Source organism: Brassica napus, chromosome C3 (assembly GCF_020379485.1).
Source record: "Brassica napus cultivar Da-Ae chromosome C3, Da-Ae, whole genome shotgun sequence".
Taxonomy (NCBI): Eukaryota; Viridiplantae; Streptophyta; class Magnoliopsida; order Brassicales; family Brassicaceae; genus Brassica; species Brassica napus.
The window spans coordinates 27,235,234-27,294,126 of NC_063446.1; the positions used below are offsets into that span (position 1 = coordinate 27,235,234).

Genomic DNA, 58,893 nt, shown 5'->3' on the forward strand with positions numbered 1-58,893 from the left:
AAAAATCTAAATTTTTATTATATGATTATTGTGGTTGTTTAATTTATTTAATAGTTTAAAATTAAAAAAAATATACACTATTTTTATCAAATCTTTATTATTCAAAATCATTAATTGTCATATATATACTTTAGCCACATTAGGCAATTCCGTAAATTTTATTTAAGGAAATAATAAAGTACATTAATGATGAATTTATTGTTAGTTTAATAAAAAACTTATTATATAATTAGATGGACCAACATATTTCTCTAATGATTCTAAGAATCATTCTAGTGATGACATGTGGCTACAAAAAGAAGTTGTAATGCTTCTCAAATAATATATAGGGGATACGTCACAAATTCATCTCTCGTAAAGCCTCTCCGATCAGCCATTGGAATATGTGATTGCGATCTCTGATCACCGGAAAAAGTTTACATTCTCCCTTTCACGATCGCATAAAGCTTTATTTTATCTTTCGTCGTCTCTTCTTCCGGAAAAGTGCCAATTTCTACCCAAAAATTTCAGTGCCAAACATATTTTCTAAATATATATATATATATATATTTTACTTTAAAACTCTATATTTGTTAATATATATCGAAAACAAATTTATAATTTATATCAAAAATCTCAACCAAATCGAAATGCATAATAGTTTTTGAAAAATCCAGAAATAACTAAAATTTCTCAATTTTTAATCCCATATCTAGTTTTAAAATACTTTTGGAGATTTTGGTAGTTTTATACTAGGTTTTTTTTTTTTTGGTAACTCTGGTATCTGGGCAGCCACGTTCCCAACTATCTCCCGTAGGGGATCCAGCGCCCCAACGGAAGGGATGTTAAATCCGTTATGGCCAAGGCTCGAACCCGGGTGGCGGGCAGTACAGTTGTACCTCCTTTACCACCAAGCCACGAGCGCTTGGTTAAAAGGGTTTTATACTAGGTTTTTGGTTGATTCATATACTTTCATTAATTTGAGTAGCTTTTTACTGAAAATTTCAAACAATTTATTAATATTTTAAAACTATTTTTCAGATTATTCGATAATTTTGATTTTTTGAATAATTTGGATATTGGATAAATTTTAATCTAGAAACAAACCAACCTCGATCTGAAATTTAAAAATAACCTAAATTTATGGGTATGATATTGATAATCTGAAATCCGAAAAAGGGTGCCTAGACGATAGACCCATCATCAAAAAGAAAGAAAAACAATTGGCTTCTGAAATTGTTATCCTTCCCTCGAGATTGTGAACGATAATACGAAAGAGAAGTTAAGAAACACACAAGTTGCTTGTGGATCAGACACAGACCCATCTGATCTTTGGCCGTATCTCCTCATCCATTCTTCACCTCCAGCTCCTCATCCATATATTATCTTCCCCACTTGTCAACTATTCTTACACTGTACCAAATTAAAACATGACAAGTATTTAACATTTAACTAAATATAAAACGTTTGGATATATAATATAAGCTCTCGTTAGAGTCACCCTTCATCTCTCGAGAGCTTCATTCCCATCCCATCAGAAGGTAAGTGAGCTTATGTGTTCAAGCCACAGAGAGACTTGTGTCTGAAACTCAAAGCCTTTTTACTCTTTTGACAGATTAGCATCAGAAGATGGAGATCACAAACGTTACCGAGTATGAAGCGATAGCAAAGGAGAAGTTGCCTAAGATGGTATACGACTACTATGCGTCTGGTGCAGAGGACCAATGGACTCTTAAAGAAAACAGAAACGCTTTTGCAAGGATCCTGTGAGTTTTTCTTTTCTTCTTAAGATAATATACTATTTTTTGTTATATGGTTTCACAAGAGATGTGTTTTGATATAATATACTTTGGGATGTTTTAACAGCTTCCGGCCTAGGATTCTGATTGATGTGAGCAAGATTGATATGACAACAACCGTCTTGGGTTTCAAGATCTCTATGCCAATCATGGTTGCTCCTACTGCCATGCAAAAGATGGCTCACCCGGAAGGTACAAAGACTCGTAGAAACCGAGTTATGTAGAGAATGAAAACTTGCTTCAGTATTAAGAACTGTTCTAATGGAAACAAATACAGGGGAATATGCTACGGCTAGAGCTGCGTCTGCTGCTGGAACTATCATGGTATATTATAATATTGTCGCAATATTTTCATCTAAAGCATGACTATTGAACTTTTTGGTGTTATTAGTTTCATTAGCCATCATCCATGTCTCTGGTTTGAAGTATTTTCTTCCATGATGTTTTAGACCCTCTCTTCATGGGCTACTTCCAGCGTCGAAGAAGTTGCTTCCACTGGTCCAGGGATCCGATTCTTCCAGCTCTATGTAAGTTTATCTAAACAGCTTGTTGTACAATCACCGCATATAGGGATTTAAATGCTGAAAATACTGGTCATGTTTGATGGCTCACGCGTTATGATTGTTCTGTGTAGGTATACAAGAACAGGAAAGTAGTTGAGCAGCTCGTGAGAAGAGCTGAGAAAGCTGGGTTCAAAGCCATTGCTCTCACTGTAGACACCCCAAGGCTAGGTCGCAGAGAGTCTGATATCAAGAACAGGTAAAGCCGTGTCCATTCCAGTGTCATAAGAGTTTGATTGGATTCAAAAATGTAAACAGATAGCTAGAAAATGTAGAGTAACTATGTGTGTTCTACTCTAGATTCACTTTGCCTCCAAACTTGACATTGAAGAACTTTGAAGGTCTTGACCTTGGAAAAATGGACGAGGTAAGAATTCATCAGATCATATCCTGTAATATAGTCTGAATACAGGCAATGATCTACTAATATTTTCTTGAACTTGTTATGGTTATTACCTGCAGGCCAATGACTCTGGCTTGGCTTCATATGTTGCTGGTCAAATTGATCGTACCTTGAGCTGGAAGGTACAAGGATACAACAAATCATAAGATAGTATAGCAACACCTGAGTAGTTGGAATCATAAACTTGATCCAGACTTAACTAACTTTCATGTACGCCAACAGGATGTGCAGTGGCTCCAGACAATCACCAGCATGCCAATTCTTGTCAAGGGTGTTCTTACAGGAGAAGATGGTGAGTTACAATCTGACAAATAAATGTTTTTCTATCATTTAGTTTCATAAAGAATATTTCACCAAATCCACTTTTATTGTCCCTTGTGCAGCAAGGATAGCAATTCAAGCTGGAGCAGCAGGGATCATTGTGTCAAACCATGGAGCTCGCCAGCTTGACTATGTCCCAGCCACAATCTCAGCACTTGAAGAGGTAGAGATCATTCTCAACTTAAAACATCAATTTGTGTTGTCAAGAAGTATCAATGTTATTCTTATGCGTTCAGGTTGTTAAAGCGACACAAGGACGAGTTCCTGTCTTCTTAGATGGTGGTGTTAGACGTGGCACTGATGTCTTCAAGGCACTTGCACTTGGAGCCTCAGGGATATTTGTAAGCATCATCATACTTCCATTTATCAGTTAAGCTCTTTGAAACCATTGAAAGTACTAACAACACATTATCTTTATGCCCTCTAAAATCTCAGATTGGAAGACCAGTGGTATTCTCACTTGCTGCTGAAGGAGAAGCTGGAGTCAGAAAAGTGCTTCAAATGTTACGTGATGAGTTTGAGCTAACCATGGCGTTAAGTGGGTGCAGGTCTCTCAGTGAGATCACACGTAACCACATTGTCACAGAGTGGGAAACTCCACGCCATTTGCCCAGGTTATAGAGAGGCAAAACAAATAAACAGAGAACAGCAACAACACAGACCTAAACCTAATGAGATTCTTATTGGTGACTTGTCTTCTACGTTACCATTTATCTCAAGAACTTGTTTTCTTGCTGTATTGAAATCACATAAACAATGACTGGATGGCTAGTTCTATACCTTCAGTCCATTCTTCATCCTTGTAGCGATGCTACTTGGAGATTCTATGTAATGCTATTTGGCTACTTTTTTTTTTTGTGTGCAAATTTGGCTACTTCTTCTTTGTAGTATTTTCTATGTAATGCTATTTGGATTTTTAGAACATTTCTATTGGTATGGTAATATTTCAATGAAATTCCCAAAAAATATATTATTATCTCTTGTTTAGATATTTTAAAAGGAAAAGAAAACAATTATTGGCTTACAAATTATTAGGAACACACAAGCTGCTTGTGAATTAGACAACACACAATCTATTTGATCTCCTTGTCCATTCTTCACCTTTAGAATCTCATCCATATAAGTTTGTATTGCCAACAATTTTTATACGATTACAAAAGTAATAATTCAAAAGCTAATTAATCCACATCACAAAAGAATATTTAACTCTCTTTTTTTTTTAGAACTATTTAACTTTTAGCTAATATATAAACGTTGAGATAAATATAAAATTATATAAGCTTTCTTCGCCGGTCACAACCTTCATCGAAAAATGAAGATCACAAACGTTACCGAGTATGAAGCGATTGCAAAGGAGAAGTTGCCTAAGATGGTATACGACTACTATGCCTCTGGAGCAGAGGATCAATGGACTCTTCAAGAGAACAGAAACGCTTTTGCAAGAATCCTGTGAGTTTTACCTTTTTTTTTTCTTTAAGACAAGACAACAGCTTCTGTTACTGGTTTTGCAAGAGATGTGGGTTTCATATTAATTACCTTGTGCTGTTTTAACAGCTTCCGGCCTCGGATTCTGATTGATGTGATCAAGATTGATATGACAACTACAGTCTTGGGTTTCAAAATCTCGATGCCCATCATGGTTGCTCCTACTGCCATGCAAAAGATGGTACGTAGAGACTGAGAGCTAGTTCAAAGATTAAGACTTAGTTCTAACGACTGATGGAAACTAATACAGGGGAATATGCTACGGCTAGGGCTGCCTCTGCTGCGGGAACCATCATGGTATGTTAACCACATCGTTACAAAACATTCTTATATTTTAAACCGTGTTTGGAGTTTATTTAGGCCGGCTCTTAGATTTTGGAAGCCGTAGACATTTCTTATATGGTAGACGATTTCTTATAAAGGTTTCAATAAAAAAAAAATTTAACAAATTTGAGGACCTATTTCTGTGTATTTTCTTTGAAATTTTTGGGTACTATAGGGCAATGCTTGACTGACCTATGCCCCCAGTACCGGCCCTATCCTATTATCCATGCATACACATGTCTCTGGTTTGAGATTGTTCCATGATGTTTTCAGACACTATCGTCGTGTGCTACGTCCAGTGTTGAAGAAGTGGCGTACACAGGTGTGGGCCTTGTGTCATTAAACCTTGAAGCCCAAGAGAGTAGTAGTTGGGCCTACGTCTTGAGTTGAGTGTAATGGGCCAAGGCGAATCTTGAAGCCTTCTCCTTCTATAAGCTGGAACGGATCATTGTTAAGTTGTTGTAACAACTTAACGGTCTTCATTGGTTGAGATCAAGAAGAGGATCGAGGTGATCATCTTCTCCGGCGAGCTTGCGCGTTACAGCGACGTTCTAGTGCGAGCTCCGTGACCGTTCCCGATCGTCTACTTGTCTTGTATCACATCGATACCTGCACACGAAGGAGAGAGTAGATAAGACGATCGATTGTACTTAGCTATTGTGATTGTGTAATCCACACCGGATGAGTTTTTCCGGTGAAGAGCTAGTACAAAGTTGAGAGCTCCGACTCTCCCCAGACGTAGCGACTAGAGGTCGTGAACTGGGAAAACAAATCGCAAGTGTCTTTACGGTTAAACGTCTAATCAAGATTGAACGAACAATCTAGTTAATCAACAATCAAATCGCAACAAGTGGTATCAAAGCAAAGGTTTGATTATTCCGCGGTTCTCAGGCGTCAAGATCAGTCAAGAAGAATCGTCTCCAGCAAGTAAGAAAGATCAGATCAAGGTTCGAAACTTATATGTTCTCTTCTGTGTGTGTTGTTGAAGGTCGGCTCAAGGTTGGTTGATGCGAATCGTTTGAGAAGGTGTTGTAGTTTTTTTTTTTTTATTGCTTCTGGCTTCGGTTTCTGATCAAAACTGCAAGTCAGGAAGCTATGGAGCCTACAAAAGGGAAGTTTGAAGTAGAGAAGTTCGATGGGAAAGGTGATTTTGGAATCTGGAAGCACAAAATGCTTTCTGCACTTGAAATCTTGGGTCTAGACTCCGTTCTTGAGGAAGAACCACCTGCATTAGAAGACGATAATGTAGACAAATCAGAGCCTGGAAAAGAAGTCAAGCCAGATCTAACTAAAGCAGCAAAAGACAAGCGAGTAAGGAGTCTCATTCAGATGAGTCTAAGTGATCAGATAATCAGGAAAGTGATGAAGGAAACTACAGCGTTGGGTATCTGGAGAGCATTGGAGAGAGACTATCAAACTAAGTCTCTTCCAAATCGTATATACCTCAAGCAAAGGTTTGCTAGCTACAAGATGAATGACCAGAAGAGTATCGAGGAAAATCTTGATGTATTTCTGAAGTTGGTGAATGATCTAAAAAGCCTAAGCATTAAGATCTCTGATGAGGACCAAGCTATTCAGATCCTCACAGGACTTCCTCCCAAGTTTGAACCTTTGGTTCATACATTGAAGTATGAGAGTGGGAAGGATACTCTTACGGTGAATGATGTTGTCACTTCGGCATATGCAAAGGAAACCGAGCTCAGAGAGAGGGGTGCTCTGGGAAAAGGTAAGGTTGATGCAGAAGGTTTGTATGTTATTGAAAGAGGCAGAGGAGACAAGAGGAGCAACTACACTAGGAACAGGTACAAGAGTAGAGACATGAATTTCTCGAAAGGAAAGGATAGCAAAGGTAAAGGTGCTTGTTTCATCTGCGGTAAAGAAGGACACTTGAAACGCGAGTGTCCCGATAGAGGCAAAGCTAGAGGTACAGGCTCAGTGAATGTTGCAACTACGAGGAAAGAGCCTTTAATACTAACGGCTAGTATCCAAGACACGAGGAACGAGTGGGTGATGGATTCTGGTGCAACCTTCCACATCACACCAAACAGAGAAGTGCTATTTGATCTCAAGGAGTGCAGTGGTGGGAAAGTGTTGATGGGAAACAACACTTTCAGTGAAATAAATGGAGTGGGAAAGGTCCGTATCAAAAGACCAGACGGGTCTATTGTTATCTTGACAGATGTAAAATTCATGCCAACTATGGGAAGAAACTTAATATCCTATGGATGTTTAGAGAAAGCAGGGTGTAGCTATGAAGGAGGAGATTTTTCAGTCAAGTTCTTCAAAGATGGAGCTGAGATCTTGTCGGGAAAGTATACAAATGGATTGTACTATTTAGAGGGAACAGTTCTCCAGGGTGAGAGCTGTACAGCGAGTTCTCAGGTTGATTCTACACAGAAGTGGCATTCGAGGTTTGGGCACATCAGTCAAAAGGGATTGGAGCTATTGGTTAAAGCAGGCTACTTGAATCAGAATGAAGTAAAGAAGCTGGACTTCTGTGAAAGCTGTGTGTTTGGAAAAGCACATAAGCAGAGTTTTAAGAAAGGGAAGCATACTTCGAAGGAGGTTTTGGAGTATGTTCACTCAGATTTGTGGGGCTCTCCATCAGTGATTCCAAGTTTGGCAAAAAAGCAATACTTTATCACCTTTATAGATGATTACTCGAGGAAAGTATGGATCTATTTTCTGAAGACGAAGGATGAAGCTTTCGATACATTTAAAGAATGGAAGGTGGAGGTCGAGACTCAAACAGGAAGGAAGCTTAAGTGCTTAAGGACAGATAATGGGCTCGAGTATTGCAATAAGACATTTGATAGCTATTGTGCGTCTACTGGAGTTAAAAGGCACAGGACTTGTGTCTATACGCCTCAACAAAATGGTGTTTCAGAGAGAATGAATCGAACCATTATGGAGCGTGTGAGGTGTATGCTCTCAGAGAGTGGAATGGAAGAGAGGCTTTGGGCAGAAGCGGCGTCTACTGCAGTTTATTTGATTAATAGGTCTCCAAGCTCAGCTATCGACTATAAACTGCCAGAAGAGTTGTGGTCAGGTGCAAAACCAGGTATAAAGCATCTAAGGAGGTTTGGCTTAGCAGCTTATGTTCATACGACTAAAGCTAAGACAAGTCCACGAGCACTTAAAAGGCTACTTTGTGGGCTACCCCCAAGGCACCAAGGGATTCAGGGTTTGGTTACCTGATGTAGAAAGGTGCACGATCAGCAGAAATGTAATATTTCATGAAGAAGAAGTCTTCAAGGATTCTCAGAGAACTGCTCTATCTAGAGAAGTGAATGAAGCTGATCAGAAAGGAAAAGGGAAAGCTGTGATAAAGGAAGATAGGAAATGTGTGTCTTTCAGTCTAAGGTTGATCAGGGGTCCAACTCCGTCTCCATGTGAACATGATTCAGAAGCATCTACTTCGGGTTCAGCGTCAACAGAGGGTTCAGTTTCTGGTGGAGCTATGTCAAAATCAGAGGGAGAGGCTACAGTTCAGAATCAGGAAACAACAGTTGATATGACAGAAGAGGATGAACCGGATTTGGACAGTTATATTCTAGCAAGGGACATGAAGAGAAGAGAGGTCAAAATGCCATCGAAATACGATGATTTTGATGTTGTGGCTTATGCATTGTCTGCTGCACAAGACATTGAAACGGATGAACCCAAGTCCTATCAGGAAACTATGAGATCTAAGGATAGAGATCTATGGAACGCAGCCAGTGAAGACGAGATGGTTTCTTTGGACAAAAATGAGACTTGGGATCTAGTTCAAAGACCAGAGAAGAAGCGAGTAATTGGGTGCAAGTGGGTTTACAAGAAGAAACCTGGAATACCTCGAGTTGAGCCTCCGAGATATAAAGGTAGACTTGTGGCAAAGGGATACTCACAGGTGGAAGGCATTGACTACAATGAAGTGTTTACTCCTGTAGTCAAGCATATCTCGATCAGAATTATTTTTTTCTCTAGTGGTGAATGAAGACTTATATCTAGAGCAGCTAGATGTAAAAACGGCTTTTCTAAATGGTACTCTAGAGGAAGAGATTTTTATGGAACAGCCGGAGGGTTATGAAGTAAAAAGAAAGGAATATATGGTTTGTCTATTGAAGAAATCTCTGTATGGACTTAAACAGTCGCCAAGGCAGTGGAACAAGAGATTTGATGGATTCATGAAGGATCAAGGGTTTAGACAAAGCCCATATGATTAGTGTGTTTACGTTAGTGGGGAAGACGTGAAGAACATGATCTATCTTCTGATCTACGTGGATGATATGTTGCTAGTTTCAAAGAGCATGGAGGTTGTTCAGAGACTGAAGGATAGTCTCAGTAAGGAATTTGAGATGAAGGATCTAGGAGCAGCTACAAGAATCCTAGGAATGGATATTTTGAGAAATAAGAAGGAAGGAACGTTAAAGCTGTCGCAGGGAAAGTACCTTGAGAAGGTACTCTCAACCTTCAACATGGCAAATTGTAAGCCTGTCACTATGCCTCTGGGAGCACAGTTCAAGCTCAGAAGTTTGGATGAGAAAGAAGAAATAACGGAACCTCCACACATGGTTGACATACCTTATGCCAGCGCAGTGGGCAGCCTAATGTATGCCATGGTGGGTTCTCGTCCAGATATAGCTCACGCAGTAGGAGTGGTGAGCAGGTTTATGGGAAAACCAGGACGGAAGCACTGGGAGGCAGTGAAGTGGATCCTAAGGTACATTCGTGGTACTACAGAGTTTGGTTTGTGGTTTAAGAAGGGAGAAGAGTTCAGAGTAGAAGGCTATAGTGACGCCGATTACGCTACAGATCTAGACCGAAGAAGATCAGTTACTGGTTACTTATTCCAGGTTGGAGGTAACACAGTGAGTTGGAGATCAGGGCTTCAACCTATAGTGGCTCTATCTACTACTGAATTTGAGTATATGGCTTTAAACGAAGCAGCTAAGGAAGCGTTGTGGCTTAAAGGTTTTTGTGAAGATCTAAGCTATGATCAAGGAGCAATTCAGATTAATTCTGATTCACAGTTTGCGATCTTTCTAGCTAAAAACGGAGGCTACCACGAAAGGACTAAGCACATTCATACCAAGTTCAATTTCATTCGAGATGTGATAGCTAATGGTTCAGTGTCAGTAATCAAGGTTCATACTACAGTCAACCTAGCGGATATTCTAACAAAGGCAGTACCTGGAAGAACACTAGAGAAGGCTCTGGTGTCTGTCAAGATATCGGATTGACGAAGCGCGTCTGTTTTTTCTTCTAAGATGCTTCGATAATTGGTGTCTCGCGGTAAGAGGAAGAAAGAAAAGAAGTGGATTAGTGAGGTGCTAATCTTACTTGAGAATTTGGAAATTATCAAAGTTGTTTCGGGTTCTGTGATTTTACCTGAAAGGTTGCAGTTTTGAGCAGAGGGTTTTGAGGAAGTAGTCCGGCTATGGTTTTGAGTTCTTGTCTTGGTAGAGAAGTGAAGCACAAAAGTTCTGCGGAGATTGAGAGGTGAAAGTGGAGTATTTCGCTGATTCAGGATCGAGAGAGAGGTTTCTTCGAGGTGGAGTGTTTTGTTTTTTGGTTCGATTCATCAGTGGAGGTGATCGGAGGGATCAGAGAAGTCAGAGACATGGAGGAGAAAAAGCTGAAGACTTCTGAGCAGAGCTTCGTTTAGGGTTCGAGTTCTTTGTCGGCAAAGAGACAAAGGTCAAGGTTATGACAAGGTGGAGTTTGTGGGCCTTGTGTCATTAAACCTTGAAGCCCAAGAGAGTAGTAGTTGGGCCTACGTCTTGAGTTGAGCGTGATGGGCCAAGGCGAATCTTGAAGGTTTTTTCTTCTATAAGCTGGAACGGATCATTGTTAAGTTGTTGTAACAACTTAACGGTCTTCGTTGGTTGAGATCAAGAAGAGGATCGAGGTGATCATCTTCTCCGGCGAGCTTGCGCGTTACAGCAACGTTCTGGTGCGAGCTTCGTGACCGTTCCCGATCGTCTACTTGTCTTGTATCACATCGATACCTGCACACGAAGGAGAGAGTAGATAAGACGATCGTACTTAGCTATTGTGATTGTGTAATCCACACCGGAGGAGTTTTTCCGGTGAAGAACTAGTATAAAGTTGAGAGCTCCGACTCTCCCCAGACGTAGCGACTAGAAGTCGTGAACTGGGAAAACAAATCGCAAGTGTCTTTACGGTTAAACGTCTAATCAAGATCTAACGAACAATCTAGTTAATCAACAATCAAATCGCAACAACATGCCCATGGATTCGATTTTTCCAGCTTTATGTTAGTAATCTCACTCGCTTGTTATATATCCTGATGAACCTGGTCTACACTTTATAGTTACCACTTTATGATTGTTCTGAGTAGGTATACAAGAACAAGAATGTGGTTGAGCAGCTGGTGAGACGAGCTGAGAGGGCTGGATTTAAAGCCATTGCTCTCACTGTGGACACCCCAAGGCTAGGTCGCAGAGAGTCTGATATCAAGAACAGGTAAAGCCCACGGCACCAGAAAAGATTACAAATCAAACATGCAAATATATAGCTAGAAAGTTCAAACCCCTATGCGTACTTATACTACAGATTCACTTTGCCCCAAACTTGACATTGAAGAACTTTGAAGGTCTTGATCTTGGAAAGATGGACGAGGTAAGCATCCATCAGATACTATAACGATTGTCATAAGACAAGTCTTAAAGTAGAGTTGTGATGTTTATGTTTATGTTTCTTGAGCTTGTTCTGTTTCCACCTGCAGGCCAATGACTCTGGCTTGGCTTCATATGTTGCTGGTCAGATTGACCGCACCTTAAGCTGGAAGGTAGGAGAGTACAATAGTCTAGAAAATAAATATCAAACCGAGTAGTTCGAACAGAAACTTAATTTAGGACAACTCTAACTTTCATTTATATAAACAGGATGTCCAGTGGCTCCAGACAATCACCAAAATGCCAATTCTTGTCAAGGGTGTTCTTACAGGAGAGGATGGTAAGTCACAATCTGACAAAAAAATGTTTTGGTTTCATAAGAATACTTGACTAGATCCACTATTATTGTCCCTCCTGCAGCAAGGATAGCAGTTCAAGCAGGTGCAGCAGGGATCATTGTGTCAAACCATGGAGCTCGTCAGCTTGACTATGTCCCAGCAACAATCTCAGCCCTTGAAGAGGTCTAATGCCAAACGGTGTTCTCATATAAGTTTTGTTGGTCAGCAACTTCAGCATTGTTCTCATCCTTTTCAGGTTGTCAAAGCGACACAAGGACGAATCCCTGTCTTCTTGGATGGTGGTGTTCGACGTGGCACTTGTGAGAGACAAGGTTTCACTTCTTAGATTTAGGTTAGGTCAAGAGAGATGAATGAGAATCGTGGGCTGAATCCCGTAAATAAACTTGAAGAATGAATATGATTTTATTGATGAGTTGAAAGATGATGAATACAAAGGAATGTATCTTGAGATGATTACTAAAGAATACGTAATGCTTTTAATCTAGTACAAAAGTTGATATATGGAAAAGAGATGGCTTGTCTTTTATCTTCTCCGTCTTTATATAGTCTAGGTTTCGTTGGCAACCCTTCAACTGTTCTCCGAGATATTCGGCTTCAATTACGGAACTCGCTTTAGGCTCCTCTTGACCGAGTCTCTTAAGGTGTTAGCTCACTTTCTGTCGTGACCTCTGCTATGATGTCTCCCAGGTCCAGTCGTCAGCTCGGCTTTCAGCTCCCTTTGTTATGATGGGCTTATCGCAACCCACATGCTAGCTCACGCTTATCGGTACCTCACCTGAGGGTCATATTCGGGTCCAACAGTTGCCCCCAGCTTCCGAATAAAATCCTTTGTCTCGGAAGCTAGAATCTAGCTATCGATCTTATCTTTTCGTTAAGATAATGATTAGTTCTTATCCTATTTAGATTCAGCTTACTCGATCTAACGGTCTTTATTACGTTTGGCAGAATCTACGGTTCAGATGGAGAGGGTTTGAAATGACTTTTCCGAATCTCGAGAGGTGATGGGATATAAAGCGGTGAACATTAACTGCTAGCCTCCCACTTTCTCCACGCCTCCGTTCGGTTTTCAAGGTAACTTCTCTCCTCTCTCTTTATTTTACTGCGATTTTTTTTATCTTCCTCGTTACTTTTCTCTGCAAATTCTCTCCCAAACCTTGCAATCGATTTTCTCCTTAACCTTCCCATACTATGGATCATCCGAAAGAAGGTTCCGGGGAATCCGGGATGCCTCCCTCTGCTTCTGGAGCTAAACTACTGAAAGTTAAGCAAGAAGTCGGAGCCAAGATGAGGAAGGGGAAAAAGACAGCCAGGGAGGCAATCGCGACCAGAGTTTCTAAACGGAAGAAGAAAGACGATTCTAGCGGGAGCAGTCCTCACTCGCCTTCGTTGCTGAAAAATCAAGACGTGGTTAACCTCATGGTTCAAGCTCTCGGCCAAAAGGAGCTTGGCCGTGCCTGTAATTCCGACGAAACCCCCGAGACCGCTCCGGAGGGTTGGTTCTGTTGCCATGAGAAGTACATCTCCAAGTCTCACTTGAGATTTCCTCTTCCGACCCTACTGCTTGATCTACTAGATCATTATCAGTTAGCCCTTTCCCAACTCTGTCCCTCGGTTATCCGGGTGATAAACGGCTTTATCACTAGGTCCAAAGAGGAGGGGGTTAGCGTCGGTCTTACCGAACTTATGAGCCTCTTTTCCCTGAAGGAAAGCGCCTCTAAGGAGGGTGGTACCGGGACCTACTACCTCCCTAGTCGTCCCAATCATGTTATCTTCAGATTCTCTAGTAGTGATGATGACTGGAGGAAGAAGTATTTTTACGTTAAAGTTGATCCTTCGACGGTTCCTGTGGGTCGGAACCTTAGGGTCACTTGGACTAATCCATCTGGTTAGGAATTCTAGGGATATGCTTTTTCCGTTTTATTCATTTATGGCCGAGTAACCTTTTTGCTCTGATTTACTTGCAGAAATCGAAGATCCTCCGAAGCTCTCTACCAAGCTCACCAGAGCTCTATACCGCAAGTTGCAGCAGAGTCCCTGTACCTGGGTAGCCTACACCACTTCTCGAATAAGTGCAGCCAGATTCCCAGATACCTACAACGCCTCTTTCCAAGATCCCATTCCTGCTGAGAACCTTGAGAGTAAGTTCTTGTTCGAACCTTTTTAATGATTTTATCGCTTTGAAGTTTTTAAACTTAAGGATTTCCATTGTTCCAGTTTCGGCAGGCGATTCAGTTGTATCGATCTCAACTGGTGCTAGTGCTTCGGGAACTGAAAAGTCTCAGCCAGGTGACATGACTCTGCGACCATCATTCCGTTCTAGGGGTAACCCCTCTAAAGCTGCCAGTGCTTCTCGTGGAAGCGACAGGAACCAAGGAGGATCGTTCCTTATCTCAATGAAGGAAGTTTTGGACGACGGAGGATCCAAACCTGTTGTCGAGACTACTCCAACTGAGGTTGTAGCTCAGGATGCTGCTCCTCTCCCTGAGGTCCAGGTGCCGGAGGCTGACTACCAGGCTCCGAAGGGTACCTCTGAGGTCGAGCCGTCGAGACACAAGAGGCCCAGGACCGATCAGGGCGGAGCTCCCACCCGTTCTTCTTCCTCGTCCTCTAGAGGAGGGACTGTTGGGTGGAGCTTTACCCATTCGAAGCCTGGGTCGATCCTGGACGACTCTTGGGGCCTAGCTGCGATAATGAGGCACCTGAAGAGCGTGGGATGTCCCCTTCCAGCGCTCAAGGACCTGACTAACCGAGATGAGTATCTCGATATTGCTCACTGTATGGGTCAGGTACGTGATCTCTATCTGTTCTTTGTTTACATTCTTTGGAGACGATGATATATATATTTTTTGGATTTATTGCAGTTGGCTGGGGCTGTTAACAGGGCCCAGCTCAGGTTTGAGAATGCTCTGTGTGCTGCCCCCAATGCTGGTGAACTTGCTGAGGTTACCGAGATGGTTAAGGCAGCCAAAGCCGATCTTGACCAAGCCCGGGTTCGAATTTCTGAACTCGAAGCCGAAGTGACGAGGCTAGGCTCGAAGGCCGATGCTCAGCAAGGAGAGATCGAGAGTCAAAAGCTCGATATCCAGGTGAAGAGCAGGAGGATCAATGATTTGGAGGCTGCTCGAAAGATAGCTGAGCATCAAGTACGTGAGCTCATTGCCTCATCCCAGGATAGCCAGAAGAACAAGGAAGCTGAAGTCAAGCTGGCTGTCAGGGAAGGGAAGAAAGAAGTCGCCGAAGCTTACGGCAAGATCCTGGTCTGTGTTAAGGAGAAGTTTGCTAGGAAGAAAGATGAGGTCAACGCCTTGGTGTACGCTCAGGAGCTCCAAGCTAATGCCGACCTCTTGAAGGATATGCTGAACAACAAGATCCAAAGCGTTGAAGAGGAGTACAACCAATTGGTGGCCTTATTACCAGAAGCGACAACTGCGTATGAGAAGGCTCAAGTCTCTGACTTCTCGGTCAGCAAGCTTCCTCTTCCCCAGATCTCGGAGAGTTCAGGTACTTTCGAGATTAACATGTTTAATCCATCCTTTTCTGGGGAGTATGGCTCTAATTTGGGTTTGATGGCTCCTGACTTAGCTCCAGTCGAGGCAGCAATAGGAGGTGATGGCAATGTGGTCGATGAGGGAGTTCCTGCCGGTGCTGGTGATCCGATTCAGGAAGAGAAGGAAGATTGAGAGCTACGGCTCTTTTAGCTTTATGTTTTGTGTTTTTAAGACTTCGGCCTAAGGGCTTTGTTTCGTTATGCATTATGACTTAGTGCCTGAGGAGGCCTTTAAACCTTAACACTTGCTGGATTTCAATAGCCTGGGGAGGCTTTTAAACCCTTTCTTATGTTTAAATCGTGGCTATTATTTCTGTTTTAAGTTTTTGAACTTAACCTCGTTTCATTTAATCATAGTGATTGCGAATCTCAGATGAGTTGTGTGCTGTCATCGTTGAGTCGGATTAGGACCTTTAGTCTTAATTTATGATAAGCATTTAGCTTAATGGATATTCGGTCGTGATAACCTTAAAGAGAAGTTCTTGATTTTAGCTCGGGGACCTGAGTCCGATTCGAAAGGTTCTGGGACCTGGTTGTTCAGGTTCGTAGGAACCTGGATTTAGATTCATAGGGACCTGAGTTAATTCGAAGGACTTCGAGGCCTTTGAAGTTTAACGGATGGAATTGAGGAATTTCGGGATTTTCCTGATTCTTTAGGATTTTAAGACCTTTCGATTTTGATAAGGGTTTCAAGACCTTTTGGTTTTGATTAGGATTTTAGGACCTGGTTGATTGTTAAGGATTTTAGGACCTTGCTGATTGTTAAGGATTTTAAGACCTTAGTTTATGTTAAGGATTTTAAGACCTTTGGGTGTATTAAGGATTTTAAGACCTTAGGTTCAGGTTTTCAGGGACCTGAATGTATTCGAGATTGTTGAGCTTAGGTCCCGATTTAGGGGGACCTAAATTTTCTTGGAGGGTTTTAAGACCTTTGATGTTTATGAAACTGAATCAATCGTTTTATTAATATCAGATATCAGAGAATACATGATTCAGATTATTTACACAGTAACTATTTTTAGGCTAAGTGTTCTTGGTAACACCTGCCCCTTTGGCTTAGGTGAGGAGGTTGGTGAGAAGAGGTTGGGGCTGCACTCATGACGGAGTTGCCTACGTACCCAGTCAAGGGATCAAGCCAAACGTAGTTCAGGGGTTTTAGGTACCTAATGATAGTATCTTTTGAGGTTCGTGGCATTCCACGATCGGATTTCAGGTACCCCGGTTCGTACCTTCTGGAGTTTGTAAACTCCGGGTCGTACTATGTGGATAATTCGGTAGGGTCCTTCCCAGTTGGTTCCTAACTTTCCAGCTCCCGGTTCCTTTGTTCCTTCGAACACTTTCCTAAGCACTAGGTCCCCTACGGCGAACTGTCGGGGCCTTACTTTGGAATTGTAGTGTCGTGCCATTGCTTGCTGATAATTTTGAATGCGAAGCAAGGCTTGGTCTCGTCTTTCCTCGATCAAGTCGAGGCTATCCATCAGGAGCTGGTTATTAGCTGCGGGATTTGAGGTGCAGAGCTCCCGTCTGAGGCTACCTGCGGTGGTTTCTGCTGGGACGACAGCTTCCATCCCATAAGCTAAGGAGAAGGGAGTTTCCTCTGTAGCTTTTCGTGGGGTGGTTCGGCAGGCCCATAGTACTTCGGGTAGTTTTTCCGACCAAAGCTCCTTTTGGGCTCCTAGGCGTTTCTTGAGGTTTGCTAAAACTGATTTGTTGGCAGCCTCCGCCTGTCCGTTCCCTTGAGGTCGCCGAGGTGATGAGAAGGTGAGGCGGATGTTCCATTTATCGCAGAAACTTTTGAAGTCGTGGGATATGAACTGTCCTCCATTGTCGGTTACGATTTCGTATGGGACGCCATGCCTGCATACGATGTTTTTCCAAACAAATCCTTCGACCTCGAATCTGTTTATTTGTTGGAAAGCTTCAGCTTCAATCCATTTCGTGAAGTAGTCGGTTAGGACCAGGAGGTTTAGTAACTTCTTTCCTTTCCCTGAAGGTACTAATGGACCTATAATGTCCATAGACCACCTCATGAACGGGTAGGGAGCTGATATGTTAGACAGCTTTTCCGCTGGTTGGTGTATGATCGGTGCATGCCTTTGGCATTTGTCGCACGATGAGGAGTAGACCTCACAATCTGCGATAATGGTTTCCACAGGAACCGTCGTGCATTTCCTTCATGAGTTTCATAGCTACTAGGCCGTGAACGCATTTTAGGTAAGGTCCGGAGACACTTCGTTTGTGGAGGGCTGACTCGATTATACAGTATCTTGCTGCTAAAGCTTTGAGTTTTCGAGCATCCCACTTGTTGGGTGGAATTTTTCCCTCTAGGATGTAATCCATGATCGGTATTCTCCAGTCTTCTCTCCCTACAACTTTGTTGTGAAGAGAGGAGGGAGATTCCTGTTCGGGACCTGGTGCCGTGGTGCCCCCGGAGATATTCGTTGGAGTAGGTTCTGGGTTCTGAGGAATATCTCCAATTTCCTCGTTATCCCCTGTGGTTTGTGTAGCGTTCCTAGATGCGTTTTTAAGAGCGGTGCGGCTTCTTGTTTGGACTTTATAGACAAGTGGCTCCGAGGTCTGGATGGTGCCCCCGGAGGTACTCGTAGAGTTAGGCTCTAGGGAGTCTGAACTTCGGTGAGTACCTTCACTTTTGTCGTTGTTTTCCGGGTTCTGGGTTGCTTTCCTGGAGGTGTGCTTTCTAAAGCTGCGTGTTCTAGTTTTCGGGAACCAGAATGTCGTGAAAACTTGGGTAGCTACCGTCGGGAGGCTGTTATCCTCTATTTTTTCCTTTGGTTTGCTATCCATCTCAGCCTTGGTAGCTATGTCGATACTTGGCTTCTCGATTCCTTCCACGGGTATAATTCGTTTTACGAGAGGGTCGGATGTGGAAGCTAATGCGGCGAGCGCGTCTGCTGAGGAGTTCTCCCCTCGTGGGATCCTCGTTAGCTCGAACTTGTCAAACTGCTTTGTGAGGTTTAGGACGACCTCGAGGTATGCCCCCATTCTTTCGTCCCTTGTTTCGTATTCCCCGTGAAACTGGCTAGCTACCAGCTGCGAGTCGCTGTAGGCGTTTAGCTCCCGAATTCCGAGGCTCAGGGCGAGCTTTAATCCAGCGATTAGTGCTTCGTACTCGGCCTCGTTGTTGGAAGCGTTAAATCCAAGTCTATAGGATTGTTCGATGGTTTCTCCGGCTGAGGAGGTTAGTCTTAAACCGACACCGGAGCCTTGCCTTGACGAGGCTCCGTCCACGTATAGGCTCCATTTCGGAACCTCTGTTTCCTGGTCTAGATGTTCGGATGCTAGCTCAATAACGAAATCGGCGAGGACCTGAGCTTTTGCTGCTGCTCGGGGTCTGTACTCGATGTCGTACTCGCTGAGCTCTATAGCCCATTTGCTAATCGTCCGGATTGGCTAGGGCTATGCAGAATCGTCCGTAATGGTTGTGAGGTCATTACGATGATCGAGTGCGATTGGAAATAAGGTCGCAGCTTCCTGGCAGCTGTCACGACTGCTAGGGCTAGTTTTTCCATGGTGGGATATCTCGTCTCGGCGTCTATTAAGCTTTTGCTAGTATAATAGACAGGTCTCTGTTCGTTTTGTTCCTCTCGTACTAGCACTCCGCTGACTGCAGCTGCCGACACGGCGAGGTACAGGTACAGTGGTTCTCCTACTACAGGTTTGGATAGTATCGGAGGTTCCGAGAGGTAAGCCTTCAGCTGTTTGAAGGCTTCTTCGCACTTTTCATCCCATAAGAACTTCTTATTATTTTTCAGAAGTTTATAGAATGGAAGGCATTTATCGGTGGACCTGGAGATGAATCGATTTAGTGCTGCGATCCGTCCGGTCAATCTTTGTACCTCTCTGGTCGTTTTAGGTGATGGCATTTCCAGGAATGTCGCTATTTGTTTCGGGTTGGCTTCGATGCCTCTTTCGGTTACGAGGTAACCTAGGAATTCGCCGGAAGGTACTCCGAAGGTACACTTAGCTGGGTTTAGCTTCATGTCGTATTTGTTGAGGATTTCGAAACATTCTCTTAGATGGGAGATGTGGTCCTCCCCCTTTGAGGATTTGACTAACATGTCGTCGATGTAGACTTCCATGGTTTTTCCGAGTTGTCCAGCGAACATTTTATTTACTAACCTTTGATAGGTAGCTCCCGCGTTTTTCAAACCAAACGGCATGACCTTGTAACAATAGGTTCCTCGTTCAGTTATGAATGCGGTTTTCTCTTGATCCTCAGGATCCATCATAATCTGGTTATATCCTGAAAAGGCATCCATAAAGGACAAGAGCTGGTGTCCAGCCGTTGCTTCGACCAAACGATCGATATGAGGTAACGGGAAGCTGTCCTTAGGACAGGCTTTGTTTAAATCGGTGAAGTCTACACAGATTCTCCATTTCCCATTCTTCTTTTTTACTACCACTGGGTTAGCTAGCCAATCGGGGTATTGTACCTCTCGGATGGACCCGGCCTTTGTTAGTCGATCGACCTCGTCGTTGACAGCTTGGGCTTTTTCTAGACCTAGCTTACGACGTTTCTGTTTGATCGGTTTAAAAGTAGGGTCTACATTGAGCTTATGAGTGGTGACATTTGCATCTATGCCTTTCATGTCGCTGGTGGTCCATGCAAAGGTTTTGATATTCTGTTTTAGGAATTCGACGAGCTCCTTTTTGGTTTCGAGAGGTAGCTCGGATCCGATGCTCACCTGTTTCTCAGGATTTGAGTCGTCGATGCTAACTTTTTCGGTGAGGTTCTTAGGGGGACCTCGGATATTTCGTTGCATTTCGCGACTCTCCTGGATCTGTAATTGCTATTGGGGGGATTCTTTTATGATCTCGAATCCTCCCAGGTAACAGATCCTTGAAATCTTTTGGCTACCGTGTATGGTAGCTATTCCGTTGGTTGTTGGAAATTTCACGCATTGGTGATAAGTTGAAGCTACTGCTTTCATCTTATGAATCCAAGGCCTTCCGAGGATTGCGTGGAAAGGGGATGGTTTGTCGACAACTATGAAGTTGGTCATTTTCATGACTCCGCCAGCTATAATTGGGAGCTTAATTGTTCCCAATGAGGTGGCTGTTTCACCTGAGAAACCTACGAGGTTGGATTTCTGGTCGACAATTTCGTAGTCGTCTATTTCCATTCCCTTTAGTGCGTTGTAGAAAATAAGATCGACGGAGCTTCCGGTGTCGATCATGAGCTTAGGTACCTCGTACCCTGCTATATTTAATGTTATGACAAGGGCATCGTCATGAGGTCTATCGAGGTCTAATGTCTCACTCTCCCAGAAAGAGATCTTAGTGTTAGACTCAGGCTTGGTCGGTTTGGACTGAGTGTTTGACACAGCTTTCCGTACGTGACTTTTAATAGAGTTAACGGAGTCTTGACACACATCGGACCCTCCAAGGATGTAATCGATCCTTGAGCCAGGGCTCGATTGGGGAGGTGGTTTACTCAAGAGGGCCTCGATTTGTAGGCTTTTTCCTTGTGGAAACTTTCCAAGGATCATATCGACTCTCTTTTTGGGAGCTGGGGGTGGTGAGTCTGTTTCTTTTTCAGGTGACCTCTCGCGTTTTGGAGAGCTATCTCTGGGACCTCTCTTCTGATAAGGTTGTGGCTTTTTGAGGTCCACATCTTTTATTTCTCCGGCTGCGAATTTAGCAGCCAGTTGTCGTTGGAGGTCCCAACATTCTTCGGTTGAATGTCCCTTTCGATCGTGGTAAGAGCAATGTTTGCTCTCGTCATAACCTTTGGACCAGGGGGCTTTAGCTGTCGCGGCGACAGGTTTTTCTTCCTTGTCTTCCTCGACTACGTAAGAATGTTCTCCCTGGGTCTGATTATTTCGGGAGCTACCTCTTTTGTGAGGTCCCTTTCCATCGGAGGCTTCGCCTTTCGGGTGACTCTGGGGTTTTCTGTGGAGCTTATCTAATGCTGCCATTTCCTCCTCCAAGGTAATGTATCTAGAGGCCTTATGGAGGGCGTCATCGATAGTTGGAGGGGGATTTAGCGTTAGCTCCGAGAAGAAACCTGATTTATACCAGAGACCTCTCCTAAGAGCCTCAATGGCTACCTGATCGTTGGGATTCGAGAGTTTAGTTCTTACTGCTCTGAACTTTTCGATGTAGACTCGCAGTGAGTCTCCCAGTCCTTGTCTGATCTTCCAGAGGTCAGCCTCAGACGCTTGTTTCAGGATGTGAGTTGAATATTGCTTCATAAAGGCGTTAGCCAATTGATCGAAACTGTCTATAGAGTTCGGCTCGAGGCTGGAGAACCATTCGAGAGCTGTTCCGATCAGGTTTTCGGCAAATGTTCTGCAATATCCTGCATCACACTCTTCCTTTGTGAAGTGAGCTTTAACGATAGCTAATCGGAAGGCTCTTAAATAGGCCTTTGGGTCTGCGTTCCCATCGTATTCAGGAATCTTAATTTTTCGAGTATCTCTTATGTAAGAGTTGGCAATTCTATCGGTGAACGGAGTTCCACGAGTCTCCTCAATTAAGCTCTCGATTTCGGGAGCTGAGCTCGTTACCTTGTGAACTTGAGCTCCCAATTTCTGGAGAGCTGCGTGGGTTCGCTCCATGTACCTGCGAATTGCGTCAGGTCCCTCGAAGGGAAGGACATTTGGGTCATTATCAGATACTCGGCGAGCAGGTTCCTGGTGAGACCGAGCTCGGTCGTCTTCCCAGCTAGCTGGCGAAATAGGTCGCTCATTGGTCCTTAGGCTCCGAGCGAGGTTAGTGCGGAGAGCTGCAGGATCAGCATCCGTCCTTTGGTATTCGTCTGTGCTTGGGGTTGAAACCCTAGCTTGAAACACTGAAGCTGATGTTCTGGCCCCGGACGGTATGTTGGTTCCTGCTCCAGACCCGGAAGGAGGTGGCGGTGGAGGCAAACGGGTGCTCCCACCGGTGTTTCGATCAGGCATGGAGCTAGTTGTAGCTACATTGCTCCCCATGGTGCTGGTGATAGGAGGGGTAAACGCAGGAGCTGTCCTAGCGCGAGGCGTTTGGAAAGCAGGTTCCTGCCCTTCTGCACCTGGGCTATCAGGGGAGAAGTTCAGGCGCTCTCTAGGGAAGGAAGGGTCAGCTAACCGTTCATGGAAAGTGACTCCTCTTCCCTGGTGGACGGACGGTTGGGTCGTTGCGGATTGAGATCTGGTTATCTCTTCGAACTGTTGCTGCCGTTCGGCTAACTGTTGCACCGTTCGCTCGGTCTCTTGAGCTTTGTCCACTAACTGGAGCATCATCCGACGGATCTCAGAAAGCTGATCTTCCGTTTGGTTCGGAGCGGATTGATGCGATGGGTTATTGAGGGCTGAGGACCCAGAGTTGGTCCCTCCGGAGGCTCTCGGGTTATTTGCCCCCGGAGCAGTGCGATTCGGTGAGCTATTGCTCTGGTTCGATTGATCGGGGTTAGATGGATTCGTTCCGTCTAATGGATTCATCCTTTAAGCTTTAGAGAAAGGGATTCGATTATTTGTCCCCACAGACGGCGCCAATTGTGAGAGACAAGGTTTCACTTCTTAGATTTAGGTTAGGTCAAGAGAGATGAATGAGAATCGTGGGCTGAATCCCGTAAATAAACTTGAAGAATGAATATGATTTTATTGATGAGTTGAAAGATGATGAATACAAAGGAATGTATCTTGAGATGATTACTAAAGAATACGTAATGCTTTTAATCTAGTACAAAAGTTGATATATGGAAAAGAGATGGCTTGTCTTTTATCTTCTCCGTCTTTATATAGTCTAGGTTTCGTTGGCAACCCTTCAACTGTTCTCCGAGATATTCGGCTTCAATTACGGAACTCGCTTTAGGCTCCTCTTGACCGAGTCTCTTAAGGTGTTAGCTCACTTTCTGTCGTGACCTCTGCTATGATGTCTCCCAGGTCCAGTCGTCAGCTCGGCTTTCAGCTCCCTTTGTTATGATGGGCTTATCGCAACCCACATGCTAGCTCACGCTTATCGGTACCTCACCTGAGGGTCATATTCGGGTCCAACAGCACTGATGTCTTCAAGGCACTTGCACTTGGAGCCTCAGGGATATTTGTAAGCATCATACTTTTTCCATTCACCAGATATAGCTGCTTGAAATCATTGATAGTACTAATAACATGCCCCCTCAATTTCAGATTGGAAGACCAGTGGTATTCTCACTGGCTGCTGAAGGAGAGGCTGGAGTCAGAAAGGTGCTTCAAATGCTACGCGATGAGTTTGAGCTGACAATATGGCACTAAGTGGCTGCAGGACTCTCAGTGAAATCACCTGTAACCACATTACCACCGAATGGGACACCCCACACGTCCTTTGGCCAGGTTATAGAGAGACCAAAACAGCCAGAGAAACCAATAACACAGAACATGTAATGAATAAAGTTTCTCATATTCTGAAGTGGTCACTTGGCTTTCTACTTTGCTACCTATTCAAAGACTTGTTTCTCCCTATGTCCAATCACAAACCATTCCAAGAGATTCTGTAATATTATTTTGCTTCTTTTACCTATAGTCTATTCTTCTTGCTTAAACAACAGAGACAAGTATCTGTCATCACCTCCTATACGTAGATTGAACGCAACTGAAACAAACATGCTAAGGGAGAATTAACATCGAGCATTTGTAAGTGAATTCGAGATCAAAACCAAACCCGAACCAAAAGTATCCGATCTGTAAGTACCTGAATAGATCTAATAGGACAGTCTTTCATGTTATGCATATTATCTAAACTTGAACGGGTACTCGACCTTAATTTCATGTTAATTTTGAGGTGATATCTAAAAATCCTTGAAGTATTATTAACAAAACCTAAATTGAGTTTGGATTCAAAATAGATCTTATGTAGAGTTATAAGATCTATATCCGAACAAGTAATATATTGTATTAACGGAACCCGTATAGGAAGGATAATTACATTGAGCAATTTAACAAAGTGACATGTACAATAGAAGAAAGCTAAGCAGTTCATTACCATGTACAAGCAGCAGATACGTCATACATAAACATGCATAAGTCACACCAAACCAAGTGACTAGTCCATCATCCAAGTTGTGCTTACCTATCATCAATGAATTTAACAAGATGAATAACAATGGAGAGTTGCAATGGTCAGAAGTTGTAGATCCCAATATGGCGGCGGATTGATTTTGGCGCCCTTTCTCTTCTTCACTAATTGTTCTCTTGACCTTATCAGGTCATAAGAAGCATCGTTTTCATGTCATTAAAGAGATGAGGAGAAAGCGTTCTTCTTCTTAAGCACTTATATAGTGCCCTATGAGACTGAGTTCGTGGGTTACGTTGACGGTCACGTGGTCGTGTCCTTCTCGGCCCTCGAACCTCTAATACGTCCAGAGGTTTTACGCGTGGCTGATTGCTACATTTTATCTCTTTCGGGAATATCACGATGATGATTGATTTAAACGAGTTAAATCCCAAAAGAAATATATGAAAATATAGGTCTGCTTTATCCATTTTGTGGCTTTCAGTCGCGTGCTTTGTGTTCATATCATCTTAAGCGGTCCATGGTCGTTTTGCCTCAGAAAAGATATTTTGTCACGATATTGCAAATTATGGAAACTAAATAATAATATCTAATTGTATAATATAACATGCGAACTATATTAAAACGTTGTGGATAGAGTTTTGAAACATATCATATCTTAGAGCCCCATTAACCCAAATACCCTAAATGGGTCTCTTAATTTTTATCTGATACTTTTTAATCGTAAAAATAGATTAAGATACCGGATTAAGAGATCCGTTAATTTTCGTGGTCCAATGCAAATCTCTTAATTAAAGTTTTTTAAAAATATTTTTTTTAATTAAATATTTTTTTTTAATTTTCTTATTAAACTTAAAATTAAAACATAGTAAAGGATTACAATTGAAACATAGATTTTTTCAAAAAAAAAAACATAAAACATAAAAACAAAGTTTATTAAAATAAACGAGAATTTGAAAGAAACATCCGATCTCAGTTGTTGTCTTCATCGCGTCCAAATTTACGCCACACATGTTCAACCAAATCAGCTTTCAGTTGTTCATGCATTTGTCTATCACGAATTCTAGTTCGAACACCCATCATATTGGCGATATTTGAAGGGATATCTGTAAAATACGTGAGATCGACATGTGAATTTCCGTTTTCATCTACTTATTGGAACTCCGAAACATCAAACTGAGTGTATCCATCTCGTTCTCGTTCGTTTTCTACGATCATATTATGGAGTATGATACATGCTCTCATAATCTTCCCAATTTTGGCTTTATCCCAAAAAAGTGCAGGATTTTTAACAATGGCAAAGCGAGCTTGCAAGACTCCGAAAGCACGCTCGACATCTTTTCTGACAGCTCTTTGACGTTGAGCAAATAAAACTGCTTTCGGCTCTTGTGGCATTGTAATAGATTGGATAAAAGTTGCTCATTTCGGGTAAATACCATCGGTTAGATAGTAAGTCATATGATACTCTCTTCCATTGACGGAGTAAGTGACTTGCGGAGCTTGACCGTTTATTACGTCATCGAAAACAGGTGAGCGATCAAGAACATTAATATCATTTAAGGTACCTGGAGGTCCAAAAAATGTATGTCATATCCAGAGATCATATGAAGCAACCGCCTCTAAAACGATTGTTGGTTTACCCGAACCACGAGAATATTGCCATTTCCAAGCGGTGGGACAATTCTTCCATTCTCAATGCATACAATCGATGCTTCCTATCATCCCGGGAAATCCACGATACTCTCCAATATCAAGTAGACGTTGAAGATCAGCCGGTGTTGGTCTTCTTAGGTACTCATCGGCGAACAAATATAGTATACCTTCCACAAAATTTTCCACACATGACCGAGCTGTTGTTTCACCGAGCCGGAGGTATTCGTCGACCATATCAGCGGCAGAACCATACGCCAAGACACGAATGACTGTGGTACACTTTTGAAGAGGAGAAAGACTATTCCTTCCAAGAGCATCTTGCTTTTGTTGAAAAAAGGAACTTCGTTAGAGAGTCGATGAACAATGTGCATGAACAAGAACAATGTCTTGTTCATTCTAAAACGTCGTCGGAAATAATTTTCAGGATACGTTGGAGTTTTACTGAAATAAGCATTCCATAAACGTACATTGTCTTCCTCACGATTTCTTTCGATATAAGCTCTTTTTTTCTTTTTTTTCCTTCGTTCTTCTTGATCATCTTGAATGGTAAAATTCTCAAAGGCTTGATCAAAATGTTGATCAAAATTTTGATCAAAGAGCTCATCAAATCTATCATCAAATGATTCGTCTAAATTGTTTTGAGAAGAAGAAGCCATATTTTTTAAGAGAGAAAATGAGTTGTTTATTTTAGAGAACTTGAGAAGAGAATATTAAAAATATGATATCAACGAGAGAATTTGAGAAGAGAATATCACTTGTGATTAGAATATCACTTGTGATTAGAAAGAGAAGGAACAAAGAAGATGGAATGTGATATCAAAGAGAGAACTTGAGATGGAAGAAAGGAGTTGAAAAGGAAGACCGAACTTGTTTTGCAATGAGAGAACTTGAGATGGAATGTGTGATCAAAGAGAAAACTTGTGATGTTTTTACAAAGTCTGTGATGTCTCTTTTATACACCTTGTGTTGGAAAGAAAGGATCGTGATGTTTTTACACTTAGACAAGGTCTGTCTTTACATGGCCCGTGATCAAATACAAGTAATATTACAAAATCAAAGAGTTTGACAAGGTCTGTCTTTACATGGCCCGTGACAGAAAAGTAAAACACACAACAACAACGAGACAACAACATGTGACAGAAGTACAATGGTGTGTGACACACGAGTACAACGAGTTATGTCTTTACATGGCCCGTGATTCTTCTTCAGAGCCTCCAGCGCTTCCAATGCTACCATGTGACACACGGAAGAGACAACATGTGACACATCAATGCTCCTGAAATGGGGATAAAACACGAAGAAGCTTAAACATAACTCCACATACAGAACAAAGAAGCTTACATTAACAACCGCTAAGAACAACAACACATTTCTTGAACCACTTATTAATAGATAAAGAAGCTTACAACAACACTTTTCTTGAACAATAGAACGACATAAAAGACCAAGCACAAGAACACAAGAACTCCATGACAATAACCCAAACGACCAAGAACAAGAACCAGAACTTAAAAGCAACACAAACTGAAAACATAACAAGATTCTTAAACTAAGTAGACATCAACTCATCAATGAGTTTCTTCTTCAGAGCTTCTTCATAATCTGCAAGCTCTTGTTTTGCAATGAGACTCTCGAGAAGCTTAATCTTCGAGAGCCTTTCTTTCGACGCCAAGTTCTGCTGCCTGATGACCCACATGGTCTGATACTCAGACAGATCCTTCCCATCTACCATCTTCTTCTTCCCACGAGCTTTTGCAGCCTTGACACCAGGGGTACGCTTGCTGCCTTGCTCATCTACAGCAGTGTCGGTTTCAAACGCGTGAGAGGTTGCTGAATGAGAACCGTCGTCGAACTTCCTCCTTTTGCAGCTTCCGTCGAGTTTAGCAGTTGAGAGTTCACACCACTTTTGGTAATTACGAAGCTCCTTCCAACAATGATCGAGGGTGAATTTTTTTTTATGGTTGTTGAAGAAGATTTTGTGGGCATGCTTGAGCACATCATTCTCATTTTGACAAGAAGATTTCGCTCTGTTTGCAGCTTCGTATGCACCACAGAACTTGCACACTAAATCGTTGATCTTGTGCCACCTTTGCTTACATGTTGAACCCTCTCTTTTGTCACACTCATCGATCTTAGGACTGGCGGAATAGTCCGCAGCTATCCTTTTCCAGAAAGCAACAGAGCGTTGCTCATTCCCTACCACCGGATCCTTGCTCGTGTTTAACCACGAGCTGATGAGCACAGCATCATCAGTAGGCGTCCATGTCAGTCGTTCCTTACGCTCTGCAGCCGCTGGACTGTCTTGCTCAAATTAGAACCCTCGGTAGCTTGAGTGCCAAATAGAGGAAAAGAAGAAGACTCTAAACCGAACCCACTTTCTTGTTGACTTTGAAGATGATCAACAAAATTAAAATTTGGATTTGGATTGGAATCCATATCAGAATTTATCTTAGGAAAGATGGAAGAGAAGAAGAGAGACGGAAGAGAATAAAAATGTAAAGGAAAGCGAGTTTAATAGATGGAAGAAGAGGAGGATGGTATTTTTTATAGAAAAGGGAAAGAAATAACTTTTGATCACCTTCATCACACCCTCAACCAATCGGACAAGACATATAGCTAAATCCATTTATTACTAACACACATTAATCACACTTGAACATCCTTTTCTATCTAACACCATTAAATCCATTTATTACTAACACAACTAGATCACAGTAATTCCATTTCACACGAAACAAGATTCACAACTAGTTCAGTTCAAACCATAAACCTACAAACATCTATCTCACTCAAGGATAAACTACCTACGACTACAACCACAGTTTTATTCAAACTTGCAATCAATTTTAGGGATCAGAGAGTTACGTTTTACCTGTATTGTAGACCAAAGTCCTCTTCTTTCATCGTCTTTTCATGTTTGTTCATCCGTCCATCCTCAGAAAAAAGATAGAGACATAATCAAAATTAATCAGACCAAGTTGAACTAATGTTAAAATCACCACAGAGACAGAATAAAAAACAATCAAAGACATACTCAAAATCCTTTTGTTAGAATCAAAATCAATCAGAGACAAAGACAGAATCAAATACAATCGGACATAGCTGAATCAAAATCTATCAGAGACAGAGACAGAATCGGACATAACATAATCAAAATCAATCAGAGACAGAGACATAATCAAAATCAATCGGACATAACTTTACCTCGAAATGAATTCGTCGAGGAGAGCCACCGGCTGGATAGAGAGGTCGCCGTCGAGAGATTCATTTTCGATGTGAGAGAAATAGAGACGCCGAGTACTTGACAGAGTCAGGTAAGAGACCCAGAGAGACGCTGAGACGATGATTCATCGAGAAGAGCGAGGGCGGGGAGGAGAGCAAAGGAGACCCAGAGAGACAAAGGTCACCGTCGAGAGATTCATCTTCGATGTGAGAGCAATAGAGACGCCGAGTACTCGACAGAGTCGGGTAAGAGACCCAGAGAGACGCCGAGACGATGATTCGTCGAGAAGAGCGAGGGTGGGGAGGAGAGGAAAGGAGACCCAGAGAGACAAAGGTCGCCGTCGAGAGATTCATCTTCGATGTGAGAGCAATAGAGACGCCGAGTACTCGACAGAGTCGGGTAGGAGACCCAGAGAGACGCCGAGACGATGAATCGTCGAGAAGAGCGAGGGCAGGGATGAGTCCACCAAGAGAGACGCCGATTGATGAGCTTCGACGAGGGATCATCGATTGATTCCGTCGGTGAAACATCTTTGTCGAGTAGAGATCACGAGAGCGAAAGGGAAATCCGATAGAGAGAGTTGCGGAGTCGTCGAGGTAGAGGGAAAGAGACGAGAGACGAACCGCGTTGCTTTTGAGAGAGAAAGATGTTTGAAAGGGAGACACGTGTCTCAGTGAATACGTTTCTTGTACCTCTTAATTAAGCGACGTATGCAGCATTAATGCTTAATTTTTTTTTTAATTCCTAAATTCACTAAAAATCCATGCTAACAAACCGCGTTAAATATGCTCTTATGTATATCCAAGTTTAAATCACATTCATATGTACATTCAGAAAAAAAGAAGTTTAAATCACATTCATATATACTAATATACATATATATATATATATATATATATATATATATATATTTTTTTTTTTTTTTTTTTTTTTGTCGTAGTCGGTGTAGATTTTGGAAAAAGACCCTGACTAATATGTGCATCCTACAGAAAGCTGAATATACTTGTCGCTTAAAAGTTAAAACGATCTATACACTCGTTTTATTTACTAGACTCATATGGAGAATAATTTTCTTCCACATATCACTGACACCCTTTAGTCTAATCACAAGACAAGGATAACTTATAGCAACAAGCAATACAAAGGATAATGGGTAACATCTTAATCAGCGTATATGTGATATTCACGTGAACATTCAAAGATTATGACGGATATGCTAGACCATGATTATCGGTAAAACTCTAATGGAGTCCTTAAGAATTTTTTTTTTTCTAAAAAAAAAAAATTAAAAAATAAATCAATCGCGGACCGCCACGTGTCGGCGAGCAAAAACTCCCCAAAGACCGATCCTTATTCCGTGATTTTAGGAACTGGTTTTTAAAATTTTGGTAAACCCACACGTCAGTAGAGCCCACAAATAGTTCAAAAACCTCCATTAGAAACGAGCGATATTTATGCTCTTGAAAACGTGATAGTAATATAATATATTGCATAAATATATATTTAAACTGCACTATACCCCGTCGAAAAAGAAGAATATGGTACTATACTATAGTATATTAATATTATTAAATAACATCATAATTTTTTTTTGTTACAAAAATAACATCATAAATATATTAAGAAAATAATTGGTTGGCCTATCTTAACGCTGAAAGATCGACCTCCACACAACACAAAATCCCCCCAGCTGTTTAGTGCTGATGGTTTCTTTCTGGGGAGCTTACACTCTGTAGCTGTAAAATTGTATATATACAGCATCATATATTCAAATGACTCAGATTAGTTTATAAAGTAAAATCCAAGCAAAATATGTGTCTATATTATTTGATCGATCCTCGATGACACTAATATATAGTAGTTACTAGTTAGTTAGGATTGTGTGTGTCTGTATGTATAGATAATATATACTCCAGTACATGCCAAAGTCTAGGAAGTGCAAGTAATGTGGCGTGCGTTATTGGCGTTGATCTGTTATATAATATACGAGGCACGATTTTAGTGGTAATACATCATCTTGTTCGTCACATTCCCAATTTTCACATTTAAAAAAGAAAACTATTAGTTTGAAAAAAATCTGTTTGTTGCAATAATATAACGATAAACTAGGCGAATCCGGAAGAATTATTTATTGGGTGCATTATTGGTCATAAAAAATAAATTTGTATGCAAGAAGGTTCAAACTCATGATATTATGGGGGCATATGCTGATTTTTACCATTTGATCAAATGAAACTTTAATACTTTTACCTGTAAAATTTCTAATATCAATAAATGTGTGTGTGCACATGCCACTACACCTCTCAAATGATAATCGATTCAAAATGAGAGAATGATATAGCAGTTTTGCTACTTTTTTTCATTTCTGATTTCACTCATAAAAGTGCATATTCGTAAGTTATGTAACTGTGTTCGATCATTCCCCTATTATATCAGTTTATGAGAGTATATATTTTTATCTTAGCAAAAAAAAGGTATATATTTATATATTTTCTATCATCAGAAATGTTTCTACATCTGATACTTTTCGAGCTAACTTATTTTATAATTCAAATACTTCGCGTTATATGCAATATCAACTTCTTAGGTTGGGCCATCGTTATGGGACCTCCACCTTCGCCACGCTAGGATGTATACAATTTTCTGCTTAGTGTCGACGTACATGTACCAAACTCTACCGTTATTGGGAATCATATCAAACATACATATTTGTTAAATGTAACCTAAGTGCCAAGGTTCTTAGTAACTGTCAATATATAAATGGAAAACATAAGAGCATGTTTATTGTAGGTCTCTTAGGGCACACGCAATGATGTTACTCTTAATTGAGTCCTTAGTAATATAAAACTATTTTTTTTTTTGAATAGTTAAAGATCCTCGTATTTTTGTTATATCCAATGGTGTACTTCAATTTGATGTCCTTAGGAATAAAAAATAATTTATTTTTTTAAAAGTGAAAATTTTATTTTTATTTATTCCATGATTAAATAAAAAGATACAATATTTATTATTTTTAAATCACCAAATTTGTTCCAAATATTTTCAATTAAATCATTTTTCAATCGTTGATCTAAACGCTTATCGTGAACATCTTCCCGAATGCCGAGCATATTAGCGATATTTGTAGGTCTGTCGGTTTCGACCCGTGAACTTCTGGTGACGTCTCCGTCTTCAAATTCAGATATATCGTACCGAATGTACCCATCTCGTTCATTTTCAGCAATCATATTGTGTAGTATGATACATGATCTCATAATCTTGCCTATCTTTGCTTTGTCCAATGAAAGAGCGGGATTTTTCACAATCACAAATCGAGCTTGCAAAACTCCAAAAGCCCGTTCCACATCTTTTCGGATTGCTTCTTGCATTCTAGCAGATAACTCTGCTTTAGGACCTTGTGGGTGTGAGATCGATTGGATAAATGTTGACCATTTGGGATATATACCGTCTGTAAAGTAGTAAGCCAACTTATACATGTGTCCGTTGACCACGTACTCTAACCTGGGAGCTCGGCCTTGGAAAATGTCATCAAAAACAGGAGACCGATCGAGGACATTAATATCGTTTAAGGTACCTAGAAGACCAAAAAAAGCGTGCAATATCCAAAGATCTTGTGAAGCCACAACCTCTAAGACAATTGTCGGTTTAGCTGATCCACGTGCGTACTGCCCTTTCCAAGCGGTTGGGCAATTCTTCCACTACCAATGCATACAGTCAATGCTTCCTACCATCCCAGGAAACCCGCGTTTCTCTCCAATATCGAGCAGTCATTGAAGATCCTCTGGTGTGGGTCTTCGTAGATACTCATCTCCAAATAACTGTATTATTCCGTTAGTGAAATGGTGTAAACACGAAAGTGCCGTGCTTTCACCAAGTCGGAGATATTCGTCTACCGTGTCAACCGCAGCACCATAAGCAAGCAGACGAATAGCTGCCGTACATTTTTGTAGTGGATAAAGGCCTAACCTGCCGGTTGCATCTCTTCTTTGTTGAAAGAATGGAACGTTCTATGAGAGGCCATCGACAATACGCATAAATAATTCCTTATTCATGCGGAAACGGCGTCTGAATAATTGTGTAGAGAATGTAGAATCTTCGCTGAAGTAGTCATTCCATAAACGGTTGTGTCCTGCTTCACGGTTTTGTTCTATATAAGCACGTCTCCTTTGCTTATTGGTTTGGGACTGGACTATTTCATTGTATGTATCTTCGACGATTTCTTCGAAAATTTCTTCCAGTCATTCTTCGACTTCATCGGATGAAGATGATGACATTTTTAGGTATCCCTCCTTGAAACCAAAAAAAGTTTTAAAATTCAGTAATTCAAGCTATATAGTTTCTATAACAGATTGGTAAAGGAGAAATGCTTGGATACTTCGGATGAAGATGATGACATCTTTTCTATTAGGTTTTACAAGTTTTAGATTGGTTTCTATAAGGTTTACAATTTTTTTTCAAGCTATATAGTTTCTATAACAGATTGGTAAAGGAGAAATGCTTGTGTTACCTAATAAGTGAAGCAGCTCAAATCTGATTACAACTTGTTGCAAGTTCGAGTAGTAGGAAAAGATTATAACACCTTGATAGCAAAATATTACAACACCTTCGAGTAGTAGCAACCGCAAATGAAAGGAAAGAAGAACTATTTGAGAGTAAACAAACGAGATAGGTAGCAATAAAAACATCCTCCAGCCGTGAACTTTTATAGAACATAGAGTGATACAGTAGAACCCGTGAGTTGGCTCACATGAAGCTAGACAACAAAACACCTTTTTCTTGCAGCACCCGTGCCTTCACATTTCCTACTGCTTAACCTGAAACAACAGAAAAGGCAACAGTTATTAGCACTAAACAATACAAACAAACGACATGAGATAAATTAAACAAACGAGTAACAAAACTACCCAACATCTCAGGCATAAGTTTGAGTTTAAGAGATGTTTCCATCTCAGTGAGTGGCTCTTTTTTGCCAAGTAAACGTTCAAGCAGTTTCTGTTTAGAGACCACTAGACAAACTTCCATTCCAAAGGCATTTGTAATAAGCTCCAATTTCTTCTTAGATAACTAACAGACAGTCTTCTGTAGCTTTACCAGCTTCTGCTCACACTCAAAACCTTGATCCTTAAGCTGCCTAAGTTGTGTCTGAAACTCACGCATCTCCTCCGTAATAGCCACGTCCCACCATTTCCAAATGTGGCAGTCCCCATCATCGACATTTGAGCAGGTGAAGTACCTTCTCCCTGGATCTTTAGCCGTGGAAGATATTGCAACAACAGGGTCACCACCACAGTAGCATATCCTCGGGATTCCTTCGTCACACTCGGGTTGAGGTTGGTACTGTAGCGGCTCAGCAATATGGTAGTTACTCTCAGCTTCATCCTCGTACAGTCCAGCTTCAGCTTGAATAAGTGAGGTTATGTCGTACTCATCTGATGAAGAAGGCTGGCTGTATGAATAATCTTGTCCCATTCTTCGTAAACCTGAAATAAATCATGTAACCGAAATCAATTGAAACAAGCATTTGAATGAACATATAATCTACATGACTCTTAAGTACATTCAACTTCTTTGAAACCAATAAGTACAAAACGCTAACAACAAGTGCTAAAATGGGTTTGAAAACCAAAATCGTTATCAAAGCCTAACTACAAACGATCTTAAACCCCAAATCGAGTGAAAAAAAAATTTGAAACCCCAATATCGTTATCAAACCCGGTCAATTGAAAACACAAAAACCCAACCGATTGAGAGGAAAACAACATCGAACGTAATCAAACCCTAACTACAAACGACCTTAAACCCCAAATCGACTGGAAAAAAAATTCTTTGAAACCCTAATTTCAAAAAAAAAATTGAATCCCCAAAATCGTTATCAAACCCGTCGATTGAAAACACAAAACCAAACCGGGACATATAATCTGCAAGAGAATCGGAAGATTTACCTTGGTCTCGGGACGGATCGAAATCGCCACAAATCGCTTTTCGTCGAGAGCTATTTTTTTTTCTCGGCTTCGGTCGCAAATGTTTTAATTTTTTTTTGATAGAGCAAAGACGAAAACCGACCGGACCACTCAGGTTATGACACGTCGCTAAGGATCAAGTCCGTTTAATCCTTAGTTACGGACTAATCCTTCCCTTTCTCGGCTCGTATATTATTTTTATAATGCGACGGACTCGCTAAGGATCACGCACGGACCCCCGTTGCGGATGGTCTTAGATTGGGTCTCTTAGCGTAATATAAGATACAGTCTCTTAGCTTTTAAGAGACGTCTCTTAGCTTTTTTAGTTAAAAACTAAAAGACCGTATCTTATATTACGCTAAGAGACTCAACCTAAAAGACTTGCAATTAACATGTCCAACGAAAAATTTATTCTGATTTAAGTTTATGCATGCAATGAACTTTCACAAATGTCATATGTGCTTTTACAATACTTCAAATCCTTAAGATAGTATTAATATATCAAACCTTTTCAAATATAAACACAAGGGGCATTCTCGTGTGCCGACAATCGGAGGAACATACACTTGCGTTAGAATAACAAACACAAATGTTAAAAAACAAAAAACAAAAAAAATATTTTAAAATATGAAATAAATATCGTTTATAAGTTTTAAAATAAATAATTTTTTTTTTCATTTCTGTTCTTCCTGGATCTTAGAAGGACTGCTCTTGAGTGATGTCAGAAAACACATCCATCTACGTAGGATTAATTACTTAGACCATGGTTATCCCTATAACTGGTTTTTGAGTTTTTTATTATTTTTTTATTTTTTATTTTTTTTAAATTAAAAAAATCAATTGCAGACCGCCACGTGTTAGTGAGACCCGCAGACAGTACAAGGATCAAGACAAAAGCTATATTTATTTCATCTTCTTTGTTACCGATTTTTATTCAAAGTATGGAGCCCATCACTTTAAAAACCCTCTTGAAACTCCCGATAATTATGCTCTTAGTTTCCAGATAGATCGATACGATGACTAAAAGTCTAAAACGTGTACGTAAACTTAAAAAATCTTAAATCTCTGAAGCATATCCTATAAGGTATTCTTTAGCAAAAGTTGTTAAATGATAACAAATGTAAATCATTTGCGTAGCAATTACTTTGCAAATTAAATGTCTCAATCTCAATACACCGAAACACTCTTTCAAACAGTTGAACTCCTTTTCTTTGTATATACATTTGTTTATCCAAACAATCATAGATCACGTTCAGATTAAGTGTTAACATTTGTAAAAATATATGAAATATATTAAAGAAAAAGTAATTTATGCGTTATTATTGATAAAATAAGAATAATGCCGTTAATTTCGTCACAATTCCACTAATCTTGATTTGTCTCTCCACCCACCACTCACATTACATATAAATCCAATGTTTAGTTGTTTACGGTTCTGCTTACCAAAATTACTATGTTTTTTTAATATAGGTCTATGACAAAGACTAGTTACTAAATGCCCCTCTAACAGGTTAATAACAAGCCATATTCAAACTGTATACTCTTTTTACGTGGGATAACTTCACTCGTTGGTTTATATTTTGAGAACCGACAGAAATTGACTTTGGTGATTCTCTTCCACGCAAATACCAAAAGTGACTAACTAGATTTATACGGCGTGTGATTTGGTTATTACCTTTTTTTTTTTTTTCCACTAGACTTTTATTAATGAAACAAGGTCCAACTGGACCGAACCCAACTTACAACAGACAAAGGCCCAACAAACAGATCCAAACTTAACAAAACTCTATGGACTGGCAACCCAAAACAAAACCCCGTCGCAGAAGAAGTCGACTCACACGTCCACGTGTTCGATTGCCCGGCGATCAATGGACACGTGTCTTGACGAGAATCAACATTTTTCCTCCGAAAACCAGCGAAGCGACACGACATATCACCGTCGACGGCGAGACAAACCCTAGACGAAACAGTCAAACCGAACGGCCACCGGAAAGCTCAAGCCGATAAGTCATCAAGGACTGGCGGATCTGCGAGATCGACAACATGATTAACTGTCTACAATCAATCCAAAACCTCCGATTTACTTGCAAACGCCGAACATACATCTTCAAAGATCCAACTAAGCCCGAAGATGCAACAACCCGAAAGGAAGGGGAGAAGAAACCATCAGAGAATCAGAACGAGAGGCAGGAGAACAAAGAAGCACAGAACCGCAGATCAAAGAAGAGCGGGAGAACCCCGATAAAGAACCGGCGAAAGCAGTGCTAAAGAAGCCACCACCTACCGAAGACAAAAGCCGGCGAAGCTGGTGTTGAACGAACCACCGCTACCCGGAGACAGAGCCGACCGACCACCACCGAAGAGAAAGGTGCGACGCCGGAGTCAAAAAACCGATCTGGACAACTCTCTAATCTCTACTCCTTGTGAAAGATTGAGATTGGAAACAAGGAAAGTAGAGAGAAAATCATCTCTCTAAAAGAGAGGAGAGAGAGTCACCAAGATCCTATTCCTTTTCGTTAGGATTTGGTTATTACCTTTTGTTTTGAAGTCCAAAAGCTTACTTGAGTTTTGTCTTTCTTTCATTGGTCCATTTTTAAAAATCACTTGATGAAAATTGATGCCACCGACCAACTTGACATTAGAACCAAAAATGATGTCACAAACCAGAAAACCTTTCCATAAGCAAAACTGATTCAACTAAAATAACATTAAAACCATAGACAAAAGCTTATTGAAAAGCGAATGTTTGCTACAAACATACATATCAGCACAATCTCTTGTTTATTATAATATATTTACTTCTCACTATGAACAACAATAAGTGAAAGAATAGCAGAAACCAGCTGAGCTCGAATGGCTAGGATACTCTACAGCCCAAAAGCTTCAAACTGGTCCCTCAAAATCCTTCAGATTTCTAGATTGACCCCAAAAAAAGAGGGAACTACTAAACTGCACCCCAAGAGAGAAAAAAAACAAAGCAAGAAACAGAGCAAAAAAACACACACACAAGAGGAGAAGATTCCGGGGACGTATATGCACACACCATCCCACTGATAAATCCCTCTCTCTCTCTTTTTATCTTCTAGAAGCTTCTTCACCATCACCTATACGTATTCGTATGTATGTATATACACACAACACTCACACCTGCGTCGCCAAGTCATTGGCTCCAATGAATGTACCGTGAAACCCATACGGAACCCTTGACGGAAGCTTAACCGTCGCTTCAACCTCCAAGCTAACGGCGTTAACAATCTGCAACTCCGACTTCCACGTCTCCTCGTCGTGGACAAAACAGAGGATGTAACCGTCGTCCTCGGCTCTGTTCTCGTCTCCTGGGAGAAACAGAGGCTCTCCACCGTAACGGTCACCGCCGTACAGATACTTCTTGACTTCTCCTGTAAAGAGATCAACTTTCGCAAAGCCAGAGACTTTAGGCCACGGCTCGGCTAAGGCGAGGTAAGCGAACCTGGTCTTACGGCCGAGCATGTTCCGGTTGACCATCCCTGCTTCGAGGTTGACTTGCTCCTCTCCGTCGGAGATGATCGGCCGGCGAGTGGACTCTCCGGTTCTGAGGTTCAGGCGTATCTCGGAGAGGACGCTCTCGAGATTCTCGTCGGCCTCGTTGAAAATTGAGTCCGGCGGAGTCATGCACGACCCGATCACGACGATCTCCTCTGTCTCCGGCTCCTCCCAAGCGTTCCAGAGATGGAAGCAGAAGCACTCCTGCGCCTCGATCCACCTGATGGCCGACGAGTCTCCGGCGTATTTGTCTAAAACTCCGAATCTTGCAACTTTCTCCTTGTCGTACACCACCGGAGAGCCACCGCGGATCATCTCCGGGAGCTTGAAAACGACTTGCTGGTCCGGTATAACCACGAAGTTCTCCGTTATTGCGAAGTCGTGCATCATCGTCGGCTGATCGAGGTTGATCTCGACGTCCGGTGATTTTATCCCTTCCGGTGAGAATCTGAAGTACTTTAAAAAAGGCTTCGAAACGACGTCGTAGCTTAGAGCGAATAGCTCCCCGGATTCCGGGTCGACTTTCGGGTGGGCGATCATTGTGGATTCTAACTGTCCGTTGAAATCGTAACGGCCAACGGTTTTCAAGTCTCCACTTGGAGTGATCCTGACTTGGTAAGGCAAATCGTCCTCCGACATCGCTAATAACCGGTTGTTGAAATAGACTAAACCGGCGTTAGCTACTCCGGTTCCGTGCGCTGGGTCGACTAAACCGGCTGCAGCTCTGGCGTAGAATAGCATAAGCCGGGCGATACCGGTGTGACCGTGAAGCTCGCCGATGGCTTTGGGGAAAACCGGTCGGCCTAATCGACGCTCTTGGATAAACCGGTTTGTTTGAGTAAACCGGCAAGCGTAGCTAGCTGTACCGTCTTCGAATTTGACGGCGTGAACCATCCCGTCTCCGTCGAAGAAGTGGTGACCCGTCACCGGCTCGTGAAGAGGGTTAGCTCCGTTGCGCACGTACACTCCTTTGATGGAATCCGGTATCTTCCCGACCACCGGAAGATTACGCCGGACGGGCTGTTCATTAACCGGAGCGAAGTTTCCGGCGATTTGAACGCTAGGGTCGGCGGTTTTAGGGAGTTGATGCTGTCGCTCGTGGCTCACGAGGAGCCCCTCCGCCGCGTCCAACGCCGAGGCAGCTGCTCTCTGGAACAAGTTCATTTGTTTAGTGTCGGGTTCTTTAGCTTTGGGGTTAACAGCAATGGCTGGAGAGTTGGTGGGTTGCTTGGGGAAATGGAGAGCAGGAGGCGTGTGAAGCGCAGATGAAACGTTGAGCTTTCGTTGGACACGACTTGTCATGGGTATGGAGTTTTGAGGAGACGATAATGGCGGCTGAGTATGATTGCCACCGACCCATCTCCGAGAAACCGCCGCAGTCGCCGTGAAAGAAGACATTTTTGAAGTATGTGTAGTCAGTATTGTTGCTTCAAAGTGAGAGTTCAATTTTGAGATTGTTAAAGGCTGTTTTTGTTTTTGCTTCTTTGTTGAAATGGAGAAGAGAAGAGAGAGTTGGTTTGAGAGCGATGAAGTGCTGCTAAGGGTTTATATAAACCGGTAGAAGGGAATGGAAGGTTGCCACGTGTTGAATTATTGACAAGAATGGAGTGAGTGGGTATTTAGAGAGAGAAACAGAGTAATATGTTTTGGTTCAAAGTTTAGACAAATGCATCCACTTCAATCTTTAACTCACTTTGTCTTTTTATTTTTTGTGGCTTCTTGCTTCTAAGTTTGTTAACAAAAGCTATCAATCTTTGGCAGCTTGAATATGCATTGGTCCTGAAAAAAACCTCTAATCTTGTACAATGTTTGGATTGATGGTTCGATAACATCAGGTTGTATATTGTCATGCCAAAAACAAATTTAAGTGTATATAAACTTTTCTAACTGGAAGGTATTGTAGGAAATAGTTTGTCCATTTAAATTAGTGTGCGAACAATTTCTAAACTTTCAGAAATTCATAAGGTATTGTAGGAAATAGTTTGTCCATTTAAATTAGTGTGCGAACAATTTCTAAACTTTCAGAAATTCATCTACATATCAATGAATAAGAGGGATATGTTTTGTTGTTCAAAAAAATAAGATAGATGTTTTAGAAAATATTAAATCCAGAGCAGGGTCGGCTCAAGAGGGAGGGCCAGCAGTGGAATGGTCTAGAGCCAGCAGTGCAATGGCCCAAGGCCCATTTCAAAATCAAACAAATTTAGCTATAGAAAATATCCAAATTTTTTTTTGGTTTTCAAGCAAGGGCCCAAAAATATTATTTTTAATCGTTTATAATGAATTAAAATAAATTGCCCAAGGAACCACTCAATGTTTAAGCCGGTTTTGACCCAAAGTCATTTTCCTACTTTATTATTAAACTATAAGACAGTTCTTGCTATTAAGGTAGTTTTATTTAACCAAATTCACTTTCTAGCTAAAGTCTAACTAAATAAACATGTAACCAGGTTTGAAATTGCGCTAGGCATAACGCGTGCGACCGGTATGGGCCTAGCGAGTTGAGAAAAAATCGGAAACTATTCGGGGATTAATTTTACAATGTTTTCCTATATATATAATTATCTGAATCAAAAACATATGAAAGCAGTGTTGTCTAGTGGCTAGATTGTTATAATTTATGTTGGAGGTCGTGGGTTCGAACTAAAATAACAGTTCGTCCTTTGTCTACAGATCTGAAAAATCAGAACTTTCGTCTTAGACTTTTTTTTTCATGACAGTTGGCCGTTTGACTTGTTTTATTTATGTTTTCACTCATTAATAACATAACTTGAAATAGATACGATTTTAAACTTTCATAATAAATTTTGAATTTTTGTAAAAGAATATCCGATTTTTTCTAACGATTTGTAGAAAACGCCACGGTCTAGGAACGAGTTACGTTTAATCGCTGCATAAACGGTCAACGCGGCAGCGTTTTAGAACCTGGCATGTAACCAAGTGTCATACACTAATTAAATTTAACACAAAAATAAAATAAAACAACGACATGGACCAATGTAACAAACTTGAACATATTAGAAATTTGAGACAAAATAAAAAATAATCAAGAGCTGAAGGACTAAATGTATAAATAATCAAAAGTTGACCATTGTTGTCCCAGTGAAGCTTTCTCTTCCATCTACGACTGAAGCGATGATGATTTCGGCGGCCACAACTCTGGTCCCGAATATGACGACCACAGCGACGAGGAGACAACTTAACCTTGACGCGGATTGCGGTAGAGCTCTGTCGGAATAAAGCTTGCGGTTTGACGTCACTGCAAACGGAGCTATCCGACTGCTCTGTCACATTTTGCTTTCTCAATCGATAATAGAGCTCTCGGCCACTTGCGATGATGCCATTTCCCTCGCTGTCGCTTTCATCGTGAGGTTGAGCCAATGTTGTAGTCTGCTAAAAAAATAATGAAGAATATGATATTAATGTGTGAGTCCTACTAATTAAAGCCATTATTTTTAGATTTCTTTTGAAATTTCTCTGCTATTAAAATTATTTATCTGTTACGGCGAGAAGAAAAATAAGATTAAAAATTATGGGGACCATTATGTTAGAAAAATGAGCTTAATTAGTTTGCAGTCACAAAAAAAAACTACCGTATGAGTAATAACTGGCATATAGTGTAATAAAAAGTCATAAAGCGTCGTATAGTGTAATCATTCTATGTTTTATATGTTAACAAAAATATGTATATTTTTATTGGTAAATGATGTTTCATTAAATTACCATCGCCAACTTGGCTTATGCTGTGGCTCAAGAGCTTCTTGTTTGAGAAGTCCAAACTTGGCGTATTCTTCTCCACATGAAAATATCTCAGAGCTTTACATTTTCATGTTCATGATTGATACGGCCCACTGGTGCAAGTGTTTGTGTCCGTACAAGAGGTTATATATTTAATTCTCCGACCGTTCTGAAGTGTACGGACACGACCAAGCAATCGAACGTTCCTTGATCTCATATTTTACCCTAATATCAATTATTATGTAAGAGAAAATGTGTACAAACGAAATATCAAGCAATAAGAAGAAGGAAATATCAAGCAATAAGAAGAAGGAAAATGATTGAATAGAAGATTTCATAAATATCCGGCTCTCACTTAACAAGTCTGAAGCTAAAAGAAATTTTTTGAGCATTTACAGTATATTTCAAGTCTGAAGTTGAGTCTCATCTCTAGCTACTCTACCCATTTATAGTGAAAATAAAGTAATATATATTAAAATTTTATTACTTTATTTACGCAGTAATCTTATATTTTAGTCTGTTATGAAGTAAAAATAGAATAGGATTAGAGAATATTTTACTGTAAACTTTTTTTAAGAAAAAAATGGAGAATAGTTGGATATGTTCTTAAGATACAAATATCAAACGTACGTAAATTAACCTTACCAACTCCATATGTATAGCTCTATGTTTACCCAAATGAAAATATGGTCCACTAGTTAGTAGCTCATTTAGTTGTCTAATTGTCCTTGAAACTAGTTACCCAAAAAATCATAACTTATAGAAACGAACAAATAGTTAACTGAACACTAATACCCTACGCATGCAATTTTTATAATTAAGTCGGTGTGTTACATCATATGACTTTCTCTCTAAGATATTTACTTTGAATTGTCTGAAATGATACTCTTTTACAAAAATCACTTATATCTTAGTTGACGAGATCTGCAGAGATGTTAGACCACTCCTTTTTCTATTGGGTCAACATTCAAACAGAGATTCGTACGATTATGTTTTGTTCTTTGTCACAGCTTCTTACACTTAATTATGTTTAAATAAATGTGCCAAGATACTTGTTGGCAGCAAATGATAACCGATATTTTTTTTTTGTAAATGTTCATTTTAATTATATTTATTTTAATATTTAATATGGTATTTATGCCAGTATTTAAAAATCAAAACTTAGAAGATTTCAAGTGTAATTATATTTTCTTCTAAAATAAAAAACTATAATATGGATATCATTTTATTACAATGCCTTTATAATATAGTTTCTTTATTACACATGCATATATTGGAATAAATCTTATTATTAGCCCTTGGTTTAGTTTACTATCCGGTGCAATTGTAAATGTAATTTACTACTGGTTTAGTTCGGTACAGAGTAGAATATATATACATGTAAATATCATAGATGTAAAGTTAATGTACTTTTCTAATAGTTTTTCTATATTACAAAAAAAAGAGATAAACTGGAGATGATCTTATGATATCAGTTCTTTCAAAGTTTAGGCACAATATACTAATTTTGAATTATTAATTATAATCTAGGACCTTTAGTGTACGAAATCGAAGTTTATCGTTTTACTGTATTATATACTCCCTCTGTTTCAATTTAATTGTCGTTATGAAAAAAAAAATTCGTTTCAAAATAAGTGTTTTTTTATGATTTCAATGCAACATTTATTAATAAGATTCTTCTGTTTATTTTTTTATTGGTTGAAATATGGTTAGGTGTATGGGTAATAATGTTTTTATTTTGAAAATGTACAAAATTAAACGTTTTCTTAATCCGTGTGCATAAGTCTAAAACGACAAATAAAATGAAACGGAGGAAGTACAATGATTCCAGTCATTTTAGTTAATTATGAGATAACTAGAATTAGAAGAGTCCTGAATTTGTGGGTATTATACGTGGACACATAAATTAAAGGAACAAAACTTGCGCATATAATTTAATGGAGAAACATACTTCACGTATAAAAGAATTTTTTATGTCCGTGGGAATCTCAGACGGTAAACCCAGACTAACCCCCACAGAACCTTCAATCCGGACACACACAATCATAGATGGGAAGGTGGCCAAAAAGACTCGAACCCAGGACGGGTACTCCAGCGGGAGTTCCATTACCGTCCTAATAGTTTAGTAGAAAGTAAGCATATAAAAGTCGGGAGGCCGTATCCAGCTTTGTATAATCATGATATATGGCGTCGTGTAACAACTAAAATAACACGTAAAAAAGATGAGTAAAAGGACATTAGAGTCTGTATTGTCTCACTTATCTCCGATTGGACCATTGTGTCGTCTGACCTTTTTTTCTTTTGTTTGGGTTAGAGAAGTGAAATCAAAGTGGTTTGGTACATGGTTAGTGAAGAGGACACGTTTTAGAGATAGACCGCGTATTTACCTCACAACTGGGTTCTCCTATATAACACGTGGCAACCTTCTGCTTTTCGCATATTTTCTCCATCAAGCTTAAATTTTACTTTTCTTCTTCTTTTTATCTCGCCTTTTTCCATATAATTTCTTCTTTTTCTTATGTATTTTTAAGCAGACAAAAATTAGGTTTATTAAAAACAAAAAAATCTGGTTATTTCTTTTCACAGTAAAACACCTAACTTAAAAATGTTTAACTAGAGCAGATGTCATTTTCTTACTATCAGACAAGTATTTATGACTGAATACGTTAAGTTTCATATACATAGTTATATTAGCAATTCTGAATTCACATTCGAATCTAAAGCTTACCGTGATTGTAGTATGGATCCATGCCAAAGTCTCATGGCTTTCTTTTTATCCAGCTAATATTGGTAATATATCTCAATTCAATATATATATATGTGGGTGTGCGCTAATGACTTTCAGTTTTTTTTTTTTAAATTAACTCTAATAAATTAAACGGTTCAAATCCTGTATATATCACTCTAATACTATCTTTTCTTATATGTGTGTTCTAAATATGCATCTTTCATATAGTTCTAATTAACACACTTATATAATATATAATCGTTTTCCCCGTCCATTTCAGACGAAGTATCATGCACTACTCCATAATTTTCTATTTTATTATTTTATTTTGATTAAGTTAGATTGTATTATGATATTAAGTTTTTACAAGTTCAAATCAAAACTAATTGATAATGAATACATTTTTTTTTTACTGAAAAATACAATTTGATATGTTTCCTATGTATTAATGTAGATAACATCTCAATAATATTCATAACTGAATAACATACGCTTCATTCAGTTCATACGACAAGAAATATGATATAATAAATATTTTACGTGAAGGTAACAAATCATATTTAAATCTTATAGTAATTTCACTACTTTATTTATTTTTAAGTAGTTAGTTATTATCTTTTTTTTTTTTTTGAAACACAGTTAGTTATTATCTTAAACCGTCAAAGTTAGGTATAAACTTTTAATTCATCTTCGTTCTTCTTTTTTCTGGCAACCACTCATATAACTATGTTCTAAATATCGATATATTAAAAAAAAAAATCGATATAATGGGTACGTAATACACGTTTCTTCGACAACTCGGTTTTGAGATAAGTCCTTTTGGACTGCACAAGATCTTATGTTCTTCAAAAAAAAAATTGTCTGCGCATCCTTAATCTTTGCAAGACTTTCTAAACTATATTTCATACACGCACATTTCCAAATATGATATAGCATCGCGTTGCGCGGATATGTGAATACTTTTCTTCTTCTTTTTTTGTAGGGCTATAAATTTAGTTTTCAACAAAAAGTATGTAAAATCATAAAAAGAAGAAGATCAAGAAACATAATTAAAAGTTAGAGCATGCGATACTATGATCAAAAACATATCATAAAATGACGAAGGCGGAATGCTATGATAATTGGGGAGCTGATACTCTTCCTCTCTTTTTTATCAATCAAGCCAGTAAAAAGCGATCTCGAGGTGTACATCAGTATATGCGTGGGTGAAAACGGGTTTTATATGCTTAGCAAAAAAAAAACAGATCTTATGTTCTCACCACATTAGTAAAGTGGTGATTTCAATCGCTGGACTTGAAAGTGTGTTTGATGTATCCGGTGGTTGGTACAAATAATAATGAAGTAAAACTAGAATTTCCATAACGATGAATATAGTGGCATCACTAGCTATTAAGGAGTTAAACATAAAATAACTTTCCAAAAAACTGAATAATGTAGTCTGTCGACAGGGAACAAATATGCATCAATATCATGTTTTACCACTCGTCGGAGTATTATATTAACATTTACTCATTCTGTTTCAAAAAGATTTATATTTTTTTAATTGTTTAAAAAGAATATTTTATATTTTAATGTATTTTATTAGATAATAATAGTAAATATAAATCTTAAAGAAATTAATTTTATTTTTAAATTTTTGATTAGCTAAAAATTATGGGAAATAATTAATCAAAAACATAACACATTTATAATCAAAATTTAAAATATTTTCTTAATACGTGTAAAACTCTAAAACATACTCCGTACATCTGAAATAGATGGAGTATATATCCAACATAATAAATATATTTATAAATGATCACCGTCTGAATAAATATTGAATCTTTTACCGTTCACAATTGATTAATTAGAGTAGAGGTGAAAATTTTATAATACGAACAAAAAATAATCCTTATGTTCCACATAAATTAAAATTTTGGAAATATATAATTTCACAAACATATTTTTTATGTTTTTTAATTTATTATTTTAATAATACTGATTTTTTTTATTAATTATGTTTATAAATTTATATAAATAATTCTTAAACATTTAAAATAATTTAGAAGAGTTAATTTTGTTTTTTTATTATAAACCTAAGATATTTATAAAATAGTTATCATTTAAAAATAAAATTTTAAATTAATATAAAATTTAAAGTAAAAATAGAAATTTTTTTGTTTAAAGATACAAGACGAATTGATTTCCGGAAAGATTGCGAAGATGTTGTTTTTTTTTTTTTTTTGAAAAAGGACTTCGAAGATGTTGTGTTTAACGGACGAAATAGCTAAATGTATGTTATGATAACGAGCAGTGGCGGACGCAGGTAATAACATCTAATTTTTATTTTTCCTTCAATAATTAGTACCGGCTTAAAAAATTCCCAGCAACTCTAGAACTAGACATACTAAAAAAATGTCATGTGCCCCCATCTAATTATGATGCTGCGTCCGCCCCTGATAACGAGACACCTCGTCTTCTTTTTTTTGGGCAAACGAGACACCTCGTCTATAATATTATACTATGATATACGATTTTCTTATAACTAAATACTATATAATATGAAGCAACATGAGTTTGAACTTTTTACCAAAAAAAACATGAGTTTGAACTGAACAAACTGAATACTGAAAACAAGTAAGAACGTATAACTTCAGAATTAATATAATATAATATGATTTTACATTTTACCAAAAAAAAAAAACAATAATAATATAATATTCAAAGAATTATAAATACCAAACAAAATCTTATCCTCCTTTGAATGGAATATTGTCAGAACCCTAATCGATTAGACGTGGTTCCATGGTTTCTGTTTTTTTGTTGGTCGAAGGTCGACTCGTTCACGACATGTCACATTAATAATTGCGTGCTCCAATTATATCCGATATAACAATTCTGCGTATAATTGAGCTACTTGTGTAACACTTTTAACCAGGTACTATGTGTAGGGGGCACTTATACGACTCTATTTTTAAAAAATTATCTATTAATTGCTATTCTTCGGTTTTATAAATTCATACATAAATATAGCGTTGGTGTTCTTTAGACTTTATGGAAAAACACTCCTTTGTTTTTTTTCTAAAAAACGATTCCAATGAATGGTGAACCTCAACAAAATACAATTGGAAAAAGAAAAAAAAAATACAATTGGGTGAAAGAGTCAAAGTTTTTCGGTTCTTTTTTTTTGAACTGAAGTTTTTCGGTTCTTGACACGTTTATATTTGTATTGGGTGACATCAATTGTTGCGCACGCAACGCAGTTACAATTGAATTTTCTTTTTGTCATTTGTTTTCAACATGTAACTAATCAACTTGTAAGACAAACGAGGGCCAAAACAGACAAAACAATCCCCTGAAATTAAGGCAAAGAAAACGAGGAAAGTATCCATCTTCATAAATAAACACTCGTCCAATTAATAGGATGAAGAACACCGAGTACCTTTTCGAGCATTAACGTCATTGCAATCCGTTACTTGCCATTCGTCTGAATTTGTCTTTTTATTCTATTGTGTCAAGAAAATTTTCACCGAAACTGTTTTGTATACACCTTGCACTAATTTGTGTGTTGTATACAAAACTCTTAACAATGGGTGTGATCTTTAGAAAGAAAAAAACAATGTGTGTGATGCTATATTATGGCTCCAATTGGGGTTTAAAATTGTATGGCTTTAGCTGTTTTAAGTTATTTCTAAAAAAAATTAAGTCAATTTCTTACCAATTAGACTTTGAACTCTCTAAAGTCTAAAACTATTTTTTTAAAGAAAAATTCCAAAACCAAAATAACTAACTTTATTCTTAACGTGATCTATTTTTTGAAAATACAATTTCATGCTTTTAACTATTTCAAAAAAAAAACTATTTCTAAAGCCACTTCTAATTTCTTAGAATCAAAAGTTTTAACAGTCTTGAAAGTTATAAACAATCGGACCCTATATTCTATGTTCACATTGGCGGAAGTACATGCAGAATCAGAAGAAAATCGTTAAACAATGAAAAAAAATTAGGAAAAAAATTAACTAATTAAATAATTTTATATATCTTTACTAACCATGATTTCGGATTGAAATCATTACCAACTCCTATTACGAACTCCTAGCTACATACAAAAATAACTTGCCTAGGTTTTGGTCTCAGTGTTTCACACATTAGATCTCACAGGTCGCTTTAGGTTTGTATTATCATTTAATTACACTGAAAACCTTATAAACTGGCAATATTTTTTTGTATACACAATATTTATAACACTAAAATTTTATTATAATTATAGTATATAACTACATATATATAATTTATAAAATATTATGAAAGCTAATCTCAGCACGAAATACGTAAGTACGTGGATAACTTTTCTTAAATGTATTTTTATTAATTCTTGTTCTGCAAGGGCCATTCCCATGTTATTGGACAAAATGGAAATAAAAAGAATCTAAATTAAGCAAAAACAAAAATAAAACAACCGTGGCCCACATTAGTCTTCTGCGCGTGGGACCAAAACAAAGAGACATGTGCTCGAGTGCATATGTATCTCTCTCCATATATATAAATATCTACATGTGTTTAATGTTTAATTAAATAACTGATTATATGCTTACCAAAAATGAATGGATGAGGTTTTAAAATAATGCTGCGAAAATTAAATTTACATACTTGCGTTATCTATAAGGATTTCCTGTAACTGGAAACCACGAAATATCTGTTTCCTTTTCAGTGTTTGAAACGTATGCATGAAAAAATCTTGATATTGCTACAAACCAGTATCATTTTAGTGACATTCAAATTCTTGGTAAAAAAAAATTCTTACTATTGTTAAGCAAAAAAAATTCTTACTATAAATAAATGTTTATAACTCCCCCCCTAAAAATTACCGAATTGAAGAAGTGCATTTATCAAAGGAATGTGTTACTTCTATTTTAAAAATCTCAGACCAATCAAGTTATATATTGAAATGATCTAAATTGTCCCTTGTCACCAAAAAAATTGATTATTGATTCACTGACTTATTATTTGTGTATATTGTACCAATTTTATTAGAAAATGCACTTAAATAGCAATTATAATAATTATCTTAGAAATAACACACAAGCATAAAATTCACAAAATAACATTTTAAAGGATAAAAATAGATATTTTAGGGTTAAAATCATTATTAAACTTCAGATTTTAAGAGTTGAGATTTATGGATTAGATTTTAAATTTTAAGATTTAAAATTTAGGATAAGGTTTAGAATTTAGAGTTTAGAGTTAAAAAGGTAGATCTTTTTGGACCACAGACTTCACGGGAATAGGTTCTTGGATATGGAGAAGGTTGGTTAAACTTAGAGATTTGGCGAGGCCTTTCTTGATATGTCAAGTTCGCTCGGGGAATTTTGCTTCTTTTTGGCATGATAATTGGACCGGTCTTGGACCTCTGATACACCTTACAGGGGCTAATGGTCCGAGAGTTTCTGGATTATCCATTGAGCTTACGGTTAATCAAGCTGCTTCAAGGGGTGCCTGGTCTGTTCCTAGAGGTAGACATCCCATCTTACTCCTGATGCGCGCATGTCTACCCGAGATGCCTGCTGATCTGAACTCTTCTCTACCAGACATTTACTTATGGCGTAATACCCCTAACACGCCTTCTACTGTCTTCTTATCATCTATGACTTGGAATACCCTCCATCCAACTCCTCCGGCTGTTGATTGGTATTCATCGGTTTGGTTCCAACGTAACATTCCAAAACATTCTTTTATCACTTGGGTAGCTGCTCGTGATAGAATGCCAACCCGTGATAAGCTGAGAAGGTGGGGAATTCAGGTCTCTTCTGTTTGCCCCCTGTGTGATTCTGCTGATGAAAGTCGGGAGCATCTATTTTTCACGTGCATGTTTTCACTGGATTTTTGGAACAGAGTGTTTGCTACAGCCCCGCATTCACCTCCAAGTACATTTGAACACTGCCTTATATGGTTCAGGTCTGTTTCTGCCGATGCAAAGCTCAAGATTATTTTTAAGATAATTTTTCAGGCAGTGGTATACCTCCTTTGGAAAGAGAGAAACTCAAGAATCCATAATTCTGTCTCTAGGTCTGTTAATTCTTTACTGAAAGAGCTGCATTTAATCCTAAGAGCAAAACTTCTTGGTATGGACATAAAAGATTATCTTCTTCGGCCTACCACTCAATCCATCTCTACAAACAGCGTTACATATCTTCAACATTGGTTCCGATATTTTCAACCGTAGGTCGTTCAACTCCTTTTGATGCTGCGAATGGGTTTCATTTAGCTTCCTTACAAGCTATGTGTTGCTGTCTTTGTTTAAGTTTTTCATTTTTTACTTGTACTAACTTTTTGAAACAATGTCTCCTTTGGAGAGATGGGAGAAAAGAGAAAGATAAAAAAAAAAAAAAAAAAAACTCAGCGAAAAGAATAAGGGTTTGTCACATGTAAAAAATAAAATAAAAATATCTGTCTTAAATTTTAATATTTTATTTTTAAATAGTTATTTATGTTTAACCTAATTTGTATTGCTATTTATTTTATGTGCTATTTTGTGGTTGATTTTTTTTTTTGGGCTAGTAAGAAAAAATTCTCATATCTTATTATTTAACCTATTTTCTCGACACACTTAATAATATCATGATTGCACAAGAAATGTTTCATGCCCTGCGAACCAAACCGAGTGGACGTAACAAGAGGATGGCCATCAAAACAGATATGAGTAAAGCATATGATAGGATGGAATGGTCGTTTATCGAAGCTGTGATGCGGAAGATGGGATTTTCTGAAACATGGGTCACTTGGATTATGAGATGTATCACGTCGGTAAAATACAAGGTTCTTATAAATGGTCAACCAAGAGGGAACATTGTCCCAGGTAGAGGTCTACGACAAGGAGATCCTTTGTCTCCTTTCATTTTTATTCTGTGCACGGAAGCGCTCGTTAGCCTTCTCAATCATGCAGAGAACCAAGGGAAGATAACATGGATGCGCGTTACACGCGCATGTCCTTCGGTATCCCACCTTCTCTTTGCTGATGATAGCCTTTTCTTCTGTAAGGCGGAGCCCCGTGAATGTGAAGAAGTAATGAAAGCAGTCAGGACATATGGCAAAGCATCTGGACAATGTATTAATTTCGACAAATCCTCGTTACTCTTTGGTAAAAGGATTAATGCAGTTACTAGGCAAGAGATCAAAGTTGTACTTGGAATTCATAATGATGGGGGGATGGGGAAGTACTTGGGAATTCCAGAGGATATCAGTGGATCCAAATGTAAACTTTTTGCATTTCTTAAGGATAACTTGATGCACAGAGTAAACGGGTGGACTGGTAGATGGCTCTCGAAAGGGGGGAAGGAGGTAATGATCAAGTCCATTCTACTCGCTCTCCCGACATACGTCATGTCCACATTTTTGCTTCCATTAGAGATTTGTGAGAACCTCGCTAGTGCCATTGCACAATTTTGGTGGAGTTCGAATCCCCCAAAAAGAGGGATACACTGGGCGAAATGGGAAAAGGTTTGTTTACCAAAAGAGGAAGGAGGAATTGGGTTCAGATTGATTCACGAGTTCAACTTAGCATTACTGGAAAAACAATTATGGAGACTAATACAGTACCCTGATTCACTCGTTGCCAGAGTGTTGAAGGGTAGATATTATAGGATGACCTCGCCATTGCGAGCAGTCTCTTCTAGTAGTCCATCATATGTGTGGACAAGTATCTCCGCCTCACGGAAACTACTACTCATGGGGATCAGACAGAAGATTCATTCTGGCTATGAAGTTAGGGTGTGGGAGGATCCATGGATCCCAACAAGACCTGCTAGACCAGCTATACCTGTAGCGCCTGTGATGAACCCGAACATGAGAGTTAGTGATCTCATTAACCAGGACTCGAAGGAATGGGAGGAAGGGACGCTAGAGAACTATGTCCATCCTGGTGATATACCACTTATTCGCAGTATGGCCATAAGCTCTACTCATCGTCAAGATTCTTTCTGTTGGGAATACACGAGGAATGGTCATTACACAGTTAAGTCTGGATACTGGGTTGCTCAAAATCTGCTGAAGCCAGATGAGGAAAAGCTGATAGTGGAACCAAGTATCACTAAACTTCAAGCCTTTGCTTGGAAGTTGAAAGCGCCTAGGAAGGTATGTCATTTAATATGGCAATTGATAACGGGTCAGGTGGCAGTAACAAGAAATCTAGTAAGAAGAAATATGCGGTGTGACAACTACTGCCCGAGGTGTGGGGAGGCAGAGGAATCTGTAACTCATGCTATATTTGAATGCCCTCCTGCTCTGCAAGCATGGTCTTTATCGACGACTCCAACAAGTCCAGGCATATTTCCAGCGTCAAGTGTCTATACAAACATGGACTATCTATTCTGGAGGAAAAAGAATATCATAGCATTAGACCAAGACAGGGATCCTTATCCCTGGATAATATGGTATATATGGAAGGCTCAGAATGATAAGCTCTTCAGGGGAATAGACAGAGATCCTTTGGAGCTAGTCCGATATGCAGAAAGCGAATGCCAAGCCTGGTTTAGTGCAAACGAGTTGATACCACCGGTAGTGCAAGACAACAACAATGAGGAAAACCAAGTCTCAAGCTTGAGTAATATTTGCCTCCTGGATGGATCATGGACAGCTTCCGATAGCTTCAGTGGATGCGGATGGGCTTGGATGGATAGCGGGGAGAACATACAACTGATGGGTACACGGAACTTCACTCGATGTGAATCAGCATTGCATTCTGAGATAGAAGCACTGCGCTGGGCGATGGAGAACATGCTTCAACACTCGCCATGTCAGAGCTTTGGAACAGACTGTAAGGAGCTGATTGCTATGATAAATGAACCCCAAAAATGGCCAAGATTTGCGACAGAATTGGAGAAGATAGAGACACTGCAGATTTGCTTTCCGGACTTCAAAATCATACATGTTCCACGAGTGCGCAATCAGTTTTCGGACTTTTTAGCTAAGATTGCTAGGACATTTCGGAGAGAGTTACTTTTTATTGGTTGTTCTATTCCGGTCTGGTTACCCAGACCACCTCAAGCTTGAGTAATAGAATGGCCGTTCGACGTCAAACAAAAAAAAATAATAATGATATAGACAAACAACCCTCTAAGAGCTTGTTGTCCAAACAAAAAAAACCCCGACAAAACTCGGTTACCAAGTATAGAGTCATATAGTTTTCTTCTGCGAGTTTGTAATTAAATGGATCAAGGACGATCCTTTTATGATCTCTATTCATGTTTATATGTGAATCTAAATAATTGGAGGCAAAATATGTGGGTTTGACGACTGTGGAAGTTTTGACCAAAACATAGGGGGGGGGGGGGGGGGGGGGGGGGGGGGGGGGGGGGAGTAGGACAAGACAAAGGGGAACATACTCAAGGACATGTTAGGCAGCTGTCAAATCAAGTTTCTGAGTTGCAGAGAAAATGCCATAATATGGGTCACACTCCAAATACTACCTTATTTATCAGAAGTATTATTTAAATGGCTTGAATTGGTCAAAAGGAAGATAGAAAAAAGGCTGATAGATGAAACAACCAAAAGAAGACTTTATTAATTTTTTTTTTTTTATAATCTAGGTATCCGGACCTCTCACTTATTCCGACTATCCCACCGCGTTTAACCGAAACTGGCGAGGAAGGTCCTGGAGGCCAAACGGAAACCATGTTAAATCCGCTGTGACCGGAGTTCAAACTCGTGATGGCGGACACCTCAGCCAAGGTTTCTTTACCACCGGACCACGAGGTCCGGTTGACTTTATTAAACTTCATGTAGTTTGTTTACATTTAACTAATTTCTCTGCCATAATATGGGTCACACTCCAAATACTACCTTATTTATCAGAAGTATTATTTAAATGGCTTGAATCGGTCAAAAGGAAAATAGAAAAAGGCTGATAGATGAAACAACCAAAAGAAGACTTTATTAAACTTCATGTAGTTTGTTTACATTTAACTAACTTTGCTATTTTAGGCGACAATATATTTATCTCCATCAGCCAGTAGAGTAGGTCAAAGTTCAATATATTATACAGAGCACTAGTTCTACGATCACAAACTCAAAAGTACTACGTCTCGTTCATATTTAAATTAATTATTTAATTTCGTGGCATCGATAACAATGGTCGTCATTATCTTCTCTGGATAAGATACAAGTCAAACAATTTCCTCTTCTAATGCTTTGTCGAACTTATGAACTGTCGTTTGCTATAGTTGTCGACACGCCATATCCATATATCCTAAAATAGTAAGCTCACCTTAATGATTTGTTTGTTACATAAATTTATTATAATTGAAAGGTAACAGTAATTGACAAACAAAAACCCCAATATACTGTATTTTACCGTTATTCTATCCATTTTTATTACTAGTTTTATATTTTGTTTTCCGAATTAGATGATGTTTTAGTGTTTTTTTTTTTTTTTGAGAAAGGGCTTAATAAGTAGCGGTTCTGGGTAGAAGCCATGGAAGCATATGCTTCCGGCCTTGTAAAAGTTAAATAAATTTCCGGCCAATAATTTCAAGTATTTTCAGCAATTCAGTCGGTTAAAGCTTGAGAGGTTAAGCTAAAGGTAACAGGTTCGAGCAGTTACAACCCCATTATTAAACTTTTTTATTTTTTTACAGGTACACAAATTTTTTTTGCTTCCGGCCTAAATTGTTTTTGATATTCTCAGAGCCGGGCCTGGACTTAATGCAATGGTTTTTCACATTGAATAAGTAAATACTATAACACTAGCTTAAGACGCGCAGATGATGTTTTAGTGTTCAATACAAAATTGTTTACAACTATTTATATACTCTAAATTCAATTATTTTTGAATTTTCTTTTTAGTTAATAACTAAGTCTTTTTTTTTAGTTTTGTTTACTTAATAACTAAGATAATAAACAAAACAACGTTAAATTATGAGAACGGAAGGAATATTAATTATGGCCAACGAACTTAGCGACCATGAGCACACAAACCACACACAATTTTTTCCATTCTTTTCTAAAGCAAAATTCTAATGCTGGCAAACGTCGAGAAAGTATATTCCTAATATTCCCACCGTCGAATGGTTGTCGTTCCAAAGATATGCGTGGTGAGCTATCGCACCCGAAACCGCGTTCACGTCCAAGAACCACAAAACAGGATCGAAATCATTAAATAGAGAATAGTTAATTCCGGAGTGGGGTTTATTAATCAGTTAATGGTATTGTTATTTTACTCAAGCGAACACTTTTTTTTTGTCATCTGTTATATTTTGTGCAGTATAATAGAGTATTATTTTTTGAAAATAATAAAATGTAGCTCAAAAAGACATACAATGCAGTATTAGTAGATGTCACTAAATAACAATAATCAATAATAATAGCTACATTAACATAAATCCTTTTTGAGTTATTCTTACGTTGTAAGATTTAACAAGTTCCAAAATATTATTTTAAATCTGGTCTTTTTACAAGTTACAGAGGTTTTGTTTAAGTTTTCTCTTCAATTATTGGAAAAATAACAAAACAAACAATACTTTAGTTTGCATACTTTATTTTCCTAAGAAAATTTGAAAATATAATGTTTTAATAATTTAACTATTTGAATATGTGAGTAACAACACTATAAGAGATATAAAAGAAAAATCTTCGTTCTCGAAGAGCTTTGATGTACATAGTTCATTCGTACCTAACCAAGAGTGACTTATAGAGTTAGTATGCAATATTCCCATTGTTTGACCTAGTATAGTATTTAGAGGAGCCTAATCTTTGTAATCCTTTTTTCTTGTTTCCTTTTGATCTTTGTAATCTTTGGTTCGGTGTACTTAATCACTCTTTTCGGAATAACCAAAGACTGCTTTTGACATGATACGATTTAATTATATTTTAATTATACAACAATTAATCAAAAATTTTAGGACCGTGCATTGTTATACAGTTTAAAGGTGAATCCGCTTTTAACACAATTTATGTAACCTATACTAGTATTTAGGCATGGGCATAATATCCGTAACCCGAAATCCAAACCGAACCCGAACCGAAAAACCCGATCCGTATCCGGTCCGAAATGTAAAAAATATCCGAATGGGTCTTGTAAGGTGGTACAAAACATATCTGAACCCGAAGTGTTATTAACCGAACCCGAACGGGTAACCCGACAAAACCGAAAAAACCGAAAAATCCGAAAAAATATCCGAAGAAACCGATCCGAATGTCCAAAATAATATACAATATAATTATAAGAAACATGAATATATACTTCAAATATTCAATTTCATATTTATTTTGATATGTTATCTAACAATAAGTATTTGAAATTTAAATAACTACCTTAAATACTTAATTATATATAAATAAATATATATTTCTTATGTTTTACTTTTAAATTTTAGATTTTATTTCGGATATACCGATCCGATATAACCCGAATCCGAATGATATATGATTACTTTATGGGTTCTATGATGTGATACAAAATCGACCCGAATCCGATGTGTTATATCCGAACCCGACCCGTACTTGCAAATTTACTAGAATGGGACCTAAGAGGTGTTATAAAAGAGAACCAAAATCCAGAAAACTCGACCCGAACGCCAACGGGTACCCGAACGCCAAGGCCTACTAGTATTTATCTAAAAAGGTTAAAGTCCATATCTTTATTTATTTAATAATTATATTTCATATTTTTATAATGCTAAATTTGGTTATTGTACCAATATGTAGCTAAATTTGAATTTTCTTTTTGTTTTCGGATCTTTCTTTCTTTTCCATTTTATTTTTGAATGCCGTGTACTGGGTTTATGGTTAATATTTATAATAAAGATGGCAAAAAAAAAAAAATTTGATGGCATCGTATTAGTTGGGTTTACTGCTTAAGAGCAGCTCCATCGGACCATACTCACATAAATATTTAAATTATGAAAGAAAAGAAAATAATTATATAAATTAAGAAAGGGACACGATAGTATCTTACACAACATGTTTTTAAAACCCCACAAAATTTTTATGCCATGTGTACGATTGTAAGTGGTTCAACTTTTAGATAATTATCAAAAAGAAAAAATCAATAATTTAGTTACATTTGAATATCAATATTATTTGGGTAAAACTATGATTAGTAAGGGTCTCCTTACAAATTTTTTAGACTGGAAGGTTGTCTTTGAATCTCAGGCTGCAGATAGAGGAGTCCGACTTATAGCGGAGAGTGCTCTAGCAGTCAGTAGATTTCAATCCTATGTTGCCATTGGATATCCTAGTTGGTGTTCTCAGGCGGTTGACTTTGGTAATGGATCTTAGCATATGTATAATGTAAAAATGATCCAGGTCTTCATGGTCGTATATGATGTTGGATCTCTTGTAACTATGTTTATATATCAGTGGAAATCTTTCAGTGAAAAAAAAAAAACCAATATTATTTGGGTAAAATCCCTTTTTAACATACTCACCGAATAAAGGTGCTCTTCGGCCATCCTTATCGGTGGTACCAAGGAAGGTTTCTAACTATTAATTACATTGAAAAAGTTAAAAAAAAATGGAGAGAGAAGAGTGAAAATATCCTGCAGGCGAACCTCAACAAAAAAATAGGAGAGACTTCCTTCATACGGTGTAGCTTTATAATTGACCTGCTTCATCTTTATGATTTAAATTTAATTAATAATTCAATTATTTTACTACAAATCGATTGGATACTTTTTTCCAAGATATTATCCGTCGGTCATGCTCTTAG

At 38.9% G+C, this 58,893-nt stretch overlaps 3 protein-coding genes and 1 long non-coding RNA gene across 10 annotated transcripts; 2 read left to right on the forward strand and 2 right to left on the reverse strand.

Moving 5' to 3' along the window:
• Positions 1 to 1,264: 1,264 nt before the first annotated feature.
• Positions 1,265 to 23,918, forward strand: LOC106387064 (glycolate oxidase 2). 5 transcript variants are annotated; one of them, XM_048753045.1, is made up of 13 exons: positions 1,265 to 1,520; positions 1,595 to 1,745; positions 1,846 to 1,970; positions 2,056 to 2,102; positions 2,228 to 2,305; positions 2,413 to 2,537; positions 2,639 to 2,705; positions 2,801 to 2,863; positions 11,762 to 11,831; positions 11,912 to 12,012; positions 12,086 to 12,143; positions 23,397 to 23,443; positions 23,527 to 23,918. In XM_048753045.1, the coding sequence occupies exons 2-13, from the start codon at positions 1,609 to 1,611 to the stop codon at positions 23,629 to 23,631; spliced, it is 1,023 nt and encodes a 340-aa protein (XP_048609002.1). In that variant the 5' UTR covers positions 1,265 to 1,520; positions 1,595 to 1,608; the 3' UTR covers positions 23,632 to 23,918. The 5 variants fall into 5 exon arrangements, with proteins under 5 accessions (XP_048609002.1, XP_048609000.1, XP_048609001.1 ...); XM_048753044.1 differs by lacking the exons at positions 11,762 to 11,831; positions 11,912 to 12,012 and adding exons at positions 2,964 to 3,033; positions 3,125 to 3,225 and having other exon boundaries at positions 1,266 to 1,520; XM_048753043.1 differs by having other exon boundaries at positions 23,397 to 23,918.
• Positions 4,878 to 5,763, reverse strand: LOC125584498. The gene is made up of 2 exons (XR_007321419.1): positions 5,550 to 5,763; positions 4,878 to 5,480 (listed from the first exon to the last, which is right to left on the reverse strand). It is a non-coding gene; the product is annotated as an uncharacterized LOC125584498 (long non-coding RNA).
• LOC106387065 lies at positions 13,601 to 15,719 on the forward strand. Of its 3 annotated transcripts, XM_048753041.1 has the most exons (4): positions 13,602 to 13,988; positions 14,065 to 14,636; positions 14,712 to 15,351; positions 15,433 to 15,719. In XM_048753041.1, exons 2-4 carry the CDS (start codon positions 14,142 to 14,144, stop codon positions 15,528 to 15,530), a joined length of 1,233 nt encoding a protein of 410 aa, XP_048608998.1. In that variant the 5' UTR covers positions 13,602 to 13,988; positions 14,065 to 14,141; the 3' UTR covers positions 15,531 to 15,719. The 3 variants fall into 3 exon arrangements, with proteins under 3 accessions (XP_022555245.2, XP_048608998.1, XP_022555244.2); XM_022699524.2 differs by having other exon boundaries at positions 13,601 to 14,636; positions 15,439 to 15,719; XM_022699523.2 differs by having other exon boundaries at positions 13,602 to 14,636.
• Positions 23,919 to 37,876: 13,958 nt separating the features above from the next.
• On the reverse strand, positions 37,877 to 40,265 carry LOC106387066 (9-cis-epoxycarotenoid dioxygenase NCED3, chloroplastic-like). The gene has a single exon (NM_001315973.1). It carries the CDS (start codon positions 40,142 to 40,144, stop codon positions 38,366 to 38,368), a length of 1,779 nt encoding a protein of 592 aa, NP_001302902.1. The 5' UTR covers positions 40,145 to 40,265; the 3' UTR covers positions 37,877 to 38,365.
• Positions 40,266 to 58,893: the final 18,628 nt, after the last annotated feature.

Bases quoted from the DNA above. Each gene is read 5' to 3' on its own strand.
- LOC106387064 (XM_013826879.3), top strand. From the start codon at position 1,609: ATGGAGATCACAAACGTTACCGAGTATGAAGCGATAGCAAAGGAGAAG. The intron at 2,306-2,412 runs GTAAGTTTATCT...TGTTCTGTGTAG, and splicing joins TCCGATTCTTCCAGCTCTAT to GTATACAAGAACAGGAAAGT. The intron at 3,404-3,497 runs GTAAGCATCATC...CTAAAATCTCAG, and splicing joins TTGGAGCCTCAGGGATATTT to ATTGGAAGACCAGTGGTATT.
- LOC106387065 (XM_022699523.2), top strand. From the start codon at position 14,142: ATGACTCTGCGACCATCATTCCGTTCTAGGGGTAACCCCTCTAAAGCT. The intron at 14,637-14,711 runs GTACGTGATCTC...GATTTATTGCAG, and splicing joins TTGCTCACTGTATGGGTCAG to TTGGCTGGGGCTGTTAACAG. The intron at 15,352-15,432 runs GTACTTTCGAGA...CTCCTGACTTAG, and splicing joins CCAGATCTCGGAGAGTTCAG to CTCCAGTCGAGGCAGCAATA.
- LOC106387066 (NM_001315973.1), bottom strand. From the start codon at position 40,144: ATGTCTTCTTTCACGGCGACTGCGGCGGTTTCTCGGAGATGGGTCGGT.